Here is a 72,089-nt window from a genome sequence, read left to right as displayed (position 1 = left end):
GACGGTACTCAGCACATATATTCCCAGGCATGTATAGATGCTGCCAAACGCGAAAAATGAACAATTACGCAATCAAAGATTTTCCGCACAACATTGAAAAAGTGGCACTGAGAATTCATTTTTGCGACAAAAATCGAAGTGTCTCGAAATCGACGGTACTCAGCACATATATTCCCAGGCATGTATAGATGCCGCCAAACGCGAAAAATGAACGATCAGGCAAACAAAGATTTTCTCCACAACATTGAAATGTGGCACTGACAATTCATTTTTGCGACAAAAATCGAAGTGTCTCGATATGGACGGTACTCAGCACATATATTCCCAGGCATGTATAGATGCTGCCAACCGCGAAAAATGAACAATTACGCAATCAAAGATTTTCTCCACAACATTGAAAAAGTGGCATTGACAATTCATTTTTGCGACGAAAATTGAAGTGTCTCGAAATCGACGGTACTCAGCACATATATTCCCAGGCATGTATAGATGCCGCCAAACGCGAAAAATGAACGATTAGGCAAACAAAGATTTTCCCCACAACATTGAAAAACTGGCACTCAGAATTCATTTTTGCGACAAAAATCGAAGTGTCTCGAAATCGACGGTACTCAGCACATACATTCCCAGGCATGTATAGATGCCGCCAAACGCGAAAAATGAACGATTTGGCAAACAAAGATTTTGTCCACAACATTGAAAAAGTGGCACTGACAATTCATTTTTGCGACAAAAATCGAAGTGTCTCGAAATCGACGGTACTCAGCACATATATTCCCAGGCATGTATAAATGCCGCCAAACACGAAAAATGAACGATTAGGCAAACAAAGATTTTCTCCACAACATTGAAAAAGTGGCACCGAGAACTCCTTTTTGCGACAAAAATCGAAGTGTCTCGAAATTGACGGTATTCAGCACATATATTCCCAGGCATGTATAGATGCCGCCAAACGCGAAAAATGAACGATTAGGCAATCAAAGATTTTGTCCACAACATTGAAAATGTGGCACTGACAATTCATTTTTGCGACAAAATTCGAAGTTTCTCGAAATCGACGGTACTCAGCACATATATTCCCAGGCATGTATTGATGCCGCCAAACGCGAAAAATGAACGATTAGGCAATCAAAGATTTTCTCCATAACATTGAAAAAGTGGCACTGACAATTCATTTTTGCGACAAAAATCGAAATGTCTCGAAATCGAGGGTACTCAGCGCATATATTCCCAGGCATGTATAGATGCCGCCAAACGCGAAAAATGAATGATTAGGCAAACAAAGATTTTCCCCACAACATTGAAAAAGTGGCACTGAGAATTCATTTTTGCGACAAAAATCGAAGTGTCTCGAAATCGACGGTACTCAGCACATATATTCCCAGGCATGTATAGATGCTGCCAAACGCGAAAAATGAACGATTAGGCAAACAATGATTTTCCCCACAACATTGAAAAAGTGGCAGTCAGAATTCATTTTTGCGACAAAAATTGAAGTATCTCGAAATCGACGGTACTCAGCACATATATTCCCAGGCATGTACAGATGCCGCCAAACGCGAAAAATGAACGATTAGGCAAACAAAGATTTTGTCCACAACATTGAAAAAGTGGCACTGACAATTCATTTTTGCGACAAAAATCGAAGTGTCTCGAAATCGACGGTACTCAGCACATATATTCCCAGGCATGTATTGATGCCGCCAAACGCGAAAAATTAACGGTTAGGCAAACAAAGATTTTCTCCACAACATTGAAAAAGTGGCACTGAGAATTCATTTTTGCGACAAAAATCGAAGTGTCTCGAAATCGACGGTACTCAGCACATATATTCCCAGGCATGTATAGATGCCGCCAAACGCGAAAAATGAACGATTAGGCAAACAAAGATTTTCTCCACAACATTGAAAAAGTGGCACTGACAATTCATTTTTGCGACAAAAATCGAAGTGTCTCGAAATCGACGGTACTCAGCACATATATTCCCAGGCATGTATAGATGCCGCCAAACGCGAAAAATGAACGATTAGGCAAACAAAGATTTTCCCCACAACATTGAAAAAGTGGCACTCAGAATTCATTTTTGCGACAAAAATCGAAGTGTCTCGAAATCGACGGTACTCAGCACATATATTCCCAGGCGTGTATAGATGCCGCCAAACGCGAAAAATGAACGATTAGGCAAACAAAGATTTTCCCCACAACATTGAAAAAGTGGCACTGAGAATTCATTTTTGCGACAAAAATCGAAGTGTCTCGAAATCGACGGTACTCAGCACATATATTTCCAGGCATGTATAGATGCCTCCAAACGCGAAAAATAAACGATTAGGCAAACAAAGATTTTCTCCACAACATTGAAAAAGTGGCATTGAGAATTTATTTTTGCGACAAAAATCGAAGTGTCTCGAAATCGACGGTACTCAGCACATATATTTCCAGGCATGTATAGATGCCGCCAAACGCGAAAAATGAACGATTAGGCAAACAAAGATTTTCTCCACAACATTGAAAAAGTGGCATTGAGAATTTATTTTTGCGACAAAAATCGAAGTGTCTCGAAATCGACGGTACTCGGCACATATATTTTGGCGGCATCTATTGATGCCGCCAAACGCGAAAAATGAACGATTAGGCAATCAAAGATTTTCTCCACAACATTGAAAAAGTGGCACTGACAATTCATTTTTGCGACAAAAATCGAAGTGTCTCGAAATCGACGGTACTCAGCGCATATATTCCCAGGCATGTATAGATGCCGCCAAACGCGAAAAATGAATGATTAGGCAAACAAAGATTTTCCCCACAACATTGAAAAAGTGGCACTGAGAATTCATTTTTGCGACAAAAATCGAAGTGTCTCGATATCGACGGTACTCAGCACATATATTCCCAGGCATGTATAGATGCCGCCAAACGCGAAAAATGAACGATTAGGCAAACAAAGATATTCCCCACAACATTGAAAAAGTGGCACTCAGAATTCATTTTTGCGACAAAAATCGAAGTGTCTCGAAATCGACGGTACTCAGCACATATATTTCCAGGCATGTATAGATGCCGCCAAACGCGAAAAATGAACGATTAGGTAAACAAAGATTTTACCCACAACATTGAAAAAGTGGCACTGAGAATTCATTTTTGCGACAAAAATCGAAGTGTCTCGAAATCGACGGTACTCAGCACATATATTCCCAGGCATGTATAGATGCCGCCAAACGCGAAAAATGAACGATTAGGCAAACAAAGATTTTCTCCACAACATTGAAAAAGTGGCACTGAGAATTCATTTTTGCGACAAAAATCGAAGTGTCTCGAAATCGACGGTACTCAGCACATATATTTCCAGGCATGTATAGATGCCGCCAAACGCGAAAAATGAACGATTAGGCAAACAAGGATTTTCCCCACAACATTGAAAAAGTGGCACTGAGAATTCATTTTTGCAACAAAATCGAAGTGTCTCGAAATCGACGGTACTCAGCACATATATTCCCAGGCACGTATAGATGCCGCCAAACGCGAAAAATGAATGATTAGGCAATCAAAGATTTTCTCCACAACATTGAAAAAGTGGCACTGAGAATTCATTTTTGCGACAAAAATCGAAGTGTCTCGAAATCGACGGTACTCAGCACATATATTCCCAGGCATGTATAGATGCCGCCAAACGCGAAAAATGAACGATTAGGCAATCAAAGATTTTCTCCACAACATTGAAAAAGTGGCACTGAGAATTAATTTTTGCGACAAAAATCGAAGTGTCTCGAAATCGACGGTACTCAGCACATATATTCCCAGGCATGTATAGATGCTGCCAAACGCGAAAAATGAACGATTAGGCAAACAATGATTTTCCCCACAACATTGAAAAAGTGGCAGTCAGAATTCATTTTTGCGACAAAAATTGAAGTATCTCGAAATCGACGGTACTCTGCACATATATTCCCAGGCATGTATAGATGCCGCCAAACGCGAAAAATGAACGATTAGGCAAACAAAGATTTTGTCCACAACATTGAAAAAGTGGCACTGACAATTCATTTTTGCGAAAAAATCGAAGTGTCTCGAAATCGACGGTACTCAGCACATATATTCCCAGGCATGTATTGATGCCGCCAAACGCGAAAAATTAACGGTTAGGCAAACAAAGATTTTCTCCACAACATTGAAAAAGTGGCACTGAGAATTCATTTTTTCGACAAAAATCGAAGTGTGTCGAAATCTACGGTACTCAGCACATACATTCCCAGGCATGTATAGATGCCGCCAAACGCGAAAAATGAACCATTAGGCAATCAAAGATTTTCTCCACAACATTGAAAAAGTGGCACTGACAATTCATTTTTGCGACAAAAATCGAAGTGTCTCGAAATCGACGGTACTCAGCACATATATTCCCAGGCATGTATAGATGGCGCCAAACGCGAAAAATGAACGATTAGGCAAACAAAGATTTTCCCCACAACATTGAAAAAGTGGCACTCAGAATTCATTTTTGCGACAAAAATCGAAGTGTCTCGAAATCGACGGTACTCAGCACATATATTCCCAGGCGTGTATAGATGCCGCCAAACGCGAAAAATGAACGATTAGGCAAACAAAGATTTTCCCCACAACATTGAAAAAGTGGCACTGAGAATTCATTTTTGCGACAAAAATCGAAGTGTCTCGAAATCGACGGTACTCAGCACATATATTTCCAGGCATGTATAGATGCCTCCAAACGCGAAAAATGAACGATTAGGCAAACAAAGATTTTCTCCACAACATTGAAAAAGTGGCATTGAGAATTTATTTTTGCGACAAAAATCGAAGTGTCTCGAAATCGACGGTACTCAGCACATATATTTCCAATCATGTATAGATGCCGCCAAACGCGAAAAATGAACGATTAGGCAAACAAAGATTTTCTCCACAACATTGAAAAAGTGGCATTGAGAATTTATTTTTGCGACAAAAATCGAAGTGTCTCGAAATCGACGGTACTCGGCACATATATTTTGGCGGCATCTATTGATGCCGCCAAACGCGAAAAATGAACGATTAGGCAATCAAAGATTTTCTCCACAACATTGAAAAAGTGGCACTGACAATTCATTTTTGCGACAAAAATCGAAGTGTCTCGAAATCGACGGTACTCAGCGCATATATTCCCAGGCATGTGTAGATGCCGCCAAACGCGAAAAATGAATGATTAGGCAAACAAAGATTTTCCCCACAACATTGAAAAAGTGGCACTGAGAATTCATTTTTGCGACAAAAATCGAAGTGTCTCGATATCGACGGTACTCAGCACATATATTCCCAGGCATGTATAGATGCTGCCAAACGCGAAAAATGAACAATTAGGCAATCAAAGATTTTCTCCACAAGATTGAAAAAGTGGCATTGACAATTCATTTTTGCGACGAAAATTGAAGTGTCTCGAAATCGACGGTACTCAGCACATATATTCCCAGGCATGTATAGATGCCGCCAAACGCGAAAAATGAACGATTAGGCAAACAAAGATATTCCCCACAACATTGAAAAAGTGGCACTCAGAATTCATTTTTGCGACAAAAATCGAAGTGTCTCGAAATCGACGGTACTCAGCACATATATTTCCAGGCATGTATAGATGCCGCCAAACGCGAAAAATGAACGATTAGGTAAACAAAGATTTTACCCACAACATTGAAAAAGTGGCACTGAGAATTCATTTTTGCGACAAAAATCGAAGTGTCTCGAAATCGACGGTACTCAGCACATATATTCCCAGGCATGTATAGATGCCGCCAAACGCGAAAAATGAACGATTAGGCAAACAAAGATTTTCTCCACAACATTGAAAAAGTGGCACTGAGAATTCATTTTTGCGACAAAAATCGAAGTGTCTCGAAATCGACGGTACTCAGCACATATATTTCCAGGCATGTATAGATGCCGCCAAACGCGAAAAATGAACGATTAGGCAAACAAGGATTTTCCCCACAACATTGAAAAAGTGGCACTGAGAATTCATTTTTGCAACAAAATCGAAGTGTCTCGAAATCGACGGTACTCAGCACATATATTCCCAGGCACGTATAGATGCCGCCAAACGCGAAAAATGAACGATTAGGCAATCAAAGATTTTCTCCACAACATTGAAAAAGTGGCACTGAGAATTCATTTTTGCGACAAAAATCGAAGTGTCTCGAAATCGACGGTACTCAGCACATATATTCCCAGGCATGTATAGATGCCGCCAAACGCGAAAAATGAACGATTAGGCAATCAAAGATTTTCTCCACAACATTGAAAAAGTGGCACTGAGAATTAATTTTTGCGACAAAAATCGAAGTGTCTCGAAATCGACGGTACTCAGCACATATATTCCCAGGCATGTATAGATGCTGCCAAACGCGAAAAATGAACGATTAGGCAAACAATGATTTTCCCCACAACATTGAAAAAGTGGCAGTCAGAATTCATTTTTGCGACAAAAATTGAAGTATCTCGAAATCGACGGTACTCTGCACATATATTCCCAGGCATGTATAGATGCCGCCAAACGCGAAAAATGAACGATTAGGCAAACAAAGATTTTGTCCACAACATTGAAAAAGTGGCACTGACAATTCATTTTTGCGACAAAAATCGAAGTGTCTCGAAATCGACGGTACTCAGCACATATATTCCCAGGCATGTATTGATGCCGCCAAACGCGAAAAATTAACGGTTAGGCAAACAAAGATTTTCTCCACAACATTGAAAAAGTGGCACCTAGAATTCATTTTTTCGACAAAAATCGAAGTGTGTCGAAATCTACGGTACTCAGCACATACATTCCCAGGCATGTATAGATGCCGCCAAACGCGAAAAATGAACGATTAGGCAATCAAAGATTTTCTCCACAACATTGAAAAAGTGGCACTGACAATTCATTTTTGCGACAAAAATCGAAGTGTCTCGAAATCGACGGTACTCAGCACATATATTCCCAGGCATGTATAGATGCCGCCAAACGCGAAAAATGAACGATTAGGCAAACAAAGATTTTCCCCACAACATTGAAAAAGTGGCACTCAGAATTCATTTTTGCGACAAAAATCGAAGTGTCTCGAAATCGACGGTACTCAGCACATATATTCCCAGGCGTGTATAGATGCCGCCAAACGCGAAAAATGAACGATTAGGCAAACAAAGATTTTCCCCACAACATTGAAAAAGTGGCACTGAGAATTCATTTTTGCGACAAAAATCGAAGTGTCTCGAAATCGACGGTACTCAGCACATATATTTCCAGGCATGTATAGATGCCTCCAAACGCGAAAAATGAACGATTAGGCAAACAAAGATTTTCTCCACAACATTGAAAAAGTGGCATTGAGAATTTATTTTTGCGACAAAAATCGAAGTGTCTCGAAATCGACGGTACTCAGCACATATATTTCCAGGCATGTATAGATGCCGCCAAACGCGAAAAATGAACGATTAGGCAAACAAAGATTTTCTCCACAACATTGAAAAAGTGGCATTGAGAATTTATTTTTGCGACAAAAATCGAAGTGTCTCGAAATCGACGGTACTCGGCACATATATTTTGGCGGCATCTATTGATGCCGCCAAACGCGAAAAATGAACGATTAGGCAATCAAAGATTTTCTCCACAACATTGAAAAAGTGGCACTGACAATTCATTTTTGCGACAAAAATCGAAGTGTCTCGAAATCGACGGTACTCAGCGCATATATTCCCAGGCATGTATAGATGCCGCCAAACGCGAAAAATGAATGATTAGGCAAACAAAGATTTTCCCCACAACATTGAAAAAGTGGCACTGAGAATTCATTTTTGCGACAAAAATCGAAGTGTGTCGAAATCGACGGTACTCAGCACATACATTCCCAGGCATGTATAGATGCCGCCAAACGCGAAAAATGAACCATTAGGCAATCAAAGATTTTCTCCACAACATTGAAAAAGTGGCACTGACAATTCATTTTTGCGACAAAAATCGAAGTGTCTCGAAATCGACGGTACTCAGCACATATATTCCCAGGCATGTATAGATGCCGCCAAACGCGAAAAATGAACGATTAGGCAAACAAAGATTTTCCCCACAACATTGAAAAAGTGGCACTCAGAATTCATTTTTGCGACAAAAATCGAAGTGTCTCGAAATCGACGGTACTCAGCACATATATTCCCAGGCGTGTATAGATGCCGCCAAACGCGAAAAATGAACGATTAGGCAAACAAAGATTTTCCCCACAACATTGAAAAAGTGGCACTGAGAATTCATTTTTGCGACAAAAATCGAAGTGTCTCGAAATCGACGGTACTCAGCACATATATTTCCAGGCATGTATAGATGCCTCCAAACGCGAAAAATGAACGATTAGGCAAACAAAGATTTTCTCCACAACATTGAAAAAGTGGCATTGAGAATTTATTTTTGCGACAAAAATCGAAGTGTCTCGAAATCGACGGTACTCAGCACATATATTTCCAGGCATGTATAGATGCCGCCAAACGCGAAAAATGAACGATTAGGCAAACAAAGATTTTCTCCACAACATTGAAAAAGTGGCATTGAGAATTTATTTTTGCGACAAAAATCGAAGTGTCTCGAAATCGACGGTACTCGGAACATATATTTTGGCGGCATCTATTGATGCCGCCAAACGCGAAAAATGAACGATTAGGCAATCAAAGATTTTCTCCACAACATTGAAAAAGTGGCACTGACAATTCATTTTTGCGACAAAAATCGAAGTGTCTCGAAATCGACGGTACTCAGCGCATATATTCCCAGGCATGTATAGATGCCGCCAAACGCGAAAAATGAATGATTAGGCAAACAAAGATTTTCCCCACAACATTGAAAAAGTGGCACTGAGAATTCATTTTTGCGACAAAAATCGAAGCGTCTCGATATCGACGGTACTCAGCACATATATTCCCAGGCATGTATAGATGCTGCCAAACGCGAAAAATGAACAATTAGGCAATCAAAGATTTTCTCCACAATATTGAAAAAGTGGCATTGACATTCATTTTTGCGACGAAAATTGAAGTGTCTCGAAATCGACGGTACTCAGCACATATATTCCCAGGCATGTATAGATGCCGCCAAACGCGAAAAATGAACGATTAGGCAAACAAAGATTTTCCCCACAACATTGAAAAAGTGGCACTCAGAATTCATTTTTGCGACAAAAATCGAAGTGTCTCGAAATCGACGGTACTCAGCACATATATTCCCAGGCATGTATAGATGCCGCCAAACGCGAAAAATGAACGATTAGGTAAACAAAGATTTTACCCACAACATTGAAAAAGTGGCACTGAGAATTCATTTTTGCGACAAAAATCGAAGTGTCTCGAAATCGACGGTACTCAGCACATATATTCCCAGGCATGTATAGATGCCGCCAAACGCGAAAAATGAACGATTAGGCAAACAAAGATTTTCTCCACAACATTGAAAAAGTGGCAGTGAGAATTCATTTTTGCGACAAAAATCGAAGTGTCTCGAAATCGACGGTACTCAGCACATATATTTCCAGGCATGTATAGATGCCGCCAAACGCGAAAAATGAACGATTAGGCAAACAAGGATTTTCCCCACAACATTGAAAAAGTGGCACTGAGAATTCATTTTTGCAACAAAATCGAAGTGTCTCGAAATCGACGGTACTCAGCACATATATTCCCAGGCACGTATAGATGCCGCCAAACGCGAAAAATGAACGATTAGGCAATCAAAGATTTTCTCCACAACATTGAAAAAGTGGCACTGAGAATTCATTTTTGCGACAAAAATCGAAGTGTCTCGAAATCGACGGTACTCAGCACATATATTCCCAGGCATGTATAGATGCCGCCAAACGCGAAAAATGAACGATTAGGCAATCAAAGATTTTCTCCACAACATTGAAAAAGTGGCACTGAGAATTCATTTTTGCGACAAAAATCGAAGTGTCTCGATATCGACGGTACTCAGCACATATATTCCCAGGCATGTATAGATGCTGCCAAACGCGAAAAATGAACAATTAGGCAATCAAAGATTTTCTCCACAAGATTGAAAAAGTGGCATTGACAATTCATTTTTGCGACGAAAATTGAAGTGTCTCGAAATCGACGGTACTCAGCACATATATTCCCAGGCATGTATAGATGCCGCCAAACGCGAAAAATGAACGATTAGGCAAACAAAGATTTTCCCCACAACATTGAAAAAGTGGCACTCAGAATTCATTTTTGCGACAAAAATCGAAGTGTCTCGAAATCGACGGTACTCAGCACATATATTCCCAGGCATGTATTGATGCCGCCAAACGCGAAAAATTAACGGTTAGGCAAACAAAGATTTTCTCCACAACATTGAAAAAGTGGCACTGAGAATTCATTTTTTCGACAAAAATCGAAGTGTCTCGAAATCGACGGTACTCAGCACATACATTCCCAGGCATGTATAGATGCCGCCAAACGCGAAAAATGAACCATTAGGCAATCAAAGATTTTCTCCACAACATTGAAAAAGTGGCACTGACAATTCATTTTTGCGACAAAAATCGAAGTGTCTCGAAATCGACGGTACTCAGCACATATATTCCCAATCATGTATAGATGCCGCCAAACGCGAAAAATGAACGATTAGGCAAACAAAGATTTTCCCCACAACATTGAAAAAGTGGCACTCAGAATTCATTTTTGCGACAAAAATCGAATTGTCTCGAAATCGACGGTACTCAGCACATATATTCCCAGGCGTGTATAGATGCCGCCAAACGCGAAAAATGAACGATTAGGCAAACAAAGATTTTCCCCACAACATTGAAAAAGTGGCACTGAGAATTCATTTTTGCGACAAAAATCGAAGTGTCTCGAAATCGACGGTACTCAGCACATATATTTTGGCGGCATGTATTGATGCCGCCAAACGCGAAAAATGAACGATTAGGCAATCAAAGATTTTCTCCACAACATTGAAAAAGTGGCACTGATAATTCATTTTTGCGACAAAAATCGAAGTGTCTCGAAATCGACGGTACTCAGTGCATATATTCCCAGGCATGTATAGATGCCGCCAAACGCGAAAAATGAATGATTAGGCAAACAAAGATTTTCCCCACAACATTGAAAAAGTGGCACTGAGAATTCATTTTTGCGACAAAAATCGAAGTGTCTCGATATCGACGGTACTCAGCACATATATTCCCAGGCATGTATAGATGCTGCCAAACGCGAAAAATGAACAATTAGGCAATCAAAGATTTTCTCCACAAGATTGAAAAAGTGGCATTGACAATTCATTTTTGCGACGAAAATTGAAGTGTCTCGAAATCGACGGTACTCAGCACATATATTCCCAGGCATGTATAGATGCCGCCAAACGCGAAAAATGAACGATTAGGCAAACAAAGATTTTCCCCACAACATTGAAAAAGTGGCACTCAGAATTCATTTTTGCGACAAAAATCGAAGTGTCTCGAAATCGACGGTACTCAGCACATATATTCCCAGGCATGTATTGATGCCGCCAAACGCGAAAAATTAACGGTTAGGCAAACAAAGATTTTCTCCACAACATTGAAAAAGTGGCACTGAGAATTCATTTTTTCGACAAAAATCGAAGTGTCTCGAAATCGACGGTACTCAGCACATACATTCCCAGGCATGTATAGATGCCGCCAAACGCGAAAAATGAACCATTAGGCAATCAAAGATTTTCTCCACAACATTGAAAAAGTGGCACTGACAATTCATTTTTGCGACAAAAATCGAAGTGTCTCGAAATCGACGGTACTCAGCACATATATTCCCAATCATGTATAGATGCCGCCAAACGCGAAAAATGAACGATTAGGCAAACAAAGATTTTCCCCACAACATTGAAAAAGTGGCACTCAGAATTCATTTTTGCGACAAAAATCGAATTGTCTCGAAATCGACGGTACTCAGCACATATATTCCCAGGCGTGTATAGATGCCGCCAAACGCGAAAAATGAACGATTAGGCAAACAAAGATTTTCCCCACAACATTGAAAAAGTGGCACTGAGAATTCATTTTTGCGACAAAAATCGAAGTGTCTCGAAATCGACGGTACTCAGCACATATATTTTGGCGGCATGTATTGATGCCGCCAAACGCGAAAAATGAACGATTAGGCAATCAAAGATTTTCTCCACAACATTGAAAAAGTGGCACTGATAATTCATTTTTGCGACAAAAATCGAAGTGTCTCGAAATCGACGGTACTCAGTGCATATATTCCCAGGCATGTATAGATGCCGCCAAACGCGAAAAATGAATGATTAGGCAAACAAAGATTTTCCCCACAACATTGAAAAAGTGGCACTGAGAATTCATTTTTGCGACAAAAATCGAAGTGTCTCGATATCGACGGTACTCAGCACATATATTCCCAGGCATGTATAGATGCTGCCAAACGCGAAAAATGAACAATTAGGCAATCAAAGATTTTCTCCACAAGATTGAAAAAGTGGCATTGACAATTCATTTTTGCGACGAAAATTGAAGTGTCTCGAAATCGACGGTACTCAGCACATATATTCCCAGGCATGTATAGATGCCGCCAAACGCGAAAAATGAACGATTAGGCAAACAAAGATTTTCCCCACAACATTGAAAAAGTGGCACTGATAATTCATTTTTGCGACAAAAATCGAAGTGTCTCGAAATCGACGGTACTCAGTGCATATATTCCCAGGCATGTATAGATGCCGCCAAACGCGAAAAATGAATGATTAGGCAAACAAAGATTTTCCCCACAACATTGAAAAAGTGGCACTGAGAATTCATTTTTGCGACAAAAATCGAAGTGTCTCGATATCGACGGTACTCAGCACATATATTCCCAGGCATGTATAGATGCTGCCAAACGCGAAAAATGAACAATTAGGCAATCAAAGATTTTCTCCACAAGATTGAAAAAGTGGCATTGACAATTCATTTTTGCGACGAAAATTGAAGTGTCTCGAAATCGACGGTACTCAGCACATATATTCCCAGGCATGTATAGATGCCGCCAAACGCGAAAAATGAACGATTAGGCAAACAAAGATTTTCCCCACAACATTGAAAAAGTGGCACTCAGAATTCATTTTTGCGACAAAAATCGAAGTGTCTCGAAATCGACGGTACTCAGCACATATATTCCCAGGCATGTATTGATGCCGCCAAACGCGAAAAATTAACGGTTAGGCAAACAAAGATTTTCTCCACAACATTGAAAAAGTGGCACTGAGAATTCATTTTTTCGACAAAAATCGAAGTGTCTCGAAATCGACGGTACTCAGCACATACATTCCCAGGCATGTATAGATGCCGCCAAACGCGAAAAATGAACCATTAGGCAATCAAAGATTTTCTCCACAACATTGAAAAAGTGGCACTGACAATTCATTTTTGCGACAAAAATCGAAGTGTCTCGAAATCGACGGTACTCAGCACATATATTCCCAATCATGTATAGATGCCGCCAAACGCGAAAAATGAACGATTAGGCAAACAAAGATTTTCCCCACAACATTGAAAAAGTGGCACTCTGAATTCATTTTTGCGACAAAAATCGAATTGTCTCGAAATCGACGGTACTCAGCACATATATTCCCAGGCGTGTATAGATGCCGCCAAACGCGAAAAATGAACGATTAGGCAAACAAAGATTTTCCCCACAACATTGAAAAAGTGGCACTAAGAATTCATTTTTGCGACAAAAATCGAAGTGTCTCGAAATCGACGGTACTCAGCACATATATTTTGGCGGCATGTATTGATGCCGCCAAACGCGAAAAATGAACGATTAGGCAATCAAAGATTTTCTCCACAACATTGAAAAAGTGGCACTGATAATTCATTTTTGCGACAAAAATCGAAGTGTCTCGAAATCGACGGTACTCAGCGCATATATTCCCAGGCATGTATAGATGCCGCCAAACGCGAAAAATGAATGATTAGGCAAACAAAGATTTTCCCCACAACATTGAAAAAGTGGCACTGAGAATTCATTTTTGCGACAAAAATCGAAGTGTCTCGATATCGACGGTACTCAGCACATATATTCCCAGGCATGTATAGATGCTGCCAAACGCGAAAAATGAACAATTAGGCAATCAAAGATTTTCTCCACAAGATTGAAAAAGTGGCATTGACAATTCATTTTTGCGACGAAAATTGAAGTGTCTCGAAATCGACGGTACTCAGCACATATATTCCCAGGCATGTATAGATGCCGCCAAACGCGAAAAATGAACGATTAGGCAAACAAAGATTTTCCCCACAACATTGAAAAAGTGGCACTCGGAATTCATTTTTGCGACAAAAATCGAAGGGTCTCGAAATCGACGGTACTCAGCACATATATTCCCAGGCATGTATAGATGCCGCCAAACGCGAAAAATGAACGATTAGGTAAACAAAGATTTTACCCACAACATTGAAAAAGTGGCACTGAGAATTCATTTTTGCGACAAAAATCGAAGTGTCTCGAAATCGACGGTACTCAGCACATATATTCCCAGGCATGTATAGATGCCGCCAAACGCGAAAAATGAACGATTAGGCAAACAAAGATTTTCTCCACAACATTGAAAAAGTGGCACTGAGAATTCATTTTTGCGACAAAAATCGAAGTGTCTCGAAATCGACGGTACTCAGCACATATATTTCCAGGCATGTATAGATGCCGCCAAACGCGAAAAATGAACGATTAGGCAAACAAGGATTTTCCCCACAACATTGAAAAAGTGGCACTGAGAATTCATTTTTGCAACAAAATCGAAGTGTCTCGAAATCGACGGTACTCGGCACATATATTCCCAGGCACGTATAGATGCCGCCAAACGCGAAAAATGAACGATTAGGCAATCAAAGATTTTCTCCACAACATTGAAAAAGTGGCACTGAGAATTCATTTTTGCGACAAAAATCGAAGTGTCTCGAAATCGACGGTACTCAGCACATATATTCCCAGGCATGTATAGATGCCGCCAAACGCGAAAAATGAACGATTAGGCAATCAAAGATTTTCTCCACAACATTGAAAAAGTGGCACTGAGAATTAATTTTTGCGACAAAAATTGAAGTGTCTCGAAATCGACGGTACTCAGCACATATATTCCCAGGCATGTATAGATGCTGCCAAACGCGAAAAATGAACGATTAGGCAAACAATGATTTTCCCCACAACATTGAAATGTGGCAGTCAGAATTCATTTTTGCGACAAAAATCGAAGTGTCTCGAAATCGACGGTACTCAGCACATATATTCCCAGGCATGTATAGATGCCGCCAAACGCGAAAAATGAACGATTAGGTAAACAAAGATTTTACCCACAACATTGAAAAAGTGGCACTGAGAATTCATTTTTGCGACAAAAATCGAAGTGTCTCGAAATCGACGGTACTCAGCACATATATTCCCAGGCATGTATAGATGCCGCCAAACGCGAAAAATGAACGATTAGGCAAACAAAGATTTTCTCCACAACATTGAAAAAGTGGCACTGAGAATTCATTATTGCGACAAAAATCGAAGTGTCTCGAAATCGACGGTACTCAGCACATATATTTCCAGGCATGTATAGATGCCGCCAAACGCGAAAAATGAACGATTAGGCAAACAAGGATTTTCCCCACAACATTGAAAAAGTGGCACTGAGAATTCATTTTTGCAACAAAATCGAAGTGTCTCGAAATCGACGGTACTCAGCACATATATTCCCAGGCACGTATAGATGCCGCCAAACGCGAAAAATGAACGATTAGGCAATCAAAGATTTTCTCCACAACATTGAAAAAGTGGCACTGAGAATTCATTTTTGCGACAAAAATCGAAGTGTCTCGAAATCGACGGTACTCAGCACATATATTCCCAGGCATGTATAGATGCCGCCAAACGCGAAAAATGAACGATTAGGCAATCAAAGATTTTCTCCACAACATTGAAAAAGTGGCACTGAGAATTAATTTTTGCGACAAAAATTGAAGTGTCTCGAAATCGACGGTACTCAGCACATATATTCCCAGGCATGTATAGATGCTGCCAAACGCGAAAAATGAACGATTAGGCAAACAATGATTTTCCCCACAACATTGAAAAAGTGGCAGTCAGAATTCATTTTTGCGACAAAAATCGAAGTGTCTCGAAATCGACGGTACTCAGCACATATATTCCCAGGCATGTATAGATGCCGCCAAACGCGAAAAATGAACGATTAGGCAAACAAAAATTTTGTCCACAACATTGAAAAAGTGGCACTGACAATTCATTTTTGCGACAAAAATCGAAGTGTCTCGAAATCGACGGTACTCAGCACATATATTCCCAGGCATGTATTGATGCCGCCAAACTCGAAAAATTAACGGTTAGGCAAACAAAGATTTTCTCCACAACATTGAAAAAGTGGCATTGAGAATTCATTTTTTCGACAAAAATCGAAGTGTCTCGAAATCGACGGTACTCAGCACATACATTCCCAGGCATGTATAGATGCCGCCAAACGCGAAAAATGAACCATTAGGCAATCAAAGATTTTCTCCACAACATTGAAAAAGTGGCACTGACAATTCATTTTTGCGACAAAAATCGAAGTGTCTCGAAATCGACGGTACTCAGCACATATATTCCCAGGCATGTATAGATGCCGCCAAACGCGAAAAATGAACGATTAGGCAAACAAAGATTTTCCCCACAACATTGAAAAAGTGGCACTCAGAATTCATTTTTGCGACAAAAATCGAAGTGTCTCGAAATCGACGGTACTCAGCACATATATTCCCAGGCGTGTATAGATGCCGCCAAACGCGAAAAATGAACGATTAGGCAAACAAAGATTTTCTCCACAACATTGAAAAAGTGGCATTCAGAATTTATTTTTGCGACAAAAATCGAAGTGTCTCGAAATCGACGGTACTCAGCACATATATTTCCAGGCATGTATAGATGCCGCCAAACGCGAAAAATGAACGATTAGGCAAACAAAGATTTTCTCCACAACATTGAAAAAGTGGCATTGAGAATTTATTTTTGCGACAAAAATCGAAGTGTCTCGAAATCGACGGTACTCAGCACATATATTTTGGCGGCATGTATTGATGCCGCCAAACGCGAAAAATGAACGATTAGGCAATCAAAGATTTTCTCCACAACTTTGAAAAAGTGGCACTGACAATTCATTTTTGCGACAAAAATCGAAGTGTCTCGAAATCGACGGTACTCGGCGCATATATTCCCAGGCATGTATAGATGCCGCCAAACGCGAAAAATGAATGATTAGGCAAACAAAGATTTTCCCCACAACATTGAAAAAGTGGCACTGAGAATTCATTTTTGCGACAAAAATCGAAGTGTCTCGAAATCGACGGTACTCAGCACATATATTTCCAGGCATGTATAGATGCCGCCAAACGCGAAAAATGAACGATTAGGCAAACAAGGATTTTCCCCACAACATTGAAAAAGTGGCACTGAGAATTCATTTTTGCAACAAAATCGAAGTGTCTCGAAATCGACGGTACTCAGCACATATATTCCCAGGCACGTATAGATGCCGCCAAACGCGAAAAATGAACGATTAGGCAATCAAAGATTTTCTCCACAACATTGAAAAAGTGGCACTGAGAATTCATTTTTGCGACAAAAATCGAAGTGTCTCGAAATCGACGGTACTCAGCACATATATTCCCAGGCATGTATAGATGCCGCCAAACGCGAAAAATGAACGATTAGGCAATCAAAGATTTTCTCCACAACATTGAAAAAGTGGCACTGAGAATTAATTTTTGCGACAAAAATTGAAGTTTCTCGAAATCGACGGTACTCAGCACATATATTCCCAGGCATGTATAGATGCTGCCAAACGCGAAAAATGAACGATTAGGCAAACAAAGATTTTCCCCACAACATTGAAAAAGTGGCACTAAGAATTCATTTTTGCGACAAAAATCGAAGTGTCTCGAAATCGACGGTACTCAGCACATATATTCCCAGGCATGTATAGATGCCGCCAAACGCGAAAAATGAACGATTAGGCAAACAAAGATTTTGTCCACAACATTGAAAAAGTGGCACTGACAATTCATTTTTGCGACAAAAATCGAAGTGTCTCGAAATCGACGGTACTCAACACATATATTCCCAGGCATGTATTGATGCCGCCAAACGCGAAAAATTAACGATTAGGCAAACAAAGATTTTCTCCACAACATTGAAAAAGTGGCACTGAGAATTCATTTTTTCGACAAAAATCGAAGTGTCTCGAAATCGATGGTACTCAGCACATATATTCCCAGGCATGTATAGATGCCGCCAAACGAGAAAAATGAACGATTAGGCAATCAAAGATTTTCTCCACAACATTGAAAAAGTGGCACTGACAATTCATTTTTGCGACAAAAATCGAAGTGTCTCGAAATCGACGGTACTCGGCACATATATTCCCAGGCATGTATAGATGCCGCCAAACGCGAAAAATGAACGATTAGGCAAACAAAGATTTTCCCCACAACATTGAAAAAGTGGCACTGAGAATTCATTTTTGCGACAAAAATCGAAGTGTCTCGATATCGACGGTACTCAGCACATATATTCCCAGGCATGTATTGATGCCGCCAAACTCGAAAAATTAACGGTTAGGCAAACAAAGATTTTCTCCACAACATTGAAAAAGTGGCACTGAGAATTCATTTTTTCGACAAAAATCGAAGTGTCTCGAAATCGACGGTACTCAGCACACACATTCCCAGGCATGTATAGATGCCGCCAAACGCGAAAAATGAACCATTAGGCAATCAAAGATTTTCTCCACAACATTGAAAAAGTGGCACTGACAATTCATTTTTGCGACAAAAATCGAAGTGTCTCGAAATCGACGGTACTCAGCACATATATTCCCAGGCATGTATAGATGCCGCCAAACGCGAAAAATGAACGATTAGGCAAACAAAGATTTTCTCCACAACATTGAAAAAGTGGCATTGAGAATTTATTTTTGCGACAAAAATCGAAGTGTCTCGAAATCGACGGTACTCAGCACATATATTTCCAGGCATGTATAGATGCCGCCAAACGCGAAAAATGAACGATTAGGCAAACAAAGATTTTCTCCACAACATTGAAAAAGTGGCATTGAGAATTTATTTTTGCGACAAAAATCGAAGTGTCTCGAAATCGACGGTACTCAGCACATATATATTGGCGGCATGTATTGATGCCGCCAAACGCGAAAAATGAACGATTAGGCAATCAAAGATTTTCTCCACAACATTGAAAAAGTGGCACTGACAATTCATTTTTGCGACAAAAATCGAAGTGTCTCGAAATCGACGGTACTCGGCGCATATATTCCCAGGCATGTATAGATGCCGCCAAACGCGAAAAATGAATGATTAGGCAAACAAAGATTTTCCCCACAACATTGAAAAAGTGGCACTGAGAATTCATTTTTGCGACAAAAATCGAAGTGTCTCGAAATCGACGGTACTCGGCACATATATTTCCAGGCATGTATAGATGCCGCCAAACGGGAAAAATGAACGATTAGGCAAACAAGGATTTTCCCCACAACATTGAAAAAGTGGCACTGAGAATTCATTTTTGCAACAAAATCGAAGTGTCTCGAAATCGACGGTACTCAGCACATATATTCCCAGGCACGTATAGATGCCGCCAAACGCGAAAAATGAACGATTAGGCAATCAAAGATTTTCTCCACAACATTGAAAAAGTGGCACTGAGAATTCATTTTTGCGACAAAAATCGAAGTGTCTCGAAATCGACGGTACTCAGCACATATATTCCCAGGCATGTATAGATGCCGCCAAACGCGAAAAATGAACGATTAGGCAATCAAAGATTTTCTCCACAACATTGAAAAAGTGGCACTGAGAATTAATTTTTGCGACAAAAATTGAAGTGTCTCGAAATCGACGGTACTCAGCACATATATTCCCAGGCATGTATAGATGCTGCCAAACGCGAAAAATGAACGATTAGGCAAACAAAGATTTTCCCCACAACATTGAAAAAGTGGCACTCAGAATTCATTTTTGCGACAAAAATCGAAGTGTCTCGAAATCGACGGTACTCAGCACATATATTCCCAGGCATGTATAGATGCCGCCAAACGCGAAAAATGAACGATTAGGCAAACAAAGATTTTGTCCACAACATTGAAAAAGTGGCACTGACAATTCATTTTTGCGACAAAAATCGAAGTGTCTCGAAATCGACGGTACTCAACACATATATTCCCAGGCATGTATTGATGCCGCCAAACGCGAAAAATTAACGATTAGGCAAACAAAGATTTTCTCCACAACATTGAAAAAGTGGCACTGAGAATTCATTTTTTCGACAAAAATCGAAGTGTCTCGAAATCGATGGTACTCAGCACATATATTCCCAGGCATGTATAGATGCCGCCAAACGCGAAAAATGAACGATTAGGCAATCAAAGATTTTCTCCACAACATTGAAAAAGTGGCACTGACAATTCATTTTTGCGACAAAAATCGAAGTGTCTCGATATCGACGGTACTCAGCACATATATTCCCAGGCATGTATAGATGCTGCCAAACGCGAAAAATGAACGATTAGGCAATCAAAGATTTTCTCCACAACATTGAAAAAGTGGCACTGACAATTCATTTTTGCGACAAAAATTGAAGTGTCTCGAAATCGACGGTACTCAGCACATATATTCCCAGGCATGTATAGATGCCGCCAAACGCGAAAAATGAATGATTAGGCAAACAAAGATTTTCCCCACAACATTGAAAAAGTGGCACTCAGAATTCATTTTTGCGACAAAAATCGAAGTGTCTCGAAATCGATGGTACTCGGCACATATATTCCCAGGCGTGTATAGATGCCGCCAAACGCGAGAAATGAACGATTAGGCAAGCAAAGATTTTCCCCACAACATTGAAAAAGTGGCATTGAGAATTCATTTTTGCGACAAAAATCGAAGTGTCTCGAAATCGACGGTACTCAGCGCATATATTCCTAGGCATGTATAGATGCCGCCAAACACGAAAAATGAACGATTAGGCAAACAAAGATTTTCTCCACAACATTGAAAAAGTGGCACCGAGAACTCCTTTTTGCGACAAAAATCGAAGTTTCTCGAAATCGACGGTACTCAGCACATAAATTCCCAGGCATGTATTGATGCCGCCAAACGCGAAAAATGAACGATTAGGCAATCAAAGATTTTCTCCACAACATTGAAAAAGTGGCACTGAGAATTCATTTTTGCGACAAAAATCGAAGTGTCTCGAAATCGACGGTACTCAGCACATATATTTCCAGGCATGTATAGATGCCTCCAAACGCGAAAAATGAACGATTAGGCAAACAAAGATTTTCTCCACAACATTGAAAAAGTGGCATTGAGAATTTATTTTTGCGAAAAAAATCGAAGTGTCTCGAAATCGACGGTACTCAGCACATATATTTCCAGGCATGTATAGATGCCGCCAAACGCGAAAAATGAACGATTAGGCAAACAAAGATTTTCTCCACAACATTGAAAAAGTGGCATTGAGAATTTATTTTTGCGACAAAAATCGAAGTGTCTCGAAATCGACGGTACTCAGCACATATATTTTGGCGGCATGTATAGATGCCGCCAAACACGAAAAATGAACGATTAGGCAAACAAAGATTTTCTCCACAACATTGAAAAAGTGGCACTGACAATTCATTTTTGCGACGAAAATTGAAGTGTCTCGAAATCGACGGTACTCAGCACATATATTCCCAGGCATGTATAGATGCCGCCAAACGCGAAAAATGAACGATTAGGCAAACAAAGATTTTCCCCACAACATCGAAAAAGTGGCACTCAGAATTCATTTTTGCGACAAAAATCGAAGTGTCTCGAAATCGACGGTACTCAGCACATATATTCCCAGGCATGTATAGATGCCGCCAAACGCGAAAAATGAACGATTTGGCAAACAAAGATTTTGTCCACAACATTGAAAAAGTGGCACTGACAATTCATTTTTGCGACAAAAATCGAAGTGTCTCGAAATCGACGGTACTCAGCACATATATTCCCAGGCATGTATTGATGCCGCCAAACGCGAAAAATTAACGATTAGGCAAACAAAGATTTTCTCCACAACATTAAAAAAGTGGCACTGAGAATTCATTTTTTCGACAAAAATCGAAGTGTCTCGAAATCGACGGTACTCAGCACATATATTCCCAGGCATGTATAGATGCCGCCAAACGAGAAAAATGAACGATTAGGCAATCAAAGATTTTCTCCACAACATTGAAAAAGTGGCACTGACAATTCATTTTTGCGACAAAAATCGAAGTGTCTCGAAATCGACGGTACTCAGCACATATATTCCCAGGCATGTATAGATGCCGCCAAACGCGAAAAATCAACGATTAGGCAAACAAAGATTTTCCCCACAACATTGAAAAAGTGGCACTGAGAATTCATTTTTGCGACAAAAATCGAAGTGTCTCGAAATCGACTGTACTCAGCACATATATTCCCAGGCATGTATAGATGCCGCCAAACGCGAAAAATGAACGATTAGGTAAACAAAGATTTTCCCCACAACATTGAAAAAGTGGCACTGAGAATTCATTTTTGCGACAAAAATCGAAGTGTCTCGAAATCGACGGTACTCAGCACATATATTTCCAGGCATGTATAGATGGCGCCAAACGCGAAAAATGAACGATTAGGCAAACAAGGATTTTCCCCACAACATTGAAAATGTGGCACTGAGAATTCATTTTTGCAACAAAATCGAAGTGTCTCGAAATCGACGGTACTCAGCACATATATTCCCAGGCACGTATAGATGCCGCCAAACGCGAAAAATGAACGATTAGGCAATCAAAGATTTTCTCCACAACATTGAAAAAGTGGCACTGAGAATTCATTTTTGCGACAAAAATCGAAGTGTCTCGAAATCGACGGTACTCAGCACATATATTCCCAGGCATGTATAGATGCCGCCAAACGCGAAAAATGAACGATTAGGCAATCAAAGATTTTCTCCAAAACATTGAAAAAGTGGCACTGAGAATTAATTTTTGCGACAAAAATTGAAGTGTCTCGAAATCGACGGTACTCAGCACATATATTCCCAGGCATGTATAGATGCTGCCAAACGCGAAAAATGAACGATTAGGCAAACAAAGATTTTCCCCACAACATTGAAAAAGTGGCACTCAGAATTCATTTTTGCGACAAAAATCGAAGTGTCTCGAAATCGACGGTACTCAGCACATATATTCCCAGGCATGTATAGATGCCGCCAAACGCGAAAAATGAACGATTAGGCAAACAAAGATTTTGTCCACAACATTGAAAAAGTGGCACTGAGAATTCATTTTTTCGACAAAAATCGAAGTGTCTCGAAATCGATGGTACTCAGCACATATATTCCCAAGCATGTATAGATGCCGCCAAACGAGAAAAATGAACGATTAGGCAATCAAAGATTTTCTCCACAACATTGAAAAAGTGGCACTGACAATTCATTTTTGCGACAAAAATCGAAGTGTCTCGAAATCGACGGTACTCAGCACATATATTCCCAGGCATGCATAGATGCCGCCAAACGCGAAAAATGAACGATTAGGCAAACAAAGATTTTCCCCACAACATTGAAAAAGTGGCACTGAGAATTCATTTTTGCGACAAAAATCGAAGTGTCTCGAAATCGACGGTACTCAGCACATATATTCCCAGGCATGTATAGATGCCGCCAATCGCGAAAAATGAACGATTAGGGAAACAAAGATTTTCTCCACAACATTGAAAAAGTGGCACTGACAATTCATTTTTGCGACAAAAATCGAAGTGTCTCGAAATCGACGGTACTCGGCACATATATTCCCAGGCATGTATAGATGCCGCCAAACACGAAAAATGAACGATCAGGCAAACAAAGATTTTCTCCACAACATTGAAAAAGTGGCACTGACAATTCATTTTTGCGACAAAAATCGAAGTGTCTCGAAATCGACGGTACTCAGCACATATATTCCCAGGCATGTATAGATGCTGCCAAACGCGAAAAATGAACGATTAGGCAAACAAAGATTTTCCCCACAACATTGAAAAAGTGGCACTCAGAATTCATTTTTGCGACAAAAATCGAAGTATCTCGAAATCGACGGTACTCGGCACATATATTCCCAGGCATGTATAGATGCCGCCAAACGAGAAAAATGAACGATTAGGCAATAAAGATTTTCTCCACAACATTGAAAAAGTGGCACTGAGAATTCATTTTTACGACAAAAATCGAAGTGTCTCGAAATCGACGGTACTCAGCACATATATTCCCAGGCATGTATAGATGCCGCCAAACGCGAAAAATGAACGATTAGGCAAACAAAGATTTTCTCCACAACATTGAAAAAGTGGCACTGACAATTCATTTTTGCGACAAAAATTGAAGTGTCTCGATATCGACGGTACTCAGCACATATATTCCCAGGCATGTATAGATGCTGCCAAACGCGAAAAATGAACGATTAGGCAAACAAAGATTTTCCCCACAACATTGAAAAAGTGGCACTCAGAATTCATTTTGCGACAAAAATCGAAGTATCTCGAAATCGACGGTACTCAGCACATATATTCCCAGGCGTGTATAGATGCCGCCAAACGCGAAAAATGAACGATTAGCTAAACAAAGATTTTCCCCACAACATTGAAAAAGTGGCACTGAGAATTCATTTTTGCGACAAAAATCGAAGTGTCTCGAAATCGACGGTACTCAGCACATATATTCCCAGGCATATATAGAAGCCGCCAAACGCGAAAAATGAACGATTAGGCAATCAAAGATTTTCCCCACAACATTGAAAAAGTGGCACTGACAATTCATTTTTGCGACAAAAATCGAAATGTCTCGAAATCGACGGTACTCAGCACATATATTCCCAGGCATGTATAGATGCCGCCAAAGGCGAAAAATGAACGATTAGGTAAACAAAGATTTTCGCCACAACATTGAAAAAGTGGCACTGAGAATTCATTTTTGCGACAAAAATCGAAGTGTCTCGAAATCGACAGTACTCAGCACATATATTCCCAGGCATGTATAGATGCCGCCAAACGCGAAAAATGAACGATTAGGCAAACAAAGATTTTCTCCACAACATTGAAAAAGTGGCACTGACAATTCATTTTTGCGACAAAAATCGAAGTGTCTCGAAATCGACGGTACTCAGCACACATATTCGCATGTATAGATGCTGCCAAACGCGCAAAATGAACGATTAGGCAAACAAAGATTTTCTCCACAACATTGAAAAAGTGGCACTGAGAATTCATTTTTGCGACAAAAATCGAAGTGTCTCGATATCGACGGTACTCGGCACATATATTCCCAGGCATGTATAGATGCCGCCAAACGCGAAAAATGAACGATTAGGCAATCAAAGGTTTTCTCCACAACATTGAAAAAGTGGCACTGACGATTCATTTTTGCGACAAAAATCGAAGTGTCTCGAAATCGACGGTACTCAGCACATATATTCCCAGGCATGTATAATGCCGCCAAACACGAAAAATGAACGATTAGGCAATCAAAGATTTTCTCCACAACATTGAAAAAGTGGCACTGAGAATTCATTTTTGCGACAAAAATGGAAGTGTCTCGAAATCGACGGTACTCAAGACATATATTCCCAGGCATGAAGAGATGCCGCCAAACGCGAAAAATGAACGATTAGGCAAACAAAGATTTTCCCCAGAACATTGAAAAAGTGGCACTGAGAATTCATTTTTGCGACAAAAATCGAAGTGTCTCGAAATCGACGGTACTCAGCACATATATTCCCAGGCATGTATAGATGCCGCCAAACGCGAAAAATGAACGATTATGCAAACAAAGATTTTCCCCACAACATTGAAAAAGTGGCACTGAGAATTCATTTTTGCGACAAAAATCGAAGTGTCTCGAAATCGACGGTACTCAGCACATATATTTCCAGGCATGTATAGATGCCGCCAAACGCGAAAAATGAACGATCAGGCAAACAAAGATTTTCTCCACAACATTGAAAAAGTGGCACTGAGAATTCATTTTTGCGACAAAAATCGAAGTGTCTCGAAATCGACGGTACTCAGCACATATATTCCCAGGCATGTATAGATGCCGCCAATCGCGAAAAATGAACGATTAGGGAAACAAAGATTTTCTCCACAACATTGAAAAAGTGGCACTGACAATTCATTTTTGCGACAAAAATCGAAGTGTCTCGAAATCGACGTTACTCAGCACATATATTCCCAGGCATGTATAGATGCCGCCAAACGCGAAAAATGAACGATTAGGCAATGAAAGATTTTCTCCACAACATTGAAAAAGTGGCACTGAGAATTCATTTTTGCGACAAAAATGGAAGTGTCTCGAAATCGACGGTACTCAGCACATATATTCCCAGGCATGTATAGATGCCGCCAAACGCGAAAAATGAACGATTAGGCAAACAAGGATTTTCCCCACAACATTGAAAAAGTGGCACTGAGAATTCATTTTTGCAACAAAATCGAAGTGTCTCGAAATCGACGGTACTCAGCACATATATTCCCAGGCACGTATAGATGCCGCCAAGCGCGAAAAATAAACGATTAGGCAATCAAAGATTTTCTCCACAACATTGAAAAAGTGGCACTGAGAATTCATTTTTGCGACAAAACTCGAAGTGTCTCGAAATCGACGGTACTCGGCACATATATTCCCAGGCATGTATAGATGCCGCCAAACACGAAAAATGAACGATCAGGCAAACAAAGATTTTCTCCACAACATTGAAAAAGTGGCACTGACAATTCATTTTTGCGACAAAAATCGAAGTGTCTCGAAATCGACGGTACTCAGCACATATATTCCCAGGCATGTATAGATGCTGCCAAACGCGAAAAATGAACGATTAGGCAAACAAAGATTTTCCCCACAACATTGAAAAAGTGGCACTCAGAATTCATTTTTGCGACAAAAATCGAAGTATCTCGAAATCGACGGTACTCGGCACATATATTCCCAGGCATGTATAGATGCCGCCAAACGAGAAAAATGAACGATTAGGCAATAAAGATTTTCTCCACAACATTGAAAAAGTGGCACTGAGAATTCATTTTTACGACAAAAATCGAAGTGTCTCGAAATCGACGGTACTCAGCACATATATTCCCAGGCATGTATAGATGCCGCCAAACGCGAAAAATGAACGATTAGGCAAACAAAGATTTTCTCCACAACATTGAAAAAGTGGCACTGACAATTCATTTTTGCGACAAAAATTGAAGTGTCTCGATATCGACGGTACTCAGCACATATATTCCCAGGCATGTATAGATGCTGCCAAACGCGAAAAATGAACGATTAGGCAAACAAAGATTTTCCCCACAACATTGAAAAAGTGGCACTCAGAATTCATTTTGCGACAAAAATCGAAGTATCTCGAAATCGACGGTACTCAGCACATATATTCCCAGGCGTGTATAGATGCCGCCAAACGCGAAAAATGAACGATTAGCTAAACAAAGATTTTCCCCACAACATTGAAAAAGTGGCACTGAGAATTCATTTTTGCGACAAAAATCGAAGTGTCTCGAAATCGACGGTACTCAGCACATATATTCCCAGGCATATATAGAAGCCGCCAAACGCGAAAAATGAACGATTAGGCAATCAAAGATTTTCCCCACAACATTGAAAAAGTGGCACTGACAATTCATTTTTGCGACAAAAATCGAAATGTCTCGAAATCGACGGTACTCAGCACATATATTCCCAGGCATGTATAGATGCCGCCAAAGGCGAAAAATGAACGATTAGGTAAACAAAGATTTTCGCCACAACATTGAAAAAGTGGCACTGAGAATTCATTTTTGCGACAAAAATCGAAGTGTCTCGAAATCGACAGTACTCAGCACATATATTCCCAGGCATGTATAGATGCCGCCAAACGCGAAAAATGAACGATTAGGCAAACAAAGATTTTCTCCACAACATTGAAAAAGTGGCACTGACAATTCATTTTTGCGACAAAAATCGAAGTGTCTCGAAATCGACGGTACTCAGCACACATATTCGCATGTATAGATGCTGCCAAACGCGCAAAATGAACGATTAGGCAAACAAAGATTTTCTCCACAACATTGAAAAAGTGGCACTGAGAATTCATTTTTGCGACAAAAATCGAAGTGTCTCGATATCGACGGTACTCGGCACATATATTCCCAGGCATGTATAGATGCCTCCAAACGCGAAAAATGAACGATTAGGCAATCAAAGATTTTCTCCACAACATTGAAAAAGTGGCACTGACAATTCATTTTTGCGACAAAAATCGAAGTGTCTCGAAATCGACGGTACTCAGCACATATATTCCCAGGCATGTATAATGCCGCCAAACGCGAAAAATGAACGATTAGGCAATCAAAGATTTTCTCCACAACATTGAAAAAGTGGCACTGAGAATTCATTTTTGCGACAAAAATGGAAGTGTCTCGAAATCGACGGTACTCAAGACATATATTCCCAGGCATGAAGAGATGCCGCCAAACGCGAAAAATGAACGATTAGGCAAACAAAGATTTTCCCCAGAACATTGAAAAAGTGGCACTGAGAATTCATTTTTGCGACAAAAATCGAAGTGTCTCGAAATCGACGGTACTCGGCACATATATTCCCAGGCATGTATAGATGCCGCCAATCGCGAAAAATGAACGATTAGGCAAACAAAGATTTTCTCCACAACATTGAAAAAGTGGCACTGACAATTCATTTTTGCGACAAAAATCGAAGTGTCTCGAAATCGACGTTACTCAGCACATATATTCCCAGGCATGTATAGATGCCGCCGAACGCGAAAAATGAACGATTAGGCAATCAAAGATTTTCTCCACAACATTGAAAAAGTGGCACTGAGAATTCATTTTTGCGACAAAAATGGAAGTGTCTCGAAATCGACGGTACTCAGGACATATATTTCCAGGCATGTATAGATGCCGTCAAACGCGAAAAATGAACGACTAGGCAAACAATGATTTTCCCCACAACATTGAAAAAGTGGCACTGACAATTCATTTTTGCGACAAAAATCGAAGTGTCTCGAAATCGACGTTACTCAGCACATATATTCCCAGGCATGTATAGATGCCGCCAAACGCGAAAAATGAACGATTAGGCAATCAAAGATTTTCTCCACAACATTGAAAAAGTGGCACTGAGAATTCATTTTTGCGACAAAAATGGAAGTGTCTCGAAATCGACGGCACTCAGCACATATATTCCCAGGCATGTATAGATGCCGCCAAACGCGAAAAATGAACGATTAGGCAAACAAGGATTTTCCCCACAACATTGAAAAAGTGGCACTGAGAATTCATTTTTGCAACAAAATCGAAGTGTCTCGAAATCGACGGTACTCAGCACATATATTCCCAGGCACGTATAGATGCCGCCAAACGCGAAAAATGAACGATTAGGCAATCAAAGATTTTCTCCACAACATTGAAAAAGTGGCACTGAGAATTCATTTTTGCGACAAAAATCGAAGTGTCTCGAAATCGACGGTACTCAGCACATATATTCCCAGGCATGTATAGATGCCGCCAAACACGAAAAATGAATGATCAGGCAAACAAAGATTTTCTCCACAACATTGAAAAAGTGGCACTGACAATTCATTTTTGCGACAAAAATCGAAGTGTCTCGAAATCGACGGTACTCAGCACATATATTCCCAGGCATGTATAGATGCTGCCAAACGCGAAAAATGAATGATTAGGCAAACAAAGATTTTCCCCACAACATTGAAAAAGTGGCACTCAGAATTCATTTTTGCGACAAAAATCGAAGTATCTCGAAATCGACGGTACTCAGCACATATATTCCCAGGCATGTATAGATGCCGCCAAACGCGAAAAATTACGATTAGGCAAACAAAGATTTTCTCCACAACATTGAAAAAGTGGCACTGAGAATTCATTTTTTCGACAAAAATCGAAGTGTCTCGAAATCGATGGTACTCAGCACATATATTCCCAGGCATGTATAGATGCTGCCAAACGCGAAAAATGAACGATTAGGCAAACAAAGATTTTCCCCACAACATTGAAAAAGTGGCACTCAGAATTCATTTTTGCGACAAAAATCGAAGTATCTCGAAATCGACGGTACTCGGCACATATATTCCCAGGCATGTATAGATGCCGCCAAACGAGAAAAATGAACGATTAGGCAATAAAGATTTTCTCCACAACATTGAAAAAGTGGCACTGAGAATTCATTTTTACGACAAAAATCGAAGTGTCTCGAAATCGACGGTACTCAGCACATATATTCCCAGGCATGTATAGATGCCGCCAAACGCGAAAAATGAACGATTAGGCAAACAAAGATTTTCTCCACAACATTGAAAAAGTGGCACTGACAATTCATTTTTGCGACAAAAATTGAAGTGTCTCGATATCGACGGTACTCAGCACATATATTCCCAGGCATGTATAGATGCTGCCAAACGCGAAAAATGAACGATTAGGCAAACAAAGATTTTCCCCACAACATTGAAAAAGTGGCACTCAGAATTCATTTTGCGACAAAAATCGAAGTGTCTCGAAATCGACGGTACTCAGCACATATATTCCCAGGCGTGTATAGATGCCGCCAAACGCGAAAAATGAACGATTAGCTAAACAAAGATTTTCCCCACAACATTGAAAAAGTGGCACTGAGAATTCATTTTTGCGACAAAAATCGAAGTGTCTCGAAATCGACGGTACTCAGCACATATATTCCCAGGCATATATAGAAGCCGCCAAACGCGAAAAATGAACGATTAGGCAATCAAAGATTTTCCCCACAACATTGAAAAAGTGGCACTGACAATTCATTTTTGCGACAAAAATCGAAATGTCTCGAAATCGACGGTACTCAGCACATATATTCCCAGGCATGTATAGATGCCGCCAAAGGCGAAAAATGAACGATTAGGTAAACAAAGATTTTCGCCACAACATTGAAAAAGTGGCACTGAGAATTCATTTTTGCGACAAAAATCGAAGTGTCTCGAAATCGACAGTACTCAGCACATATATTCCCAGGCATGTATAGATGCCGCCAAACGCGAAAAATGAACGATTAGGCAAACAAAGATTTTCTCCACAACATTGAAAAAGTGGCACTGACAATTCATTTTTGCGACAAAAATCGAAGTGTCTCGAAATCGACGGTACTCAGCACACATATTCGCATGTATAGATGCTGCCAAACGCGCAAAATGAACGATTAGGCAAACAAAGATTTTCTCCACAACATTGAAAAAGTGGCACTGAGAATTCATTTTTGCGACAAAAATCGAAGTGTCTCGATATCGACGGTACTCGGCACATATATTCCCAGGCATGTATAGATGCCGCCAAACGCGAAAAATGAACGATTAGGCAATCAAAGATTTTCTCCACAACATTGAAAAAGTGGCACTGACAATTCATTTTTGCGACAAAAATCGAAGTGTCTCGAAATCGACGGTACTCAGCACATATATTCCCAGGCATGTATAATGCCGCCAAACGCGAAAAATGAACGATTAGGCAATCAAAGATTTTCTCCACAACATTGAAAAAGTGGCACTGAGAATTCATTTTTGCGACAAAAATGGAAGTGTCTCGAAATCGACGGTACTCAAGACATATATTCCCAGGCATGAAGAGATGCCGCCAAACGCGAAAAATGAACGATTAGGCAAACAAAGATTTTCCCCAGAACATTGAAAAAGTGGCACTGAGAATTCATTTTTGCGACAAAAATCGAAGTGTCTCGAAATCGACGGTACTCGGCACATATATTCCCAGGCATGTATAGATGCCGCCAATCGCGAAAAATGAACGATTAGGCAAACAAAGATTTTCTCCACAACATTGAAAAAGTGGCACTGACAACTCATTTTTGCGACAAAAATCGAAGTGTCTCGAAATCGACGTTACTCAGCACATATATTCCCAGGCATGTATAGATGCCGCCGAACGCGAAAAATGAACGATTAGGCAATCAAAGATTTTCTCCACAACATTGAAAAAGTGGCACTGAGAATTCATTTTTGCGACAAAAATGGAAGTGTCTCGAAATCGACGGTACTCAGGACATATATTTCCAGGCATGTATAGATGCCGTCAAACGCGAAAAATGAACGACTAGGCAAACAATGATTTTCCCCACAACATTGAAAAAGTGGCACTGACAATTCATTTTTGCGACAAAAATCGAAGTGTCTCGAAATCGACGTTACTCAGCACATATATTCCCAGGCATGTATAGATGCCGCCAAACGCGAAAAATGAACGATTAGGCAATCAAAGATTTTCTCCACAACATTGAAAAAGTGGCACTGAGAATTCATTTTTGCGACAAAAATGGAAGTGTCTCGAAATCGACGGCACTCAGCACATATATTCCCAGGCATGTATAGATGCCGCCAAACGCGAAAAATGAACGATTAGACAAACAAGGATTTTCCCCACAACATTGAAAAAGTGGCACTGAGAATTCATTTTTGCAACAAAATCGAAGTGTCTCGAAATCGACGGTACTCAGCACATATATTCCCAGGCACGTATAGATGCCGCCAAACGCGAAAAATGAACGATTAGGCAATCAAAGATTTTCTCCACAACATTGAAAAAGTGGCACTGAGAATTCATTTTTGCGACAAAAATCGAAGTGTCTCGATATCGACGGTACTCGGCACATATATTCCCAGGCATGTATTGATGCCGCCAAACGCGAAAAATTACGATTAGGCAAACAAAGATTTTCTCCACAACATTAAAAAAGTGGCACTGAGAATTCATTTTTTCGACAGAAATTGAAGTGCCTCGAAATCGATGGTATTCAGCACATATATTCCCAGGCATGTATAGATGCCGCCAAACGAGAAAAATGAACGATTAGGCAATCAAAGATTTTCTCCACAACATTGAAAAAGTGGCACTGAGAATTCATTTTTGCGACAAAAATCGAAGTGTCTCGAAATCGACGGTACTCAGCACACATATTCGCATGTATAGATGCTGCCAAACGCGCAAAATGAACGATTAGGCAAACAAAGATTTTCTCCACAACATTGAAAAAGTGGCACTGAGAATTCATTTTTGCGACAAAAATCGAAGTGTCTCGATATCGACGGTACTCGGCACATATATTCCCAGGCATGTATAGATGCCGCCAAACGCGAAAAATGAACGATTAGGCAATCAAAGATTTTCTCCACAACATTGAAAAAGTGGCACTGACAATTCATTTTTGCGACAAAAATCGAAGTGTCTCGAAATCGACGGTACTCAGCACATATATTCCCAGGCATGTATAATGCCGCCAAACGCGAAAAATGAACGATTAGGCAATCAAAGATTTTCTCCACAACATTGAAAAAGTGGCACTGAGAATTCATTTTTGCGACAAAAATGGAAGTGTCTCGAAATCGACGGTACTCAAGACATATATTCCCAGGCATGAAGAGATGCCGCCAAACGCGAAAAATGAACGATTAGGCAAACAAAGATTTTCCCCAGAACATTGAAAAAGTGGCACTGAGAATTCATTTTTGCGACAAAAATCGAAGTGTCTCGAAATCGACGGTACTCGGCACATATATTCCCAGGCATGTATAGATGCCGCCAATCGCGAAAAATGAACGATTAGGCAAACAAAGATTTTCTCCACAACATTGAAAAAGTGGCACTGACAACTCATTTTTGCGACAAAAATCGAAGTGTCTCGAAATCGACGTTACTCAGCACATATATTCCCAGGCATGTATAGATGCCGCCGAACGCGAAAAATGAACGATTAGGCAATCAAAGATTTTCTCCACAACATTGAAAAAGTGGCACTGAGAATTCATTTTTGCGACAAAAATGGAAGTGTCTCGAAATCGACGGTACTCAGGACATATATTTCCAGGCATGTATAGATGCCGTCAAACGCGAAAAATGAACGACTAGGCAAACAATGATTTTCCCCACAACATTGAAAAAGTGGCACTGACAATTCATTTTTGCGACAAAAATCGAAGTGTCTCGAAATCGACGTTACTCAGCACATATATTCCCAGGCATGTATAGATGCCGCCAAACGCGAAAAATGAACGATTAGGCAATCAAAGATTTTCTCCACAACATTGAAAAAGTGGCACTGAGAATTCATTTTTGCGACAAAAATGGAAGTGTCTCGAAATCGACGGCACTCAGCACATATATTCCCAGGCATGTATAGATGCCGCCAAACGCGAAAAATGAACGATTAGACAAACAAGGATTTTCCCCACAACATTGAAAAAGTGGCACTGAGAATTCATTTTTGCAACAAAATCGAAGTGTCTCGAAATCGACGGTACTCAGCACATATATTCCCAGGCACGTATAGATGCCGCCAAACGCGAAAAATGAACGATTAGGCAATCAAAGATTTTCTCCACAACATTGAAAAAGTGGCACTGAGAATTCATTTTTGCGACAAAAATCGAAGTGTCTCGAAATCGACGGTACTCAGCACATATATTCCCAGGCATGTATAGATGCCGCCAAACACGAAAAATGAATGATCAGGCAAACAAAGATTTTCTCCACAACATTGAAAAAGTGGCACTGACAATTCATTTTTGCGACAAAAATCGAAGTGTCTCGAAATCGACGGTACTCAGCACATATATTCCCAGGCATGTATAGATGCTGCCAAACGCGAAAAATGAATGATTAGGCAAACAAAGATTTTCCCCACAACATTGAAAAAGTGGCACTCAGAATTCATTTTTGCGACAAAAATCGAAGTATCTCGAAATCGACGGTACTCAGCACATATATTCCCAGGCATGTATAGATGCCGCCAAACGCGAAAAATTACGATTAGGCAAACAAAGATTTTCTCCACAACATTGAAAAAGTGGCACTGAGAATTCATTTTTTCGACAAAAATCGAAGTGTCTCGAAATCGATGGTACTCAGCACATATATTCCCAGGCATGTATTGATGCCGCCAAACGCGAAAAATTACGATTAGGCAAACAAAGATTTTCTCCACAACATTAAAAAAGTGGCACTGAGAATTCATTTTTTCGACAGAAATTGAAGTGCCTCGAAATCGATGGTATTCAGCACATATATTCCCAGGCATGTATAGATGCCGCCAAACGAGAAAAATGAACGATTAGGCAATCAAAGATTTTCTCCACAACATTGAAAAAGTGGCACTGAGAATTCATTTTTGCGACAAAAATCGAAGTGTCTCGAAATCGACGGTACTCAGCACATATATTCCCAGGCATGTATAGATGCCGCCAAACGCGAAAAATGAACGATTAGGCAAACAAAGATTTTCCCCACAACATTGAAAAAGTGGCACTGAGAATTCATTTTTGCGACAAAAATGGAAGTGTCTCGAAATCGACGGCACTCAGCACATATATTCCCAGGCATGTATAGATGCCGCCAAACGCGAAAAATGAACGATTAGGCAAACAAGGATTTTCCCCACAACATTGAAAAAGTGGCACTGAGAATTCATTTTTGCAACAAAATCGAAGTGTCTCGAAATCGACGGTACTCGGCACATATATTCCCAGGCACGTATAGATGCCGCCAAACGCGAAAAATGAACGATTAGGCAATCAAAGATTTTCTCCACAACATTGAAAAAGTGGCACTGAGAATTCATTTTTGCGACAAAAATCGAAGTGTCTCGAAATCGACGGTACTCAGCACATATATTCCCAGGCATGTATAGAGGCCGCCAAACACGAAAAATGAATGATCAGGCAAACAAAGATTTTCTCCACAACATTGAAAAAGTGGCACTGACAATTCATTTTTGCGACAAAAATCGAAGTGTCTCGAAATCGACGGTACTCAGCACATATATTCCCAGGCATGTATAGATGCTGCCAAACGCGAAAAATGAATGATTAGGCAAACAAAGATTTTCCCCACAACATTGAAAAAGTGGCACTCAGAATTCATTTTTGCGACAAAAATCGAAGTATCTCGAAATCGACGGTACTCAGCACATATATTCCCAGGCATGTATAGATGCCGCCAAACGCGAAAAATTACGATTAGGCAAACAAAGATTTTCTCCACAACATTGAAAAAGTGGCACTGAGAATTCATTTTTTCGACAAAAATCGAAGTGTCTCGAAATCGACGGTACTCAGCACATATATTCCCAGGCATGTATTGATGCCGCCAAACGCGAAAAATTACGATTAGGCAAACAAAGATTTTCTCCACAACATTAAAAAAGTGGCACTGAGAATTCATTTTTTCGACAGAAATTGAAGTGCCTCGAAATCGATGGTACTCAGCACATATATTCCCAGGCATGTATAGATGCCGCCAAACGAGAAAAATGAACGATTAGGCAATCAAAGATTTTCTCCACAACATTGAAAAAGTGGCACTGAGAATTCATTTTTGCGACAAAAATCGAAGTGTCTCGAAATCGACGGTACTCAGCACATATATTCCCAGGCATGTATAGATGCCGCCAAACGCGAAAAATGAACGATTAGGCAAACAAAGATTTTTCCCCACAACATTGAAAAAGTGGCACTGAGAATTCATTTTTGCGACAAAAATCGAAGTGTCTCGATATCGACGGTACTCAGCACATATATTCCCAGGCATGTATAGATGCCGCCAAACGCGAAAAATGAACGATTAGGCAATCAAAGATTTTCTCCACAACATTGAAAAAGTGGCACTGACAATTCATTTTTGCGACAAAAATCGAAGTGTCTCAATATCGACGGTACTCAGCACATATATTCCCAGGCATGTATAGATGCTGCCAAACGCGAAAAATGAACGATTAGGCAAACAAAGATTTTCCCCACAACATTGAAAAAGTGGCACTCAGAATTCATTTTGCGACAAAAATCGAAGTGTCTCGAAATCGACGGTACTCAGCACATATATTCCCAGGCGTGTATAGATGCCGCCAAACGCGAAAAATGAACGATTAGCTAAACAAAGATTTTCCCCACAACATTGAAAAAGTGGCACTGAGAATTCATTTTTGCGACAAAAATGGAAGTGTCTCGAAATCGACGGTACTCAGCACATATATTCCCAGGCATATATAGAAGCCGCCAAACGCGAAAAATGAACGATTAGGCAATCAAAGATTTTCCCCACAACATTGAAAAAGTGGCACTGACAATTCATTTTTGCGACAAAAATCGAAATGTCTCGAAATCGACGGTACTCAGCACATATATTCCCAGGCATGTATAGATGCCGCCAAACGCGAAAAATGAACGATTAGGTAAACAAAGATTTTCGCCACAACATTGAAAAAGTGGCACTGAGAATTCATTTTTGCGACAAAAATCGAAGTGTCTCGAAATCGACGGTACTCAGCACATATATTCCCAGGCATGTATTGATGCCGCCAAACGCGAAAAATTACGATTAGGCAAACAAAGATTTTCTCCACAACATTAAAAAAGTGGCACTGAGAATTCATTTTTTCGACAGAAATTGAAGTGCCTCGAAATCGATGGTACTCAGCACATATATTCCCAGGCATGTATAGATGCCGCCAAACGAGAAAAATGAACGATTAGGCAATCAAAGATTTTCTCCACAACATTGAAAAAGTGGCACTGAGAATTCATTTTTGCGACAAAAATCGAAGTGTCTCGAAATCGACGGTACTCAGCACATATATTCCCAGGCATGTATAGATGCCGCCAAACGCGAAAAATGAACGATTAGGCAAACAAAGATTTTCCCCACAACATTGAAAAAGTGGCACTGAGAATTCATTTTTGCGACAAAAATCGAAGTGTCTCGATATCGACGGTACTCATCACATATATTCCCAGGCATGTATAGATGCCGCCAAACGCGAAAAATGAACGATTAGGCAATCAAAGATTTTCTCCACAACATTGAAAAAGTGGCACTGACAATTCATTTTTGCGACAAAAATCGAAGTGTCTCAATATCGACGGTACTCAGCACATATATTCCCAGGCATGTATAGATGCTGCCAAACGCGAAAAATGAACGATTAGGCAAACAAAGATTTTCCCCACAACATTGAAAAAGTGGCACTCAGAATTCATTTTGCGACAAAAATCGAAGTGTCTCGAAATCGACGGTACTCAGCACATATATTCCCAGGCGTGTATAGATGCCGCCAAACGCGAAAAATGAACGATTAGCTAAACAAAGATTTTCCCCACAACATTGAAAAAGTGGCACTGAGAATTCATTTTTGCGACAAAAATGGAAGTGTCTCGAAATCGACGGTACTCAGCACATATATTCCCAGGCATATATAGAAGCCGCCAAACGCGAAAAATGAACGATTAGGCAATCAAAGATTTTCCCCACAACATTGAAAAAGTGGCACTGACAATTCATTTTTGCGACAAAAATCGAAATGTCTCGAAATCGACGGTACTCAGCACATATATTCCCAGGCATGTATAGATGCCGCCAAACGCGAAAAATGAACGATTAGGTAAACAAAGATTTTCGCCACAACATTGAAAAAGTGGCACTGAGAATTCATTTTTGCGACAAAAATCGAAGTGTCTCGAAATCGACGGTACTCAGCACATATATTCCCAGGCATGTATAGATGCCGCCAAACGCGAAAAATGAACGATTAGGCAAACAAAGATTTTCTCCACAACATTGAAAAAGTGGCACTGACAATTCATTTTTGCGACAAAAATCGAAGTGTCTCGAAATCGACGGTACTCAGCACATATATTCCCAGGCATGTATAGATGCCGCCAAACGCGAAAAATGAACGATTATGCAAACAAAGATTTTCCCCACAACATTGAAAAAGTGGCACTGACAATTCATTTTTGCGACAAAAATCGAAGTGTCTCGAAATCGACGGTACTCAGCACACATATTCGCATGTATAGATGCTGCCAAACGCGAAAAATGAACGATTAGGCAAACAAAGATTTTCTCCACAACATTGAAAAAGTGGCACTGAGAATTCATTTTTGCGACAAAAATCGAAGTGTCTCGATATCGACGGTACTCGGCACATATATTCCCAGGCATGTATAGATGCCGCCAAACGCGAAAAATGAACGATTAGGCAATCAAAGATTTTCTCCACAACATTGAAAAAGTGGCACTGACAATTCATTTTTGCGACAAAAATCGAAGTGTCTCGAAATCGACGGTACTCAGCACATATATTCCCAGGCATGTATAATGCCGCCAAACGCGAAAAATGAACGATTAGGCAATCAAAGATTTTCTCCACAACATTGAAAAAGTGGCACTGAGAATTCATTTTTGCGACAAAAATGGAAGTGTCTCGAAATCGACGGTACTCAAGACATATATTCCCAGGCATGAAGAGATGCCGCCAAACGCGAAAAATGAACGATTAGGCAAACAAAGATTTTCCCCAGAACATTGAAAAAGTGGCACTGAGAATTCATTTTTGCGACAAAAATCGAAGTGTCTCGAAATCGACGGTACTCAGCACATATATTCCCAGGCATGTATAGATGCCGCCAAACACGAAAAATGAATGATCAGGCAAACAAAGATTTTCTCCACAACATTGAAAAAGTGGCACTGACAATTCATTTTTGCGACAAAAATCGAAGTGTCTCGAAATCGACGGTACTCAGCACATATATTCCCAGGCATGTATAGATGCTGCCAAACGCGAAAAATGAATGATTAGGCAAACAAAGATTTTCCCCACAACATTGAAAAAGTGGCACTCGGAATTCATTTTTGCGACAAAAATCGAAGTATCTCGAAATCGACGGTACTCAGCACATATATTCCCAGGCATGTATAGATGCCGCCAAACGCGAAAAATTACGATTAGGCAAACAAAGATTTTCTCCACAACATTGAAAAAGTGGCACTGAGAATTCATTTTTTCGACAAAAATCGAAGTGTCTCGAAATCGACGGTACTCAGCACATATATTCCCAGGCATGTATTGATGCCGCCAAACGCGAAAAATTACGATTAGGCAAACAAAGATTTTCTCCACAACATTAAAAAAGTGGCACTGAGAATTCATTTTTTCGACAGAAATTGAAGTGCCTCGAAATCGATGGTACTCAGCACATATATTCCCAGGCATGTATAGATGCCGCCAAACGAGAAAAATGAACGATTAGGCAATCAAAGATTTTCTCCACAACATTGAAAAAGTGGCACTGAGAATTCATTTTTGCGACAAAAATCGAAGTGTCTCGAAATCGACGGTACTCAGCACATATATTCCCAGGCATGTATAGATGCCGCCAAACGCGAAAAATGAACGATTAGGCAAACAAAGATTTTCCCCACAACATTGAAAAAGTGGCACTGAGAATTCATTTTTGCGACAAAAATCGAAGTGTCTCGATATCGACGGTACTCAGCACATATATTCCCAGGCATGTATAGATGCCGCCAAACGCGAAAAATGAACGATTAGGCAATCAAAGATTTTCTCCACAACATTGAAAAAGTGGCACTGACAATTCATTTTTGCGACAAAAATCGAAGTGTCTCAATATCGACGGTACTCAGCACATATATTCCCAGGCATGTATAGATGCTGCCAAACGCGAAAAATGAACGATTAGGCAAACAAAGATTTTCCCCACAACATTGAAAAAGTGGCACTCAGAATTCATTTTGCGACAAAAATCGAAGTGTCTCGAAATCGACGGTACTCAGCACATATATTCCCAGGCGTGTAGAGATGCCGCCAAACGCGAAAAATGAACGATTAGCTAAACAAAGATTTTCCCCACAACATTGAAAAAGTGGCACTGAGAATTCATTTTTGCGACAAAAATCGAAGTGTCTCGAAATCGACGGTACTCAGCACATATATTCCCAGGCATATATAGAAGCCGCCAAACGCGAAAAATGAACGATTAGGCAATCAAAGATTTTCCCCACAACATTGAAAAAGTGGCACTGACAATTCATTTTTGCGACAAAAATCGAAATGTCTCGAAATCGACGGTACTCAGCACATATATTCCCAGGCATGTATAGATGCCGCCAAACGCGAAAAATGAACGATTAGGTAAACAAAGATTTTCGCCACAACATTGAAAAAGTGGCACTGACAATTCATTTTTGCGACAAAAATCGAAGTGTCTCGAAATCGACGGTACTCAGCACATATATTCCCAGGCATGTATAGATGCCGCCAAACGCGAAAAATGAACGATTATGCAAACAAAGATTTTCCCCACAACATTGAAAAAGTGGCACTGTGAATTGATTTTTGCGACAAAAATCGAAGTGTCTCGAAATCGACGGTACTCAGCACATATATTTCCAGGCATGTATAGATGCCGCCAAACGCGAAAAATGAACGATTAGGCAAACAAAGATTTTCTCCACAACATTGAAAAAGTGGCACTGAGAATTCATTTTTGCGACAAAAATCGAAGTGTCTCGAAATCGACGGTACTCAGCAGACATATTCCCAGGCATGTATAGATGCCGCCAAACGCGAAAAATGAACGATTAGGCAAACAAAGATTTTCTCCACAACATTGAAAAAGTGGCACTGAGAATTCATTTTTGCGACAAAAATCGAAGTGTCTCGATATCGACGGTACTCGGCACATATATTCCCAGGCATGTATAGATGCCGCCAAACGCGAAAAATGAACGATTAGCCAAACAAAGATTTTCCCCACAACATTGAAAAAGTGGCACTGAGAATTCATTTTTGCGACAAAAATCGAAGTGTCTCGAAATCGACGGTACTCAGCACATATATTCCCAGGCATGTATAGATGCCGCCAATCGCGAAAAATGAACGATTAGGCAATCAAAGATTTTCCCCACAACATTGAAAAAGTGGCACTGACAATTCATTTTTGCGACAAAAATCGAAATGTCTCGAAATCGACGGTACTCAGCACATATATTCCCAGGCATGTATAGATGCCGCCAAACGCGAAAAATGAACGATTAGGTAAACAAAGATTTTCGCCACAACATTGAAAAAGTGGCACTGACAATTCATTTTTGCGACAAAAATCGAAGTGTCTCGAAATCGACGGTACTCAGCACATATATTCCCAGGCATGTATAGATGCCGCCAAACGCGAAAAATGAACGATTAGGTAAACAAAGATTTTCGCCACAACATTGAAAAAGTGGCACTGACAATTCATTTTTGCGACAAAAATCGAAGTGTCTCGAAATCGACGGTACTCAGCACATATATTCCCAGGCATGTATAGATGCCGCCAAACGCGAAAAATGAACGATTATGCAAACAAAGATTTTCCCCACAACATTGAAAAAGTGGCACTGTGAATTGATTTTTGCGACAAAAATCGAAGTGTCTCGAAATCGACGGTACTCAGCACATATATTTCCAGGCATGTATAGATGCCGCCAAACGCGAAAAATGAACGATTAGGCAAACAAAGATTTTCTCCACAACATTGAAAAAGTGGCACTGAGAATTCATTTTTGCGACAAAAATCGAAGTGTCTCGAAATCGACGGTACTCAGCAGACATATTCCCAGGCATGTATAGATGCCGCCAAACGCGAAAAATGAACGATTAGGCAAACAAAGATTTTCTCCACAACATTGAAAAAGTGGCACTGAGAATTCATTTTTGCGACAAAAATCGAAGTGTCTCGATATCGACGGTACTCGGCACATATATTCCCAGGCATGTATAGATGCCGCCAAACGCGAAAAATGAACGATTAGCCAAACAAAGATTTTCCCCACAACATTGAAAAAGTGGCACTGAGAATTCATTTTTGCGACAAAAATCGAAGTGTCTCGAAATCGACGGTACTCAGCACATATATTCCCAGGCATGTATAGATGCCGCCAAACGCGAAAAATTACGATTAGGCAAACAAAGATTTTCTCCACAACATTGAAAAAGTGGCACTGACAATTCATTTTTGCGACAAAAATCGAAATGTCTCGAAATCGACGGTACTCAGCACATATATTCCCAGGCATGTATAGATGCCGCCAAACGCGAAAAATGAACGATTAGGTAAACAAAGATTTTCGCCACAACATTGAAAAAGTGGCACTGACAATTCATTTTTGCGACAAAAATCGAAGTGTCTCGAAATCGACGGTACTCAGCACATATATTCCCAGGCATGTATAGATGCCGCCAAACGCGAAAAATGAACGATTATGCAAACAAAGATTTTCCCCACAACATTGAAAAAGTGGCACTGTGAATTGATTTTTGCGACAAAAATCGAAGTGTCTCGAAATCGACGGTACTCAGCACATATATTTCCAGGCATGTATAGATGCCGCCAAACGCGAAAAATGAACGATTAGGCAAACAAAGATTTTCTCCACAACATTGAAAAAGTGGCACTGAGAATTCATTTTTGCGACAAAAATCGAAGTGTCTCGAAATCGACGGTACTCAGCAGACATATTCCCAGGCATGTATAGATGCCGCCAAACGCGAAAAATGAACGATTAGGCAAACAAAGATTTTCTCCACAACATTGAAAAAGTGGCACTGAGAATTCATTTTTGCGACAAAAATCGAAGTGTCTCGATATCGACGGTACTCGGCACATATATTCCCAGGCATGTATAGATGCCGCCAAACGCGAAAAATGAACGATTAGCCAAACAAAGATTTTCCCCACAACATTGAAAAAGTGGCACTGAGAATTCATTTTTGCGACAAAAATCGAAGTGTCTCGAAATCGACGGTACTCAGCACATATATTCCCAGGCATGTATAGATGCCGCCAATCGCGAAAAATGAACGATTAGGCAATCAAAGATTTTCCCCACAACATTGAAAAAGTGGCACTGACAATTCATTTTTGCGACAAAAATCGAAATGTCTCGAAATCGACGGTACTCAGCACATATATTCCCAGGCATGTATAGATGCCGCCAAACGCGAAAAATTACGATTAGGCAAACAAAGATTTTCTCCACAACATTGAAAAAGTGGCACTGAGAATTCATTTTTTCGACAAAAATCGAAGTGTCTCGAAATCGACGGTACTCAGCACATATATTCCCAGGCATGTATTGATGCCGCCAAACGCGAAAAATTACGATTAGCAAACAAAGATTTTCTCCACAACATTAAAAAAGTGGCACTGAGAATTCATTTTTTCGACAAAAATCGAAATGTCTCGAAATCGATGGTACTCAGCACATATATTTCCAGGCATGTATAGATGCCGCCAAACGCGAAAAATGAACGATTAGGCAAACAAAGATTTTCTCCACAACATTGAAAAAGTGGCACTGAGAATTCATTTTTGCGACAAAAATCGAAGTGTCTCGAAATCGACGGTACTCAGCAGACATATTCCCAGGCATGTATAGATGCCGCCAAACGCGAAAAATGAACGATTAGGCAAACAAAGATTTTCTCCACAACATTGAAAAAGTGGCACTGACAATTCATTTTTGCGACAAAAATCGAAGTGTCTCGAAATCGACGGTACTCAGCACATATATTCCCAGGCATGTATAGATGCTGCCAAACGCGAAAAATGAATGATTAGGCAAACAAAGATTTTCCCCACAAGATTGAAAAAGTGGCACTCAGAATTCATTTTTGCGACAAAAATCGAAGTGTCTCGAAATCGACGGTACTCAGCAAATATATTTCCAGGCATGTATAGATGCCGCCAAACGCGAAAAATGAACGATTAGGCAAACAAAGATTTTCTCCACAACATTGAAAAAGTGGAACTGAGAATTCATTTTTGCGACAAAAATCGTAGTGTCTCGAAATCGACGGTACTCAGCAGACATATTCCCAGGCATGTATAGATGCCGCCAAACGCGAAAACTGAACGATTAGGCAAACAAAGATTTTCTCCACAACATTGAAAAAGTGGCACTGAGAATTCATTTTTGCGACAAAAATCGAAGTGTCTCGATATCGACGGTACTTGGCACATATATTCCCAGGCATGTATAGATGCCGCCAAACGCGAAAAATGAACGATCAGGCAATCAAAGATTTTCTCCACAACATTGAAAAAGTGGCACTGACAATTCATTTTTGCGACAAAAATCGAAGTGTCTCGAAATCGACGGTCCTCAGCACATATATTCCCAGGCATGTATTGATGCCGCCAAACGCGAAAAATTACGATTAGGCAAACAAAGATTTTCTCCACAACATTAAAAAAGTGGCACTGAGAATTCATTTTTTCGACAAAAATCGAAATGTCTCGAAATCGATGGTACTCAGCACATATATTTCCAGGCATGTATAGATGCCGCCAAACGCGAAAAATGAACGATTAGGCAAACAAAGATTTTCTCCACAACATTGAAAAAGTGGCACTGAGAATTCATTTTGCGACAAAAATCGAAGTGTCTCGAAATCGACGGTACTCAGCACATATATTCCCAGGCGTGTATAGATGCCGCCAAACGCGAAAAATGAATGATTAGCTAAACAAAGATTTTCCCCACAACATTGAAAAAGTGGCACTGACAATTCATTTTTGCGACAAAAATCGAAATGTCTCGAAATCGACGGTACTCAGCACATATATTCCCAGGCATGTATAGATGCCGCCAAACGCGAAAAATTACGATTAGGCAAACAAAGATTTTCTCCACAACATTGAAAAAGTGGCACTGAGAATTCATTTTTTCGACAAAAATCGAAGTGTCTCGAAATCGACGGTACTCAGCACATATATTCCCAGGCATGTATTGATGCCGCCAAACGCGAAAAATTACGATTAGGCAAACAAAGATTTTCTCCACAACATTAAAAAAGTGGCACTGAGAATTCATTTTTTCGACAAAAATCGAAATGTCTCGAAATCGATGGTACTCAGCACATATATTTCCAGGCATGTATAGATGCCGCCAAACGCGAAAAATGAACGATTAGGCAAACAAAGATTTTCTCCACAACATTGAAAAAGTGGCACTGAGAATTCATTTTTGCGACAAAAATCGAAGTGTCTCGAAATCGACGGTACTCAGCAGACATATTCCCAGGCATGTATAGATGCCGCCAAACGCGAAAAATGAACGATTAGGCAAACAAAGATTTTCTCCACAACATTGAAAAAGTGGCACTGAGAATTCATTTTTGCGACAAAAATCGAAGTGTCTCGATATCGACGGTACTCGGCACATATATTCCCAGGCATGTATAGATGCCGCCAAACGCGAAAAATGAACGATTAGGCAATGAAAGATTTTCTCCACAACATTGAAAAAGTGGCACTGACAATTCATTTTTGCGACAAAAATCGAAGTGTCTCGAAATCGACGGTACTCAGCACATATATTCCCAGGCATGTATAGATGCCGCCAAACGCGAAAAATGAACGATTAGGCAATCAAAGATTTTCTCCACAACATTGAAGAAGTGGCACTGAGAATTCATTTTTGCGACAAAAATGGAAGTGTCTCGAAATCGACGGTACTCAAGACATATATTCCCAGGCATGTATAGATGCCGCCAAACGCGAAAAATGAACGATTAGGCAAACAAAGATTTTCCCCACAACATTGAAAAAGTGGCACTGAGAATTCATTTTTGCGACAAAAATCGAAGTGTCTCGAAATCGACGGTACTCAGCACATATATTCCCAGGCATGTATAGATGCCGCCAATCGCGAAAAATGAACGATTAGGCAATCAAAGATTTTCCCCACAACATTGAAAAAGTGGCACTGACAATTCATTTTTGCGACAAAAATCGAAATGTCTCGAAATCGATGGTACTCAGCACATATATTCCCAGGCATGTATAGATGCCGCCAAACGCGAAAAATTACGATTAGGCAAACAAAGATTTTCTCCACAACATTGAAAAAGTGGCACTGAGAATTCATTTTTTCGACAAAAATCGAAATGTCTCGAAATCGATGGTACTCAGCACATATATTCCCAGGCATGTATAGATGCCGCCAAACGAGAAAAATGAACGATTAGGCAATCAAAGATTTTCTCCACAACATTGAAAAAGTGGCACTGAGAATTCATTTTTGCGACAAAAATCGAAGTGTCTCGAAATCGACGGTACTCAGCACATATATTCCCAGGCATGTATAGATGTCGCCAAACGCGAAAAATGAACGATTAGGCAAACAAAGATTTTCCCCACAGCATTGAAAAAGTGGCACTGAGAATTCATTTTTGCGACAAAAATCGAAGTGTCTCGATATCGACGGTACTCAGCACATATATTCCCAGGCATGTATAGATGTCGCCAAACGCGAAAAATGAACGATTAGGCAAACAAAGATTTTCCCCACAGCATTGAAAAAGTGGCACTGAGAATTCATTTTTGCGACAAAAATCGAAGTGTCTCGATATCGACGGTACTCAGCACATATATTCCCAGGCATGTATAGATGCCGCCAAACGCGAAAAATGAACGATTAGGTAATCAAAGATTTTCTCCACAACATTGAAAAAGTGGCACTGACAATTCATTTTTGCGACAAAAATCGAAGTGTCTCGATATCGACGGTACTCAGCACATATATTCCCAGGCATGTATAGATGCTGCCAAACGCGAAAAATGAACGATTAGGCAAACAAAGATTTTCCCCACAACATTGAAAAAGTGGCACTCAGAATTCATTTTGCGACAAAAATCGAAGTGTCTCGAAATCGACGGTACTCAGCACATATATTCCCAGGCGTGTATAGATGCCGCCAAACGCGAAAAATGAACGATTAGCTAAACAAAGATTTTCCCCACAACATTGAAAAAGTGGCACTGAGAATTCATTTTTGCGACAAAAATCGAAGTGTCTCGAAATCGACGGTACTCAGCACATATATTCCCAGGCATATATAGAAGCCGCCAAACGCGAAAAATGAACGATTAGGCAATCAAAGATTTTCCCCACAACATTGAAAAAGTGGCACTGAGAATTCATTTTTGCGACAAAAATCGAAATGTCTCGAAATCGACGGTACTCAGCACATATATTCCCAGGCATGTATAGATGCCGCCAAACGCGAAAAATGAACGATTAGGTAAACAAAGATTTTCGCCACAACATTGAAAAAGTGGCACTGAGAATTCATTTTTGCGACAAAAATCGAAGTGTCTCGAAATCGACGGTACTCAGCACATATATTCCCAGGCATGTATAGATGCCGCCAAACGCGAAAAATGAACGATTAGGCAAACAAAGATTTTCTCCACAACATTGAAAAAGTGGCACTGACAATTCATTTTTGCGACAAAAATCGAAGTGTCTCGAAATCGACGGTACTCAGCACATATATTTCCAGGCATGTATAGATGCCGCCAAACGCGAAAAATGAACGATTAGGCAAACAAAGATTTTCTCCACAACATTGAAAAAGTGGCACTGAGAATTCATTTTTGCGACAAAAATCGAAGTGTCTCGAAATCGACGGTACTCGGCACATATATTCCCAGGCATGTATAGATGCCGCCAAACGCGAAAAATGAACGATTAGGCAAACAAAGATTTTCCCCACAACATTGAAAAAGTGGCACTGAGAATTCATTTTTGCGACAAAAATCGAAGTGTCTCGAAATCGACGGTACTCAGCACATATATTCCCAGGCATGTATAGATGCCGCCAATCGCGAAAAATGAACGATTAGGCAAACAAAGATTTTCTCCACAACATTGAAAAAGTGGCACTGACAATTAATTTTTGCGACAAAAATCGAAGTGTCTCGAAATCGACGTTACTCAGCACATATACTCCCAGGCATCTATAGATGCCGCCAAACGCGAAAAATGAACGATTAGGCAATCAAAGATTTTCTCCACAACATTGAAAAAGTGGCACTGAGAATTCATTTTTTGCGACAAAAATCGAAGTGTCTCGAAATCGACGGTACTCGGCACATATATTCCCAGGCATGTATAGATGCCGCCAATCGCGAAAAATGAACGATTAGGCAATCAAAGATTTTCCCCACAACATTGAAAAAGTGGCACTGACAATTCATTTTTGCGACAAAAATCGAAATGTCTCGAAATCGACGGTACTCAGCACATATATTCCCAGGCATGTATAGATGCCGCCAAACGCGAAAAATTACGATTAGGCAAACAAAGATTTTCTCCACAACATTGAAAAAGTGGCACTGAGAATTCATTGTTTCGACAAAAATCGAAGTGTCTCGAAATCGACGGTACTCAGCACATATATTCCCAGGCATGTATTGATGCCGCCAAACGCGAAAAATTACGATTAGGCAAACAAAGATTTTCTCCACAACATTAAAAAAGTGGCACTGAGAATTCATTTTTTCGACAAAAATCGAAGTGTCTCGAAATCGATGGTACTCAGCACATATATTCCCAGGCATGTATAGATGCCGCCAAACGAGAAAAATGAACGATTAGGCAATCAAAGATTTTCTCCACAACATTGAAAAAGTGGCACTGAGAATTCATTTTTGCGACAAAAATCGAAGTGTCTCGATATCGACGGTACTCAGCACATATATTCCCAGGCATGTATAGATGCCGCCAAACGCGAAAAATGAACGATTAGGCAATCAAAGATTTTCTCCACAACATTGAAAAAGTGGCACTGACAATTCATTTTTGCGACAAAAATCGAAGTGTCTCGATATCGACGGTACTCAGCACATATATTCCCAGGCATGTATAGATGCTACCAAACGCGAAAAATGAACGATTAGGCAAACAAAGATTTTCCCCACAACATTGAAAAAGTGGCACTCAGAATTCATTTTGCGACAAAAATCGAAGTGTCTCGAAATCGACGGTACTCAGCACATATATTCCCAGGCGTGTATAGATGCCGCCAAACGCGAAAAATGAACGATTAGCTAAACAAAGATTTTCCCCACAACATTGAAAAAGTGGCACTGAGAATTCATTTTTGCGACAAAAATCGAAGTGTCTCGAAATCGACGGTACTCAGCACATATATTCCCAGGCATATATAGAAGCCGCCAAACGCGAAAAATGAACGATTAGGCAATCAAAGATTTTCCCCACAACATTGAAAAAGTGGCACTGAGAATTCATTTTTGCGACAAAAATCGAAGTGTCTCGAAATCGACGGTACTCAGCACATATATTCCCAGGCATGTATAGATGCCGCCAATCGCGAAAAATGAACGATTAGGCAATCAAAGATTTTCCCCACAACATTGAAAAAGTGGCACTGACAATTCATTTTTGCGACAAAAATCGAAATGTCTCGAAATCGACGGTACTCAGCACATATATTCCCAGGCATGTATAGATGCCGCCAAACGCGAAAAATTACGATTAGGCAAAGATTTTCTCCACAACATTGAAAAAGTGGCACTGAGAATTCATTTTTTCGACAAAAATCGAAGTGTCTCGAAATCGACGGTACTCAGCACATATATTCCCAGGCATGTATTGATGCCGCCAAACGCGAAAAATTACGATTAGGCAAACAAAGATTTTCTCCACAACATTAAAAAAGTGGCACTGAGAATTCATTTTTTCGACAAAAATCGAAGTGTCTCGAAATCGATCGTACTCGGCACATATATTCCCAGGCATGTATAGATGCCGCCAAACGAGAAAAATGAACGATTAGGCAATCAAAGATTTTCTCCACAACATTGAAAAAGTGGCACTGAGAATTCATTTTTGCGACAAAAATCGAAGTGTCTCGAAATCGACGGTACTCAACACATATATTCCCAGGCATGTATAGATGCCGCCAAACGCGAAAAATGAACGATTAGGCAAACAAAGATTTTCCCCACAACATTGAAAAAGTGGCACTGAGAATTCATTTTTGCGACAAAAATCGAAGTGTCTCGATATCGACGGTACTCAGCACATATATTCCCAGGCATGTATAGATGCCGCCAAACGCGAAAAATGAACGATTAGGCAATCAAAGATTTTCTCCACAACATTGAAAAAGTGGCACTGACAATTCATTTTTGCGACAAAAATCGAAGTGTCTCGATATCGACGGTACTCAGCACATATATTCCCAGGCATGTATAGATGCTGCCAAACGCGAAAAATGAACGATTAGGCAAACAAAGATTTTCCCCACAACATTGAAAAAGTGGCACTCAGAATTCATTTTGCGACAAAAATCGAAGTGTCTCGAAATCGACGGTACTCAGCACATATATTCCCAGGCGTGTATAGATGCCGCCAAACGCGAAAAATGAACGATTAGCTAAACAAAAATTTTCCCCACAACATTGAAAAAGTGGCACTGAGAATTCATTTTTGCGACAAAAATCGAAGTGTCTCGAAATCGACGGTACTCAGCACATATATTCCCAGGCATATATAGAAGCCGCCAAACGCGAAAAATGAACGATTAGGCAATCAAAGATTTTCGCCACAACATTGAAAAAGTGGCACTGAGAATTCATTTTTGCGACAAGAATCGAAGTGTCTCGAAATCGACGGTACTCAGCACATATATTCCCAGGCATGTATAGATGCCGCCAAACGCGAAAAATGAACGATTAGGCAAACAAAGATTTTCTCCACAACATTGAAAAAGTGGCACTGATAATTCATTTTTGCGACAAAAATCGAAGTGTCTCGAAATCGACGGTACTCAGCACATATATTCCCAGGCATGTATAGATGCCGCCAAACGCGAAAAATGAACGATTATGCAAACAAAGATTTTCCCCACAACATTGAAAAAGTGGCACTGAATTCATTTTTGCGACAAAAATCGAAGTGTCTCGAAATCGACGGTACTCAGCAGATATATTTCCAGGCATGTATAGATGCCGCCAAACGCGAAAAATGAACGATTAGGCAAACAAAGATTTTCTCCACAACATTGAAAAAGTGGCACTGAGAATTCATTTTTGCGACAAAAATCGAAGTGTCTCGAAATCGACGGTACTCGGCACATATATTCCCAGGCATGTATAGATGCCGCCAAACGCGAAAAATGAACGATTAGGTAAACAAAGATTTTCCCCACAACATTGAAAAAGTGGCACTCAGAATTCATTTTGCGACAAAAATCGAAGTGTCTCGAAATCGACGGTACTCAGCACATATATTCCCAGGCATGTATAGATGCCGCCAAACGCGAAAAATGAACGATTAGGCAAACAAAGATTTTCCCCACAACATTGAAAAAGTGGCACTGAGAATTCATTTTTGCGACAAAAATCGAAGTGTCTCGAAATCGACGGTACTCAGCACATATATTCCCAGGCATGTATAGATGCCGCCAATCGCGAAAAATGAACGATTAGGCAATCAAAGATTTTCCCCACAACATTGAAAAAGTGGCACTGACAATTCATTTTTGCGACAAAAATCGAAATGTCTCGAAATCGATGGTACTCAGCACATATATTCCCAGGCATGTATAGATGCCGCCAAACGCGAAAAATTACGATTAGGCAAACAAAGATTTTCTCCACAACATTGAAAAAGTGGCACTGAGAATTCATTTTTTCGACAAAAATCGAAATGTCTCGAAATCGATGGTACTCAGCACATATATTCCCAGGCATGTATAGATGCCGCCAAACGAGAAAAATGAACGATTAGGCAATCAAAGATTTTCTCCACAACATTGAAAAAGTGGCACTGAGAATTCATTTTTGCGACAAAAATCGAAGTGTCTCGAAATCGACGGTACTCAGCACATATATTCCCAGGCATGTATAGATGTCGCCAAACGCGAAAAATGAACGATTAGGCAAACAAAGATTTTCCCCACAGCATTGAAAAAGTGGCACTGAGAATTCATTTTTGCGACAAAAATCGAAGTGTCTCGATATCGACGGTACTCAGCACATATATTCCCAGGCATGTATAGATGTCGCCAAACGCGAAAAATGAACGATTAGGCAAACAAAGATTTTCCCCACAGCATTGAAAAAGTGGCACTGAGAATTCATTTTTGCGACAAAAATCGAAGTGTCTCGATATCGACGGTACTCAGCACATATATTCCCAGGCATGTATAGATGCCGCCAAACGCGAAAAATGAACGATTAGGTAATCAAAGATTTTCTCCACAACATTGAAAAAGTGGCACTGACAATTCATTTTTGCGACAAAAATCGAAGTGTCTCGATATCGACGGTACTCAGCACATATATTCCCAGGCATGTATAGATGCTGCCAAACGCGAAAAATGAACGATTAGGCAAACAAAGATTTTCCCCACAACATTGAAAAAGTGGCACTCAGAATTCATTTTGCGACAAAAATCGAAGTGTCTCGAAATCGACGGTACTCAGCACATATATTCCCAGGCGTGTATAGATGCCGCCAAACGCGAAAAATGAACGATTAGCTAAACAAAGATTTTCCCCACAACATTGAAAAAGTGGCACTGAGAATTCATTTTTGCGACAAAAATCGAAGTGTCTCGAAATCGACGGTACTCAGCACATATATTCCCAGGCATATATAGAAGCCGCCAAACGCGAAAAATGAACGATTAGGCAATCAAAGATTTTCCCCACAACATTGAAAAAGTGGCACTGAGAATTCATTTTTGCGACAAAAATCGAAATGTCTCGAAATCGACGGTACTCAGCACATATATTCCCAGGCATGTATAGATGCCGCCAAACGCGAAAAATGAACGATTAGGTAAACAAAGATTTTCGCCACAACATTGAAAAAGTGGCACTGAGAATTCATTTTTGCGACAAAAATCGAAGTGTCTCGAAATCGACGGTACTCAGCACATATATTCCCAGGCATGTATAGATGCCGCCAAACGCGAAAAATGAACGATTAGGCAAACAAAGATTTTCTCCACAACATTGAAAAAGTGGCACTGACAATTCATTTTTGCGACAAAAATCGAAGTGTCTCGAAATCGACGGTACTCAGCACATATATTTCCAGGCATGTATAGATGCCGCCAAACGCGAAAAATGAACGATTAGGCAAACAAAGATTTTCTCCACAACATTGAAAAAGTGGCACTGAGAATTCATTTTTGCGACAAAAATCGAAGTGTCTCGAAATCGACGGTACTCGGCACATATATTCCCAGGCATGTATAGATGCCGCCAAACGCGAAAAATGAACGATTAGGCAAACAAAGATTTTCCCCACAACATTGAAAAAGTGGCACTGAGAATTCATTTTTGCGACAAAAATCGAAGTGTCTCGAAATCGACGGTACTCAGCACATATATTCCCAGGCATGTATAGATGCCGCCAATCGCGAAAAATGAACGATTAGGCAAACAAAGATTTTCTCCACAACATTGAAAAAGTGGCACTGACAATTAATTTTTGCGACAAAAATCGAAGTGTCTCGAAATCGACGTTACTCAGCACATATACTCCCAGGCATCTATAGATGCCGCCAAACGCGAAAAATGAACGATTAGGCAATCAAAGATTTTCTCCACAACATTGAAAAAGTGGCACTGAGAATTCATTTTTTGCGACAAAAATCGAAGTGTCTCGAAATCGACGGTACTCGGCACATATATTCCCAGGCATGTATAGATGCCGCCAATCGCGAAAAATGAACGATTAGGCAATCAAAGATTTTCCCCACAACATTGAAAAAGTGGCACTGACAATTCATTTTTGCGACAAAAATCGAAATGTCTCGAAATCGACGGTACTCAGCACATATATTCCCAGGCATGTATAGATGCCGCCAAACGCGAAAAATTACGATTAGGCAAACAAAGATTTTCTCCACAACATTGAAAAAGTGGCACTGAGAATTCATTGTTTCGACAAAAATCGAAGTGTCTCGAAATCGACGGTACTCAGCACATATATTCCCAGGCATGTATTGATGCCGCCAAACGCGAAAAATTACGATTAGGCAAACAAAGATTTTCTCCACAACATTAAAAAAGTGGCACTGAGAATTCATTTTTTCGACAAAAATCGAAGTGTCTCGAAATCGATGGTACTCAGCACATATATTCCCAGGCATGTATAGATGCCGCCAAACGAGAAAAATGAACGATTAGGCAATCAAAGATTTTCTCCACAACATTGAAAAAGTGGCACTGAGAATTCATTTTTGCGACAAAAATCGAAGTGTCTCGATATCGACGGTACTCAGCACATATATTCCCAGGCATGTATAGATGCCGCCAAACGCGAAAAATGAACGATTAGGCAATCAAAGATTTTCTCCACAACATTGAAAAAGTGGCACTGACAATTCATTTTTGCGACAAAAATCGAAGTGTCTCGATATCGACGGTACTCAGCACATATATTCCCAGGCATGTATAGATGCTACCAAACGCGAAAAATGAACGATTAGGCAAACAAAGATTTTCCCCACAACATTGAAAAAGTGGCACTCAGAATTCATTTTGCGACAAAAATCGAAGTGTCTCGAAATCGACGGTACTCAGCACATATATTCCCAGGCGTGTATAGATGCCGCCAAACGCGAAAAATGAACGATTAGCTAAACAAAGATTTTCCCCACAACATTGAAAAAGTGGCACTGAGAATTCATTTTTGCGACAAAAATCGAAGTGTCTCGAAATCGACGGTACTCAGCACATATATTCCCAGGCATATATAGAAGCCGCCAAACGCGAAAAATGAACGATTAGGCAATCAAAGATTTTCCCCACAACATTGAAAAAGTGGCACTGAGAATTCATTTTTGCGACAAAAATCGAAGTGTCTCGAAATCGACGGTACTCAGCACATATATTCCCAGGCATGTATAGATGCCGCCAATCGCGAAAAATGAACGATTAGGCAATCAAAGATTTTCCCCACAACATTGAAAAAGTGGCACTGACAATTCATTTTTGCGACAAAAATCGAAATGTCTCGAAATCGACGGTACTCAGCACATATATTCCCAGGCATGTATAGATGCCGCCAAACGCGAAAAATTACGATTAGGCAAAGATTTTCTCCACAACATTGAAAAAGTGGCACTGAGAATTCATTTTTTCGACAAAAATCGAAGTGTCTCGAAATCGACGGTACTCAGCACATATATTCCCAGGCATGTATTGATGCCGCCAAACGCGAAAAATTACGATTAGGCAAACAAAGATTTTCTCCACAACATTAAAAAAGTGGCACTGAGAATTCATTTTTTCGACAAAAATCGAAGTGTCTCGAAATCGATCGTACTCGGCACATATATTCCCAGGCATGTATAGATGCCGCCAAACGAGAAAAATGAACGATTAGGCAATCAAAGATTTTCTCCACAACATTGAAAAAGTGGCACTGAGAATTCATTTTTGCGACAAAAATCGAAGTGTCTCGAAATCGACGGTACTCAACACATATATTCCCAGGCATGTATAGATGCCGCCAAACGCGAAAAATGAACGATTAGGCAAACAAAGATTTTCCCCACAACATTGAAAAAGTGGCACTGAGAATTCATTTTTGCGACAAAAATCGAAGTGTCTCGATATCGACGGTACTCAGCACATATATTCCCAGGCATGTATAGATGCCGCCAAACGCGAAAAATGAACGATTAGGCAATCAAAGATTTTCTCCACAACATTGAAAAAGTGGCACTGACAATTCATTTTTGCGACAAAAATCGAAGTGTCTCGATATCGACGGTACTCAGCACATATATTCCCAGGCATGTATAGATGCTGCCAAACGCGAAAAATGAACGATTAGGCAAACAAAGATTTTCCCCACAACATTGAAAAAGTGGCACTCAGAATTCATTTTGCGACAAAAATCGAAGTGTCTCGAAATCGACGGTACTCAGCACATATATTCCCAGGCGTGTATAGATGCCGCCAAACGCGAAAAATGAACGATTAGCTAAACAAAAATTTTCCCCACAACATTGAAAAAGTGGCACTGAGAATTCATTTTTGCGACAAAAATCGAAGTGTCTCGAAATCGACGGTACTCAGCACATATATTCCCAGGCATATATAGAAGCCGCCAAACGCGAAAAATGAACGATTAGGCAATCAAAGATTTTCGCCACAACATTGAAAAAGTGGCACTGAGAATTCATTTTTGCGACAAGAATCGAAGTGTCTCGAAATCGACGGTACTCAGCACATATATTCCCAGGCATGTATAGATGCCGCCAAACGCGAAAAATGAACGATTAGGCAAACAAAGATTTTCTCCACAACATTGAAAAAGTGGCACTGATAATTCATTTTTGCGACAAAAATCGAAGTGTCTCGAAATCGACGGTACTCAGCACATATATTCCCAGGCATGTATAGATGCCGCCAAACGCGAAAAATGAACGATTATGCAAACAAAGATTTTCCCCACAACATTGAAAAAGTGGCACTGAATTCATTTTTGCGACAAAAATCGAAGTGTCTCGAAATCGACGGTACTCAGCAGATATATTTCCAGGCATGTATAGATGCCGCCAAACGCGAAAAATGAACGATTAGGCAAACAAAGATTTTCTCCACAACATTGAAAAAGTGGCACTGAGAATTCATTTTTGCGACAAAAATCGAAGTGTCTCGAAATCGACGGTACTCGGCACATATATTCCCAGGCATGTATAGATGCCGCCAAACGCGAAAAATGAACGATTAGGTAAACAAAGATTTTCGCCACAACATTGAAAAAGTGGCACTGAGAATTCATTTTTGCGACAAGAATCGAAGTGTCTCGAAATCGACGGTACTCAGCACATATATTCCCAGGCATGTATAGATGCCGCCAAACGCGAAAAATGAACGATTAGGCAAACAAAGATTTTCTCCACAACATTGAAAAAGTGGCACTGATAATTCATTTTTGCGACAAAAATCGAAGTGTCTCGAAATCGACGGTACTCAGCACATATATTCCCAGGCATGTATAGATGCCGCCAAACGAGAAAAATGAACGATTAGGCAATCAAAGATTTTCTCCACAACATTGAAAAAGTGGCACTGAGAATTCATTTTTGCGACAAAAATCGAAGTGTCTCGATATCGACGGTACTCAGCACATATATTCCCAGGCATGTATAGATGCCGCCAAACGCGAAAAATGAACGATTAGGCAATCAAAGATTTTCTCCACAACATTGAAAAAGTGGCACTGACAATTCATTTTTGCGACAAAAATCGAAGTGTCTCGATATCGACGGTACTCAGCACATATATTCCCAGGCATGTATAGATGCTACCAAACGCGAAAAATGAACGATTAGGCAAACAAAGATTTTCCCCACAACATTGAAAAAGTGGCACTCAGAATTCATTTTGCGACAAAAATCGAAGTGTCTCGAGATCGACGGTACTCAGCACATATATTCCCAGGCGTGTATAGATGCCGCCAAACGCGAAAAATGAACGATTAGCTAAACAAAGATTTTCCCCACAACATTGAAAAAGTGGCACTGAGAATTCATTTTTGCGACAAAAATCGAAGTGTCTCGAAATCGACGGTACTCAGCACATATATTCCCAGGCATATATAGAAGCCGCCAAACGCGAAAAATGAACGATTAGGCAATCAAAGATTTTCCCCACAACATTGAAAAAGTGGCACTGAGAATTCATTTTTGCGACAAAAATCGAAGTGTCTCGAAATCGACGGTACTCAGCACATATATTCCCAGGCATGTATAGATGCCGCCAATCGCGAAAAATGAACGATTAGGCAATCAAAGATTTTCCCCACAACATTGAAAAAGTGGCACTGACAATTCATTTTTGCGACAAAAATCGAAATGTCTCGAAATCGACGGTACTCAGCACATATATTCCCAGGCATGTATAGATGCCGCCAAACGCGAAAAATTACGATTAGGCAAACAAAGATTTTCTCCACAACATTGAAAAAGTGGCACTGAGAATTCATTTTTTCGACAAAAATCGAAGTGTCTCGAAATCGACGGTACTCAGCACATATATTCCCAGGCATGTATTGATGCCGCCAAACGCGAAAAATTACGATTAGGCAAACAAAGATTTTCTCCACAACATTAAAAAAGTGGCACTGAGAATTCATTTTTTCGACAAAAATCGAAGTGTCTCGAAATCGATGGTACTCGGCACATATATTCCCAGGCATGTATAGATGCCGCCAAACGAGAAAAATGAACGATTAGGCAATCAAAGATTTTCTCCACAACATTGAAAAAGTGGCACTGAGAATTCATTTTTGCGACAAAAATCGAAGTGTCTCGAAATCGACGGTACTCAACACATATATTCCCAGGCATGTATAGATGCCGCCAAACGCGAAAAATGAACGATTAGGCAAACAAAGATTTTCCCCACAACATTGAAAAAGTGGCACTGAGAATTCATTTTTGCGACAAAAATCGAAGTGTCTCGATATCGACGGTACTCAGCACATATATTCCCAGGCATGTATAGATGCCGCCAAACGCGAAAAATGAACGATTAGGCAATCAAAGATTTTCTCCACAACATTGAAAAAGTGGCACTGACAATTCATTTTTGCGACAAAAATCGAAGTGTCTCGATATCGACGGTACTCAGCACATATATTCCCAGGCATGTATAGATGCTGCCAAACGCGAAAAATGAACGATTAGGCAAACAAAGATTTTCCCCACAACATTGAAAAAGTGGCACTCAGAATTCATTTTGCGACAAAAATCGAAGTGTCTCGAAATCGACGGTACTCAGCACATATATTCCCAGGCGTGTATAGATGCCGCCAAACGCGAAAAATGAACGATTAGCTAAACAAAAATTTTCCCCACAACATTGAAAAAGTGGCACTGAGAATTCATTTTTGCGACAAAAATCGAAGTGTCTCGAAATCGACGGTACTCAGCACATATATTCCCAGGCATATATAGAAGCCGCCAAACGCGAAAAATGAACGATTAGGCAATCAAAGATTTTCGCCACAACATTGAAAAAGTGGCACTGAGAATTCATTTTTGCGACAAGAATCGAAGTGTCTCGAAATCGACGGTACTCAGCACATATATTCCCAGGCATGTATAGATGCCGCCAAACGCGAAAAATGAACGATTAGGCAAACAAAGATTTTCTCCACAACATTGAAAAAGTGGCACTGATAATTCATTTTTGCGACAAAAATCGAAGTGTCTCGAAATCGACGGTACTCAGCACATATATTCCCAGGCATGTATAGATGCTGCCAAACGCGAAAAATGAACGATTAGGCAAACAAAGATTTTCCCCACAACATTGAAAAAGTGGCACTCAGAATTCATTTTGCGACAAAAATCGAAGTGTCTCGAAATCGACGGTACTCAGCACATATATTCCCAGGCGTGTATAGATGCCGCCAAACGCGAAAAATGAACGATTAGCTAAACAAAAATTTTCCCCACAACATTGAAAAAGTGGCACTGAGAATTCATTTTTGCGACAAAAATCGAAGTGTCTCGAAATCGACGGTACTCAGCACATATATTCCCAGGCATATATAGAAGCCGCCAAACGCGAAAAATGAACGATTAGGCAATCAAAGATTTTCGCCACAACATTGAAAAAGTGGCACTGAGAATTCATTTTTGCGACAAGAATCGAAGTGTCTCGAAATCGACGGTACTCAGCACATATATTCCCAGGCATGTATAGATGCCGCCAAACGCGAAAAATGAACGATTAGGCAAACAAAGATTTTCTCCACAACATTGAAAAAGTGGCACTGATAATTCATTTTTGCGACAAAAATCGAAGTGTCTCGAAATCGACGGTACTCAGCACATATATTCCCAGGCATGTATAGATGCCGCCAAACGCGAAAAATGAACGATTATGCAAACAAAGATTTTCCCCACAACATTGAAAAAGTGGCACTGAATTCATTTTTGCGACAAAAATCGAAGTGTCTCGAAATCGACGGTACTCAGCAGATATATTTCCAGGCATGTATAGATGCCGCCAAACGCGAAAAATGAACGATTAGGCAAACAAAGATTTTCTCCACAACATTGAAAAAGTGGCACTGAGAATTCATTTTTGCGACAAAAATCGAAGTGTCTCGAAATCGACGGTACTCGGCACATATATTCCCAGGCATGTATAGATGCCGCCAAACGCGAAAAATGAACGATTAGGTAAACAAAGATTTTCGCCACAACATTGAAAAAGTGGCACTGAGAATTCATTTTTGCGACAAGAATCGAAGTGTCTCGAAATCGACGGTACTCAGCACATATATTCCCAGGCATGTATAGATGCCGCCAAACGCGAAAAATGAACGATTAGGCAAACAAAGATTTTCTCCACAACATTGAAAAAGTGGCACTGATAATTCATTTTTGCGACAAAAATCGAAGTGTCTCGAAATCGACGGTACTCAGCACATATATTCCCAGGCATGTATAGATGCCGCCAAACGCGAAAAATGAACGATTATGCAAACAAAGATTTTCCCCACAACATTGAAAAAGTGGCACTGAATTCATTTTTGCGACAAAAATCGAAGTGTCTCGAAATCGACGGTACTCAGCACATATATTTCCAGGCATGTATAGATGCCGCCAAACGCGAAAAATGAACGATTAGGCAAACAAAGATTTTCTCCACAACATTGAAAAAGTGGCACTGAGAATTCATTTTTGCGACAAAAATCGAAGTGTCTCGAAATCGACGGTACTCAGCAGACATATTCCCAGGCATGTATAGATGCCGCCAAACGCGAAAAATGAACGACTAGGCAAACAAAGATTTTCTCCACAACATTGAAAAAGTGGCACTGAGAATTCATTTTTGCGACAAAAATCGAAGTGTCTCGATATCGACGGTACTCGGCACATATATTCCCAGGCATGTATAGATGCCACCAAACGCGAAAAATGAACGATTAGGCAATCAAAGATTTTCTCCACAACATTGAAAAAGTGGCACTGAGAATTCATTTTTGCGACAAAAATTGAAGTGTCTCGAAATCGACGGTACTCGGCACATATATTCCCAGGCATGTATAGATGCCGCCAAACGCGAAAAATGAACGACTAGGCCAACAATGATTTTCCCCACAACATTGAAAAAGTGCCACTGAGAATTCATTTTTGCGACAAAAATCGAAGTGTCTCGAAATCGACGGTACTCAGCACATATATTCCCAGGCATGTATAGATGCCGCCAAACTCGAAAAATGAACGATTAGGCAAACAAAGATTTTCCCCACAACATTGAAAAAGTGGCACTGAGAATTCATTTTTGCGACAAAAATCGAAGTGTCTCGATATCGACGGTACTCAGCACATATATTCCCAGGCATGTATAGATGCCGCCAAACGCGAAAAATGAACGATTAGGCAATCAAAGATTTTCTCCACAACATTGAAAAAGTGGCACTGACAATTCATTTTTGCGACAAAAATCGAAGTGTCTCGATATCGACGGTACTCAGCACATATATTCCCAGGCATGTATAGATGCTGCCAAACGCGAAAAATGAACGATTAGGCAAACAAAGATTTTCCCCACAACATTGAAAAAGTGGCACTCAGAATTCATTTTGCGACAAAAATCGAAGTGTCTCGAAATCGACGGTACTCAGCACATATATTCCCAGGCGTGTATAGATGCCGCCAAACGCGAAAAATGAACGATTAGCTAAACAAAGATTTTCCCCACAACATTGAAAAAGTGGCACTGAGAATTCATTTTTGCGACAAAAATCGAAGTGTCTCGAAATCGACGGTACTCAGCACATATATTCCCAGGCATATATAGAAGCCGCCAAACGCGAAAAATGAACGATTAGGCAATCAAAGATTTTCCCCACAACATTGAAAAAGTGGCACTGACAATTCATTTTTGCGACAAAAATCGAAATGTCTCGAAATCGACGGTACTCAGCACATATATTCCCAGGCATGTATAGATGCCGCCAAACGCGAAAAATGAACGATTAGGTAAACAAAGATTTTCGCCACAACATTGAAAAAGTGGCACTGAGAATTCATTTTTGCGACAAGAATCGAAGTGTCTCGAAATCGACGGTACTCAGCACATATATTTCCAGGCATGTATAGATGCCGCCAAACGCGAAAAATGAACGATTAGGCAAACAAAGATTTTCTCCACAACATTGAAAAAGTGGCACTGAGAATTCATTTTTGCGACAAAAATCGAAGTGTCTCGAAATCGACGGTACTCAGCAGACATATTCCCAGGCATGTATAGATGCCGCCAAACGCGAAAAATGAACGACTAGGCAAACAAAGATTTTCTCCACAACATTGAAAAAGTGGCACTGAGAATTCATTTTTGCGACAAAAATCGAAGTGTCTCGATATCGACGGTACTCGGCACATATATTCCCAGGCATGTATAGATGCCGCCAAACGCGAAAAATGAACGATTAGGCAATCAAAGATTTTCTCCACAACATTGAAAAAGTGGCACTGACAATTCATTTTTGCGACAAAAATCGAAGTGTCTCGAAATCGACGGTACTCGGCACATATATTCCCAGGCATGTATAGATGCCGCCAAACGCTAAAAATGAACGATTAGGCAAACAAAGATTTTCCCCACAACATTGAAAAAGTGGCACTGAGAATTCATTTTTGCGACAAAAATTGAAGTGTCTCGAAATCGACGGTACTCAGCACATATATTCCCAGGCATGTATAGATGCCGCCAAACGCGAAAAATGAACGACTAGGCAAACAATGATTTTCCCCACAACATTGAAAAAGTGGCACTGAGAATTCATTTTTGCGACAAAAATCGAAGTGTCTCGAAATCGACGGTACTCAGCACATATATTCCCAGGCATGTATAGATGCCGCCAAACTCGAAAAATGAACGATTAGGCAAACAAAGATTTTCTCCACATCATTGAAAAAGTGGCACTGACAATTCATTTTTGCGACAAAAATCGAAGTGTCTCGAAATCGACGGTACTCAGCACATATATTCCCAGGCATGTATAGATGCCGCCAAACGCGTAAAATGAACGATTAGGCAAACAAAGATTTTCTCCACAACATTGAAAAAGTGGCACTGACAATTCATTTTTGCGACAAAAATCGAAGTGTCTCGAAATCGACGGTACTCAGCACATATATTCCCAGGCAGGTATAGATGCCGCCAAACAAGAAAAATGAACGATCAGGCAAACAAAGATTTTCTCCACAACATTGAAAAAGTGGCACTGACAATTCATTTTTGCGACAAAAATCGAAGTGTCTCGAAATCGACGGTACTCAGCACATCTATTCCCAGACATGTATAGATGCCGCCAAACGCGAAACAGGAACGATTAGGCAAACAAAGATTTTCCCCACAAAATTGAAAAAGTGGCACTGACAATTTATTTTTGCGACAAAAATCGAAGTGTCTCGAAATCGACGGTACTTAGCATATATATTCCCAGGCATGTATAGATGCCGCCAAACGCGAAAAATGAACGATTAGGCAAACAAAGATTTTCCCCACAACATTGAAAATGCGGCACTGAGAATTCATTTTTGTGACAAAAATCGAAGTGTCTCGAAATCGACGGTACTCAGCACATATATTCCCAGGCATGTATAGATGCCGCCAAATGCGAAAAATGAACGATTAGGCAAACAAAGATTTTCTCCACATCATTGAAAAAGTGGCACTGACAATTCATTTTTGCGACAAAAATCGAAGTGTCTCGAAATCGACGGTACTCAGCACATATATTCCCAGGCATGTATAGATGCCATAAACGCGAAAAATGAACGATTAGGCCAACAAAGATTTTCTCCACAAGATTGAAAAAGTGGCACTGAGAATTCATTTTTGCAACAAAATCGAAGTGTCTCGAAATCGACGGTACTCAGCACATATATTCCCAGGCACGTATAGATGCCGCCAAACGCGAAAAATGAACGATTAGGCAATCAAAGATTTTCTACACAACATTGAAAAAGTGGCATGAGAATTCATTTTTGCGACAAAAATCGAATATTCTCGAAATCGACGGTACTCAGCACATATATTCCCAGGCATGTATAGATGCCGCCAAACGCGAAAAATGAACGATTAGGCAATCAAAGATTTTCTCCACAACATTGAAAAAGTGGCACTGAGAATTCATTTTTGCGACAAAAATCGAAGTGTCTCGAAATCGACGGTACTCAGCACATATATTCCCAGGCATGTATAGATGCTGCCAAACGCGAAAAATGAACGATTAGGCAAACAAAGATTTTCCCCACAACATTGAAAAAGTGGCACTCAGAATTCATTTTGCGACAAAAATCGAAGTGTCTCGAAATCGACGGTACTCAGCACATATATTCCCAGGCGTGTATAGATGCCGCCAAACGCGAAAAATGAACGATTAGCTAAACAAAGATTTTCCCCACAACATTGAAAAAGTGGCACTGAGAATTCATTTTTGCGACAAAAATCGAAGTGTCTCGAAATCGACGGTACTCAGCACATATATTCCCAGGCATATATAGAAGCCGCCAAACGCGAAAAATGAACGATTAGGTAAACAAAGATTTTCGCCACAACATTGAAAAAGTGGCACTGAGAATTCATTTTTGCGACAAGAATCGAAGTGTCTCGAAATCGACGGTACTCAGCACATATATTTCCAGGCATGTATAGATGCCGCCAAACGCGAAAAATGAACGATTAGGCAAACAAAGATTTTCTCCACAACATTGAAAAAGTGGCACTGAGAATTCATTTTTGCGACAAAAATCGAAGTGTCTCGAAATCGACGGTACTCAGCAGACATATTCCCAGGCATGTATAGATGCCGCCAAACGCGAAAAATGAACGACTAGGCAAACAAAGATTTTCTCCACAACATTGAAAAAGTGGCACTGAGAATTCATTTTTGCGACAAAAATCGAAGTGTCTCGATATCGACGGTACTCGGCACATATATTCCCAGGCATGTATAGATGCCGCCAAACGCGAAAAATGAACGATTAGGCAAACAAAGATTTTCCCCACAACATTGAAAAAGTGGCACTGAGAATTCATTTTTGCGACAAAAATTGAAGTGTCTCGAAATCGACGGTACTCAGCACATATATTCCCAGGCATGTATAGATGCCGCCAAACGCGAAAAATGAACGACTAGGCAAACAATGATTTTCCCCACAACATTGAAAAAGTGGCACTGAGAATTCATTTTTGCGACAAAAATCGAAGTGTCTCGAAATCGACGGTACTCAGCACATATATTCCCAGGCATGTATAGATGCCGCCAAACTCGAAAAATGAACGATTAGGCAAACAAAGATTTTCTCCACATCATTGAAAAAGTGGCACTGACAATTCATTTTTGCGACAAAAATCGAAGTGTCTCGAAATCGACGGTACTCAGCACATATATTCCCAGGCATGTATAGATGCCGCCAAACGCGTAAAATGAACGATTAGGCAAACAAAGATTTTCTCCACAACATTGAAAAAGTGGCACTGACAATTCATTTTTGCGACAAAAATCGAAGTGTCTCGAAATCGACGGTACTCAGCACATATATTCCCAGGCAGGTATAGATGCCGCCAAACAAGAAAAATGAACGATCAGGCAAACAAAGATTTTCTCCACAACATTGAAAAAGTGGCACTGACAATTCATTTTTGCGACAAAAATCGAAGTGTCTCGAAATCGACGGTACTCAGCACATCTATTCCCAGACATGTATAGATGCCGCCAAACGCGAAACAGGAACGATTAGGCAAACAAAGATTTTCCCCACAAAATTGAAAAAGTGGCACTGACAATTTATTTTTGCGACAAAAATCGAAGTGTCTCGAAATCGACGGTACTTAGCATATATATTCCCAGGCATGTATAGATGCCGCCAAACGCGAAAAATGAACGATTAGGCAAACAAAGATTTTCCCCACAACATTGAAAATGCGGCACTGAGAATTCATTTTTGTGACAAAAATCGAAGTGTCTCGAAATCGACGGTACTCAGCACATATATTCCCAGGCATGTATAGATGCCGCCAAATGCGAAAAATGAACGATTAGGCAAACAAAGATTTTCTCCACATCATTGAAAAAGTGGCACTGACAATTCATTTTTGCGACAAAAATCGAAGTGTCTCGAAATCGACGGTACTCAGCACATATATTCCCAGGCATGTATAGATGCCATAAACGCGAAAAATGAACGATTAGGCCAACAAAGATTTTCTCCACAAGATTGAAAAAGTGGCACTGAGAATTCATTTTTGCAATAAAATCGAAGTGTCTCGAAATCGACGGTACTCAGCACATATATTCCCAGGCACGTATAGATGCCGCCAAACGCGAAAAATGAACGATTAGGCAATCAAAGATTTTCTACACAACATTGAAAAAGTGGCATGAGAATTCATTTTTGCGACAAAAATCGAATATTCTCGAAATCGACGGTACTCAGCACATATATTCCCAGGCATGTATAGATGCCGCCAAACGCGAAAAATGAACGATTAGGCAATCAAAGATTTTCTCCACAACATTGAAAAAGTGGCACTGAGAATTCATTTTTGCGACAAAAATCGAAGTGTCTCGAAATCGACGGTACTCAGCACATATATTCCCAGGCATTTATAGATGCCGCCAAACGCGAAAAATGAACGATTAGGCAATCAAAGATTTTCTCCACAACATTGAAAAAGTGGCACTGAGAATTATTTTTGCGACAAAAATTGAAGTGTCTCGAAATCGACGGTACTCGGCACATATATTCCCAGGCATGTATAGATGCCGCCAATCGCGAAAAATGAACGATTAGGCAAACAAAGATTTTCTCCACAACATTGAAAAAGTGGCACTGACAATTCATTTTTGCGACAAAAATCGAAGTGGCTCGAAATCGACGGTACTCAGCACATATATTCCCAGGCATGTATAGATGCCGCCAAACGCGAAAAATGAACGATTAGACAATCAAAGATTTTCTCTACACCATTGAAAAAGTGGCACTGAGAATTCATTTTTGCGACAAAAATGGAAGTGTCTCGAAATCGACGGTACTCAAGACATATATTCCCAGGCATGTATAGATGCCGCCAAACCGCGAAAAATGAACGATTAGGCAAACAAAGATTTTCCCCACATTAGGCAAACAAAGATTTTCCCCACAACATTGAAAAAGTGGCACTGAGAATTCATTTGTGCGACAAAAATCGAAGTGTCTCGAAATCGACGGTACTCAGCACATATATTCCCAGGCATGTATAGATGCCGCCAAACGCGAAAAATGAACGACTAGGCAAACAATGATTTTCCCCACAACATTGAAAAAGTGGCACTGAGAATTCATTTTTGCGACAAAAATCGAAGTGTCTCGAAATCGACGGTACTCAGCACATATATTCCCAGGCATGTATAGATGCCGCCAAACTCGAAAAATGAACGATTAGGCAAACAAAGATTTTCTCCACATCATTGAAAAAGTGGCACTGACAATTCATTTTTGCGACAAAAATCGAAGTGTCTCGAAATCGACGGTACTCAGCACATATATTCCCAGGCATGTATAGATGCCGCCAAACGAGAAAAATCAACGATTAGGCAAACAAAGATTTCTTCCACAAAATTGAAAAAGTGGCACTGACAATTCATTTTTGCGACAAAAATCGAATTGTCTCGAAATCGACGGTACTCAGCACATATATTCCCAGGCATGTATAGATGCCGCCAAACACGAAAAATGAACGATCAGGCAAACAAAGATTTTCTCCACAACATTGAAAAAGTGGCACTGACAATTCATTTTTGCGACAAAAATCGAAGTGTCTCGAAATCGACGGTACTCAGCACATATATTCCCAGATATGTATAGATGCCGCCAAACGCGAAAAATGAACGATTAGGCAAACAAAGATTTTCCCCACAACATTGAAAAAGTGGCACTGACAATTTATTTTTGCGACAAAAATCGAAGTGTCTCGAAATCGACTGTACTTAGCATATATATTCCCAGGCATGTATAGATGCCGCCAAACGCGAAAAATGAACGATTAGGCAAACAAATATTTTCTCCACAACATTGAAAAAGTGGCACTGACAATTCATTTTTGCGACAAAAATCGAAGTGTCTCGAAATCGACGGTACTCAGCACATATATTCCAAGACATGTATAGATGCCGCCAAATGCGAAAAATGAACGATTAGGCAAACAAAGATTTTCTCCACATCATTGAAAAAGTGGCACTGACAATTCATTTTTGCGACAAAAATCGAAGTGTCTCGAAATCGACGGTACTCAGCACATATATTCCCAGGCATGTATAGATGCCACCAAACGCGAAAAATGAACGATTAGGCAAACAAAGATTTTCTCCACAAGATTGAAAAAGTGGCACTGAGAATTCATTTTTGCAACAAAATCGAAGTGTCTCGAAATCGAAGGTACTCAGCACATATATTCCCAGGCACGTATAGATGCCGCCAAACGCGAAAAATGAACGATTAGGCAATCAAAGATTTTCTCCACAACATTGAAAAAGTGGCATGAGAATTCATTTTTGCGACAAAAATCGAATATTCTCGAAATCGACGGTACTCAGCACATATATTCCCAGGCATGTATAGATGCCGCCAAACGCGAAAAATGAAGGATTAGGCAATCAAAGATTTTCTCCACAACATTGAAAAAGTGGCACTGAGAATTCATTTTTGCGACAAAAATCGAAGTGTCTCGAAATCGACGGTACTCAGCACATATATTCCCAGGCATTTATAGATGCCGCCAAACGCGAAAAATGAACGATTAGGCAATCAAAGATTTTCTCCACAACATTGAAAAAGTGGCACTGAGAAATAAATTTTGCGACAAAAATTGAAGTGTCTCGAAATCGACGGTACTCAGCACATATATTCCCAGGCATGTATAGATGCCGCCAATCGCGAAAAATGAACGATTAGGCAAACAAAGATTTTCTCCACAACATTGAAAAAGTGGCACTGACAATTCATTTTTGCGACAAAAATCGAAGTGTCTCGAAATCGACGGTACTCAGCACATATATTCCCAGGCATGTATAGATGCCGCCAAACGCGAAAAATGAACGATTAGGCAATCAAAGATTTTCTCCACAACATTGAAAAAGTGGCACTGAGAATTCATTTTTGCGACAAAAATCGAAGTGTCTCGAAATCGACGGTACTCAGCAGACATATTCCCAGGCATGTATAGATGCCGCCAAACGCGAAAAATGAACGACTAGGCAAACAAAGATTTTCTCCACAACATTGAAAAAGTGGCACTGAGAATTCATTTTTGCGACAAAAATCGAAGTGTCTCGATATCGACGGTACTCGGCACATATATTCCCAGGCATGTATAGATGCCGCCAAACGCGAAAAATGAACGATTAGGCAATCAAAGATTTTCTCCACAACATTGAAAAAGTGGCACTGACAATTCATTTTTGCGACAAAAATCGAAGTGTCTCGAAATCGACGGTACTCGGCACATATATTCCCAGGCATGTATAGATGCCGCCAAACGCGAAAAATGAACGATTAGGCAAACAAACATTTTCCCCACAACATTGAAAAAGTGGCACTGAGAATTCATTTTTGCGACAAAAATTGAAGTGTCTCGAAATCGACGGTACTCAGCACATATATTCCCAGGCATGTATAGATGCCGCCAAACGCGAAAAATGAACGACTAGGCAAACAATGATTTTCCCCACAACATTGAAAAAGTGGCACTGAGAATTCATTTTTGCGACAAAAATCGAAGTGTCTCGAAATCGACGGTACTCAGCACATATATTCCCAGGCATGTATAGATGCCGCCAAACTCGAAAAATGAACGATTAGGCAAACAAAGATTTTCTCCACATCATTGAAAAAGTGGCACTGACAATTCATTTTTGCGACAAAAATCGAAGTGTCTCGAAATCGACGGTACTCAGCACATATATTCCCAGACATGTATAGATGCCGCCAAACGCGAAACATGAACGATTAGGCAAACAAAGATTTTCCCCACAAAATTGAAAAAGTGGCACTGACAATTTATTTTTGCGACAAAAATCGAAGTGTCTCGAAATCGACGGTACTTAGCATATATATTCCCAGGCATGTATAGATGCCGCCAAACGCGAAAAATGAACGATTAGGCAAACAAAGATTTTCCCCACAACATTGAAAATGCGGCACTGAGAATTCATTTTTGTGACAAAAATCGAAGTGTCTCGAAATCGACGGTACTCAGCACATATATTCCCAGGCATGTATAGATGCCGCCAAATGCGAAAAATGAACGATTAGGCAAACAAAGATTTTCTCCACATCATTGAAAAAGTGGCACTGACAATTCATTTTTGCGACAAAAATCGAAGTGTCTCGAAATCGACGGTACTCAGCACATATATTCCCAGGCATGTATAGATGCCATAAACGCGAAAAATGAACGATTAGGCCAACAAAGATTTTCTCCACAAGATTGAAAAAGTGGCACTGAGAATTCATTTTTGCAACAAAATCGAAGTGTCTCGAAATCGACGGTACTCAGCACATATATTCCCAGGCACGTATAGATGCCGCCAAACGCGAAAAATAAACGATTAGGCAATCAAAGATTTTCTACACAACATTGAAAAAGTGGCATGAGAATTCATTTTTGCGACAAAAATCGAATATTCTCGAAATCGACGGTACTCAGCACATATATTCCCAGATATGTATAGATGCCGCCAAACGCGAAAAATGAACGATTAGGCAAACAAAGATTTTCCCCACAACATTGAAAAAGTGGCATGAGAATTCATTTTTGCGACAAAAATCGAATATTCTCGAAATCGACGGTACTCAGCACATATATTCCCAGATATGTATAGATGCCGCCAAACCGCGAAAAATGAACGATTAGGCAAACAAAGATTTTCCCCACATTAGGCAAACAAAGATTTTCCCCACAACATTGAAAAAGTGGCACTGAGAATTCGTTTGTGCGACAAAAATCGAAGTGTCTCGAAATCGACGGTACTCAGCACATATATTCCCAGGCATGTATAGATGCCGCCAAACGCGAAAAATGAACGACTAGGCAAACAATGATTTTCCCCACAACATTGAAAAAGTGGCACTGAGAATTCATTTTTGCGACAAAAATCGAAGTGTCTCGAAATCGACGGTACTCAGCACATATATTCCCAGACATGTATAGATGCCGCCAAACGCGAAACATGAACGATTAGGCAAACAAAGATTTTCCCCACAAAATTGAAAAAGTGGCACTGACAATT

The sequence above is a fragment of the Dermacentor andersoni genome, chromosome 9 (assembly GCF_023375885.2).
Source record: "Dermacentor andersoni chromosome 9, qqDerAnde1_hic_scaffold, whole genome shotgun sequence".
NCBI lineage: Eukaryota > Metazoa > Arthropoda > Arachnida > Ixodida > Ixodidae > Dermacentor > Dermacentor andersoni.
The sequence above is the reverse complement of the archived record's forward strand: the minus strand, read 5'-3'. Positions refer to the sequence as shown.